We start from the raw sequence: 72089 nt of genomic DNA, 5'->3' as shown, positions 1-72089 counted from the left end.
TAGTATCGCGAATAGCTCTATATTAGCTACTTCGATTAAGGGCCCTAGGTTCTTATAGTACGCTTTAATAGGCCTATTTTCTAGGCTTATTTCGTAGAAGGAGTAAGTATTAGTCTTTATAAGGGACCTCTTAAGGCACCCCTTAAAGCCGTTAGTATAAAAGGCTAAGGGCTATAACCTAAAGTCTTCTAGGCTAGCTAGGTTAGCTAAGAGGTATTAGTATTACTTCTTAGCTAAGGGCTTAAAGGCCTTTATTATTATAATAAAGGCCTTAGGCTCTAGGGCCTATAAGGGCTCCTAGCTAGCTTTCCTTCTTTCTAAGTTATAATTAGGTCCTATAAAGGCTACTAAGCCTTTAAAGAGGCGGAAGAGCTATATATATAGCTTAATATAGCTTAAGGCCCTTAGGTTAAAGCCTAAGTCGGCGAGGTTATCTAATTTAGCTAGGTCGTAAGCCTACTTTATGGGGTAACTAAGTAAGAAGTATAAGGTCTAGAGGGTATAGGAGAGGTATACTCTTTTAAATTATACCTTTAGTAGCGGTAGGGCCGCTTTAGCTTTTAAAGCCTTAATAAGGGATCCTTTAAAGGCCCCTAAGACCTTTAAAAGAGCCTAGTTTTATAGCCTTTAAAAAGGCTTTATAAGGCTCTTAAAGGTCTTAGGCCCCTTATACTAAAGTTAGGCCCTATAGTTTACTATAAAGGTTATATAGGCCTAGTAAAGCTACTTAGAGGCTTTAAATAATAGGCCTTTTTATATAAAAGTTAAGTAAGATAGTCCTTTAAAGGTAGCTTATATAAATACTACCTTCTTCTTAATATATTATTTAAATAAGAGCCTAGAATTAAAGAAGACCCCTAGCTACTATACTAAGGGCTTTGCCTTAAAAAATAAGCCTCCTACTATTATACCCTTTAAAATAAGCTACTATTACCTACTAAAGTAAATAAGTTCTATCTTTAAGGGGTTAAAGTAAACCCCTTAGTCTTTAGCTTATTTAAATAAGTTAGTAGCTATTACCTCTAGCTATTAAACGTTCTTCTTAGCTAAGGTCGACGTTATAAAGATACTATAGTTATCTATATAAGATAGCTAGTATCCTTTAGCTACTAGTATCCCCCTTATATATAAGAGGAATAAAATAAAGCTAATAAGGGACCCTTAAGGTACCCTTATTACTAAGTCTATAAGAGGCTAAACTTACCCCTCGAAGGCTAGCTAGATCTTCCTTTTGGTAAGGAAGTAGTCTACTTAGCTTATAAGGGCCTTAAGGAGGTTTAATTCCCTTAGAACCTTTATAAGCTATTCCTTTAATATAAGATTAAAGGCGCCCTTTATATCTAATAAGATAGTACTAATAATAGCCTTCTTATTAGACTCTTACTTCTTTTAGATATAGTATAGAAGGAGGAAGGCTATATCTATAGCTAACTACTATTTTCGTCCCCTTAGCTACGTAAGGTTTCAAAGCCTAGCTATATTAGCTAAATAGCTTAGCTAGATAGTATATAGCTTTTTAAGGACCTTTCCTAAGTAGTTAAGTAGACTTATAACCTTATAGGCCTTAGGGATAGTATAGTCTAGCTTATTTTACTTAGGAAGTATAATTCTTATAGCTTCCTTCTATGCCTTAAGGTAGTATCCTTAGTTAAATAAAGCTTTATAAGCCTTATTAAAGACTATAGGGATAGCTTTATACGTATATTAAATAGGGAGGAAGCTAAGGGAGTCCGGGCTAGGGGCTTTCTTATTAAAAGAGCTAAAAATAGCCCTCTTAATCTTAGGGTCCTTTAGCTCTAGCTAGTCCTACTTAACTATGCCCTTACTACCTATATTGCCTAGGGGCTCTTCTTTTTCTAAGCTTTAGGGGTCTTACTACCTCTATAAGAAGCTATCGCTACTTTTACTTTATAAGGGAATATATATCACGGTATAATTAGTTAGGTAGTAGAGATAGCTAGAGGTACTACGCTATATATATTATATTCTCCTCGTCGTAAGACTAAAGCTTACGAGAAGAGGGATTTCTCCTCTTCGGTCGGAGTAGTAAGTAGTCTATAATATATAAGCGGGGTAAGCACGATTCCCTACTAATACCCTACTAATATATTAGTACTACGTACCCGAGTACTTTATTAGCCTATACCTCCTAGTAGCGCTCTTATAATTATCTCCCTTCCTATATAGACGTCTTAGCTATATCTTTAATATATATTGCTTTTACTACGCTATATATATTCGGTTAGGAAGAGAGGTAGTTTCGGTTATATATCGCGCGTATACGCCCGTATAAGTATACGTTAGTCTACGCTCTATAACGTTAATAGTTATTATACTAGCGGTTGCCGCCGAGTAACCGTTATAGTATCGCCTATATATCGGCCGCGTAACTATAATATAAAGAGCGTGCGTATATATCTCTTACTTCTTTTATTTTCTTTTCTTTTTTAACTCTTCCGCTTACGATTACTATAGAGTTTTACGCCTTTTTTTATTAATCCCTTATACCTTTTTATATTACTTTTTATTAACGATTTATTAACGATAATGCCTTTTACGCTAAAGAAGATAAAGAACTATAACGCCGATTTCCTACGCCGTATATAGGAGTAGGTAGCGGCGGGTTCGCCCTTAAAGCGTAAGCGATCGGCTTAAAAGTCTCGTAGTAACGCTAGTTCCCCTTTAGCGAAGAAAGCTAAGAAAGGCATAGGGGAATCCTAGTCCTAGGAGACTTCTAGTCCGGGACCTAACGTTAGCGAGGGTCGTGCCCCCGTTACCTTACTAAGTGCCCCGACTCCGACCGCCGATAAGCCTACCTTTATAGGCCTAGAAACTTATAAGTCTATTACCCCTATTAGCGATATTAATACTAGCGAGGAGATCGTGCCTAGGCGCTCCTAGGTAAGTGCCGATAACCTAGCTACTCCGTCTCGATAGGGCGGCTCTAGCTAATAGGAGATTATCGCCTAGGCCGCTTCTTAGAATAAGTAGGCCGATATTAACGACGAGGCCTAGCCGAACGAGGGCTAAGACTATCCCGATACCTAGCTAAACGAGGGCTAAGATAACGATAACGGTAATAACGGAGACGGCCGCGATCCGACTCCTCTTACCGACGAACCCGAGAACGGCGGCGCCGGAGACAAGGGCACCTAGGCGGCGGCACGAGGCGGTCGCGCTCCTATAAAGAAGCGCACCCGATCTAAGGCTAAAGCCCGCCCGGTTAGGGCTTATAGGGTTATCCCTCGTAAGCTCTAGTATATATATTATTTTAGGACGGTCGTTAAAGAGTATAGTACGACTAAGCCTAAGCCTATCGAGGTGCTCTCGATTAGCTATATTTTCTTAGGGGTTTCCCCGACGCGTTATAAGTAGTACTATAGACGTGCCGCAACCTATAACTAAGTAAGTTTCCCCTTAACTTTAAATATTATAATTAATAAGCTAATCCTTCTCGAGGCCGCTACTCTTATATTTAGTAACTAGGCCGATATAGTCGCTATCGTTAAGCACCTACGCGAGCTTAATAAGCTAAAGACTAGTAACGAGGATACTAAGGACGATAGCTTAGACGCGGGCGTGCTTATTTTCGAGGAGGCTAATCGGCGCCGTCTCGCTATTACGGCATAGTATTTAGCTAAGGCTTTCGACGCCGCCGAGACGGCCTATCGTAAGTCCTTTAGGACTATAAGTATATAGAAGTCTACTATTATAAGTTTTATCTAACCCTTTTATTAGCGACCGCCTAATAATATACTAAGTTAAGCGTGCCGACTACTATATACTAATTAATAAGCGCCGCGAGCTTATTATTTACCTTAACCCTATACCCTTATTTAATATCGCCCGTATAAGCCTAGAGTACCGGGCCTAGGAATCCTAGTTAAAACTCCGCCTTATCGACGGCGATATAGGCTATACTTCGTAGTAATACGCCTTACTATTTACTAAGGCCGAGGTAAGTGCTATGCTAATAGAGATAGGTCTTAACGCGGAGGATAAGGAAGGAGCGGAGGATAGGGTAGTTCCGGTGTTTCCGGAGGTGTTCGGTATAGCGGAGGGGGCGCCTTAGTTAGTTCCCGCTACGCCGGCGAAGAAGAGGGTAGTCGGAAGTAATAGATAGGTCTTATCTTTCTTTTATTTAGCTATAACTATCCTTCTCTCCTTTATTATTAAGGCCTTAGTAAAGTTATAGTTTAGTTTTATTTTCCTTAATAATATTTAATAGGTAGTATAGATAGTTTTCCTTATTCTCTTATTTTACTATTTTATATATAGTTATAGGACGTTTAGGCGTACCGATATATTAACGAGTTAGTAGCGATTTAATAGGGATTCGTTACTAATTTAGTAGCGTCTCCCTACGCTAGTAAGTTTCCCTACCTTACTTAGTCTTATGCTTCTTTTTCCCGGTTAAGCGAGTAGTATATTCTTTAATAAGGTCTTAGCTATTCGCTATATCTTCGGCCTCGACCTATTAGTTATACTTAGCTAGCTATCCTTTTTATTTAATAAGGAAAAAGGTATCGCCCTTAGATCTCTTTCGGTCTTTAATCTCTTAGACTTCCTATTCGCCTTCGTCGTCCTTTAAGTCTAGTATTAGTAGGGTTTCGCTATCTTTATAGGTGCCTTTACGCTCTTTCTATAGCTCTAAGAGACTAATATAGAAAACGTTATAGAGGCGTAAGTACTTCTCGGGGAGTATAAGACGATATACTTACTTTTTAATAGCTTATAGGACCCGAAACGGTCTAATATACTTAGGTAAGAGTTTTCTTTTTTCGTCTTTAAGGCGTAAGTTCTTTATCGATAATACTATAAGGTCTCCTACTTTTAGTATAAGCGGTTAGTGCCTTAAATCGTAGTATTTTGCTTACGATTTAATAGCCTTTCCCTAGTATTCCTTAAGCCTCTTTTATAGCTCCTATAGCCTAGTAACTCTTACTCTTACTGGCAATTTCTTTAAATAATATCGTCCTCGGTATTAATATAGAAGTTTAGTTAATAACCTATTAACGCTTCGTTAGGTAATAACCCGGTTATCGCGTTCTTTATATTATTATATATAAATTAAGCAATATATAGGAGTAACGCCTAGTTAGTTTATTCTAAGTTAGTAAAGTATCTTAAGTAGTACTATATAGCTTAGTTTATTTATTCCGTTTACCTATTAGTTTACGTGTAAAATACCGTCGATAGCCTATATTTTACTTATAAGATAAAATAAAGATCTAACTAGAACTTACTTATAAATAGGGACCCTCTATCTAAGATAATGCCTTTTAGAGGTCTATATACTAATTTAATTTAGTAATAGAATAATTCTACTAGCTCTAGGGCTATTATTATCTTAGAGATAGGAAAGAAGAGGCAATACTTAGTATATCGGTCTACGATTACTAAGATTATATTAACGTCTCGTCTATTATACTATACTTTAGGCAGACCTATAGTAAAGTCTATTAATAATTCTTCCTATAGTCGTATAGGATATAGTAACGATTATATAGTGCTATAGGGGCGATGCCTCCTAGATACTATACCTTAATATATTAGGTATAACTAAACGTATTTATTTACGTTTTTCGTTATTCTATCCTAGTAGAAGTTCCTCGCTAGTAGTTCGCTAGTACGTCGGGAGCTAAAGTATCCTACTAACGGATCGTTATAAAAGAGCTATATTAGCTCTTACTATAAAGCTGCCTTTAAAGGCACTATAATACGACCCTTCTATAGTAGTAGTCTATCTAGGCGTACTAACTAGAAACCCTTCCCTTTTAAGAAGTCTTCGGTCTCTTTTAGCCTACTAATCGCTACGTTAACCGACTAAGTGCGTTTTAGTAACTCTAGTAACGGTTCTAGAACTTTTGCTATATAAACCTTTATATAGTAGGCCGCTTTTTTAGCGGTCTTCCTTAAGAGTAACTATTTATAACTAGCTCTCTCTTTAGCTTAATCGGCTAATCGTTTAGGTCTCGCGCCCGAATTATTATAGTTTCGCTATAGATAAGCTTATATATTTTCCTTATATAAAGGCACTTTACTACGCTTATATTAACTCGAGGTTAAGTATCTCTTTACCTATAAAAACGCCTTATTATTTCTCCGTACAGATATAGTATTAATAGTAGCTAGCTTCGCTTATAGCTCTAGTAATAGTTCCGTAGATAAGGGCTTCTCGCCCTTATATCTAGGCATTCTCGATAGCGCGTCCGCTAGGTTAGATTTACCTATATAATACTTAATTATAAAGTTAAATAGTACTAAATATATATACTATCTTACTTACCTCCTATTTAAGAAGGTCTAGTATATAAACGTCTAGAGGTTATAGTAGTCCGATAATACCTCTACTTTATACGCTGCCCTTTTAATATAATATCGCTAGTATTTAAATAACTTAACGATAGCGAAGAGTTCTTAGTCTAGAATACTATAATTAAGTTCGGCTCTAGTAAACTTCCTTAACTAGAATACGATCGGATAGTAACGCCCTTTATTATTAGGTTAAGAGATAATCCCTACTATCGCGAATTACGATATATCTATTTCGATATAAATACGTCTTTCTAAATCATAATATCGGAGGAGTAGGGCTCCTTAAAAAGTATCCTTAAGAGCCTAAAACGCTGCCCTTTTAATAAGGTTTAGCTCTATACTCCCTAGCTTCTTCCTATTCTTACTCCCTTTTAGCAATACTATTAAGGGCGCTATAACTCTTAAGTACCTATATATAAATCGTCGGTAAAAATTATAGAACCTAAGGAAAACCTAAATATTATAGTAGGTTATAGGTTTAGGCTATTAGGCTATTACCTCTACCTATCGAGGGTCTATCGATACCCCATCGATAGATAATATAAACCTAAGGAACTCGACTAACTATTAATAGAAGATATACTTTAATGGTTTTATATAGAGCTCTATAGCCCTTAGCCTTTCTATTACTTATCCTAAGTATTTAGTATATTCTTCTCTCGTTTTAGAGTATATAAGGATATCGTTAAGGTAGACTATATAGATTATATCTACGAGCCCCTTAAGCGCCTAATAGATATAGCTCTAAAACGTAGCTAGTGCGTTAGTAAGTCTAAAGGGCATTACTAGGTATTTAAAATATCTATAACGCGTTCGGAAAGCGGTCTTCTATTTATCTCCTTCCTAAATTCGAATATATTAATACGTATTCCGTATATTAATCTTAGAAAAATACTTAGCTCCTTAATAGCGGTTAATAATCTCTAAAATAAGGGGTAAAGGGTACCGATTCTTTTACGTAACCCGGTTAAGTCCTCGGTAGTCTATATATAGCCGTAAGGTGCTATCCTTTTTTAAAATAAAAAGGATAGGCGCCCTAGCTAGGCTCTTTAACTCCTAGATTATTTTCCTTTTTATCGCGTCTTAGATCTAGTCGCGTAATACTTAGAGTTCCCTTTATAATAGAGGGTAAATCGGTCTATAAGGAGGTTCCGTATTAAGGATTAAATTAATTAAGTAATCCGTTCCCTTTCTAGCTAGTAATAAATTAGATTTATTAGCCGAGAAGGTATCTTTAAACCGGTAGAGAGTCGGTAGGATTTCGGCCTATTCTTCCTATAGAATCCCTTTATCTTCGTCTTTATCTAGTAGCGGGATTAGCTTAGGATTAAGCGCTATTATATATACCCTTACTTCGTTCCTATATTCCTAAAGGAATCTACGGGGATTTTATAGGGTTTCGCTGCCTAGTTAATACTTAAACTATTACTATCGTTTCTATAGGATAATATAGATATATTTATCCTTTAAGGTAGTAACTAATAAAAGGATTAGTACCCGATCGTTTAGCGTTAACTTATCGGTACCGATATAGAAACGAGTGATTGTCTTTTTAGTGCCCCTTATATCTATTATTCGGAGCGGCACTAACTATACTCTATACTCGTTTGCCCTACTATTATTAAGCCCTAATAACTTAAGGTATAATAGCGCTACTTATAGCAATCCCTACTATTAGGTAAAGTATATATCTATAAGGTTAACGGTACTATAAGTATCTAAGTATATAGGGACTTTAGTAGGGTTTCGCCCTAATATCGTTATAGGAGTTTTAAGTAACTATCCTATAGGTATTAAGTTTACTAAGAGAGAGGCGTTTACCCTAATATCTTACCTTTTCCCTATTTTACGGTATCGAGTCTAAGAGTCTTTACTAGGGTTTTTACTTTTAGAGAATTAGTATATTCTATAGATAGGTATCCCGGCTTATTATATTAGAAATATATAATTCCCAATCGAGTAAAAGATCCTCTTTCTTAATAACGTCCCTTAGTTCGGCCCTTAGTAGGTATATCGCTAGCTTGCTAGTTATCGGTTAAATCGGTAGTATTTCCTTAACGATTTAGCCTAGCTTATCGGCCTTTTTAATTCCTTCCCCTATACGTACCGCCTCGGGGTATAGCACTACTTTTATTCCCGGTTCCTCTAGGGGTAGAAGTAGTATTAGTGCGTCGCCTCTTATTAGTAGTAGTATCCTAATATCGTTAGGCGACTTATATAAGCTCTTCCTATTAGTAGGTATAGATAGGTATCGAATAGAGGTTAATTTAGTCCTAAAGTTATAGCTCTAGCTTAGCGAAAAACGTAAGAGTATACGCCTTTTCCGATAGGCGTTCGAAATGCCTCTCTAAGGAGTTAAGGTATAAGCTAAACTCTAAGGGGGACTAGCCTTCTCGTTAGCGAGCCTCCTCTAATTATATCGCTAATAGTATCTCCTTATTTATAATATCCTTAATTAAGATAAGTATCTATTTCTTAAAGTATACCTAATCCGTGCTATATTTAGTTCGGTTAATCGGCGTCTATTCTTTAAGGTATCGGCGCTATCTCGCTTTATAGTCGCTATATATATAATCTACCGCGTAGAGGATCTTTATTTTATCGCGACGAAAGCGTCTAGGCGCTGCCCTAAAGGCGTCCTCTAGATTATAAGTCTAGTCTAGACGTTTCTATGTATTAGTAGGTTAGGATAATTAAGTAATGTTTTTAATCTTAACCTCGCTACCGCGACTACCGTCCGATTCGGGGGAGTAGGACCGTCGACGCTTCCCTAAACGGATAGCGATAGCACCGGCGCGTTTAGTAATTTCCTCCTCTAATTATATAACGCGATCTTATAGGCGTTTCGTCTCCTCTAGCTCCTTAACGCGCGCTTATAGGGCCGTGAGCTTTTCCTTATAAGACGGTTATCTTACGCCTACGGGTAGCGATATCTTCGATATAGTTATAACGCCGTCCGTAGTAGGGGTCTATTCCGAGGATATATCTTCCTATTCTTTATCTCCCGAGTAGATACTCGATATACGTAACGAAGAGGCCTTAATTAGTTAACTACTACGTCGCGCTATAGGAGCGTTACGTAGTCTTCTCTAAGTAGCTATCTCTACTAGGTAACTAAAAAGGGAAGCTTTAGAAATTATAAGGGAATACGTATTATAGTACGATTAGTTAGGTAGTAGAGATAGCTAGAGGTACTACGCTATATATATTATATTCTCCTCGTCGTAAGACTAAAGCTTACGAGAAGAGGGATTTCTCCTCTTCGGTCGGAGTAGCGAGTAGTCTATAATATACGAGCGGGGTAGGCACGATTCCCTACCGATACCCTACCGACATATTAGTACTACGTACCTAAGTGCTTTATTAGTCCGTACCTCCTAGTAGCGCTCTTATATACTTCCCCTCTTACCCCTACCCTCCTTTCTATACCTCTTTTTAGCTTCTTCTTCCTTCTTTTATACTTAGTATTTTTAGCTTCCTTAGTCCCTTTTATTAAGGGATATCTCTAAGAACTATAAAATTAAGCTATACTTTATAATACTTATATCTTTATAATACCCTTATCTATTTATATAATTAAGAATAAAGAGATAATATATACTTAGACGGCTACTTAATAAGAAATATAATAAAGGTATTAGTTCTTTAAGTAAGCTTAGCTTAAGGATCTAAGTATTAAAATTACTTATAAAGTAGTTAACTTACTTATTATATAATATAGGCTTACCCTTACTATAATACCTTTATTAATATAGGAACTATAGCTATTATAACCTTATAGTAAGCGATTTAAATACTAATTTAAGCTCCCTTATATATATATAATCCTTTAACGCCTTTAAGCTAGTTTAACGCTTAAGAAGTATAATATTCTCTTATACTAATAGCTTAAGAAGCTATTAATAGAAAACCCCTTTTTTAAGTAATTTTATACTAATTATAATTATTAAGACCTTAAGGAGCTATTATTATAAGTTTATAATCCTAATATTATTTTTATTATTTATAGCTAGCTTTATAGTAAAAGGCTACTTATACTAAGTTCCCTTTTAATAAAGGGATTATAAATAGTATTATAAATAGTATTATAAACGGTATTATAAATAATATTATAGCTAGTACTATAGGTATAGCTACTTATTAAAGCTATATAAGTATTATAGCTTCTTAATCTAAGTTAAGCTACTTTAAAGCAGCTTAATATAAGCGTTTAAAAGCGCTAAAGGTAAGATAAGATTAATAAACTTAGCTATAGCCTACGCTTTTTTATAGCGTTATAATAAGGATTATTATTATTAAGATTATACTAGTAACCTATTTAAAGGTATCTAGAACTTTAGTATTAAATAAGAGGGAAATACTAAAGTACTTAAAGGAAAACCCTCCTTCTTTTTATAGCTAGTCCGCCCTTATACTAAGTCGCGGTTATAATATATAGGAATCTTATACTAGCTATCTTAGGTATTATTATAGTTAGTTAGAATTATATTAGCCCTATTATAAAGTAACCTTAAAAAGTAACTCCTTTATATATATAGGGTATATAGTATTAATTAGTAGTATAAGTATTTTTAGTTAATAGTTAATAGTTTATTATATAATTATCTTTAACCTTATCTTATAATAATATTTTCTTAGGCTCTACCTTATTTTTTTATTATAAGGCTTAGCGGGCTATTTTTTATTTATACTAGTATTTAGCCGGGCTAGTAGTTAGGTTATTATACTAGCTTCGCGCTATACTTATTAAGTTACTAGTATCGACCCTAGGTTTTTATTTTCCTAGTTAGGGGGCCTAGACTAAGGTTAAGGGGAGGTCCTAATAAATTTATTGCTAGGTCTAAGTAAGCGAGGTCCGGGCTAGCTTACTTATAGTAGGGCTAGACTACTAGTATATTTATAAGCGCTTTTAAAAGCGCTAATTAGCTAATTAATAAGTAGGTTAACGTAGTTTACTAGTCTAACTAAAAATTAATTATACCCTTAGCTAGATTTAAACTAACTTTAGTATTATAGCTAGTAGGCTTCCTAGGTATATAACTACTATACTATAAGGGTTATAATAAGGATTATTAGCTTAAGGAAGTATAAAAGGAAGGGGATTAAGAGGAGGATATAGTAAGAGGGGCACGCTATTAGTTTTATTAAGGTAGCTAGCTTTATTAAGTATTAAAGGGATTAATAAGTAAAAAATAATTAAGGTAGTATTACTACTACCTATATAGCTATAAGGGCTAGAGGCTATAAATAATATAATTAATACTTAAGCTATTATATTTAAAGCTAGGTAGCTATAAGCTATTAATTTTAACTATTAAGGGCGCGGCTAACTTTATTAAAAAGTAGTTAGATTATATAGTTAACTTAACTACGATTTTCTAGCCTTATAATAAGGCGGCGAACTTCCTATAATAATTTAAGCGTTTTAAGGGTATTATTATTAGCTAAGGAGCTAATATTTTTTCTTTTTAATAGCGTTAACGGCATTAATAGTATTAATAGCTATAATAAGATAAAGCGGCTTAATAAGAGCTTTACTATATTAATTAGCTATAAACTAAACTTATACTAATATCCCTTAATATTCTTTTTACTTAAGCTAGCTTACTAAGCTTTATAATAGGTATAAAGGAAGGTAGCCTTACTAATTAGCGCTATATTATTAAAAGATATAATTTTCTTTAGTTAACGTTAGTATATAGCCTAAATAAGTAAGAAAACTAAGATATTAAGTAGTTAAAGGATATATAAGGAGTATAATAGTAGGAAAAGGAAATATATATTATTTTAAAAGTATTTATATATAAAATTATTAATCTAATAACTCCTATAGCTATTAATAATAAAAAGAGTATTACCTTACTTATAGTACTTTATTTAAGGGATAAAAACCTACTTTAGCTATTAAATAGTAATAGTATTACTTATCTAGCCTTTTAAGGAGGTAATAAAGTCTTAATCTTATATAAAATTAAGTTTATTAAGGAACTATTAATATTAAAAGTCTTAACCCTTAAAGATTATAAGGGGAGTTAAGGCCTAGCTTATAATAAAGATATATCTAACTATTATAGTTTAATAACGCGATCCTAGCTACTTTTTAAGAGTCTCTTACTTTTTTAAGCTCCTTAGTACTAAACTATTAAAGCTAAGGCCCTTAAGGATACTTATTTTATTTATATTAAAGCGGGACTTTAATAAGATTACTTATATAGTTAGTAGCTTAAGTAATAAAAACTATTCCTCGATATAAGCTATAAAAGCGCTATTAACGCGAGTAGAATTAAGAGATCTATCTTTAATAGTACTAATCTCTAAGTTCTAAGCTAAAATACCTAAAATCTACTACTTCTTAAGTAAATAGGTATCGCTACTAGCCTTAACGATATAGCTAGTAAATTCCTTAACGTAATAATACGTTAGAGGTAGCCTAAGGGTAGCCTAGGTAAGAACCTAGTTAGTAAGGTGTTTTTCCTACTCTTAGCTAAGCCTTTAATATACTTCTTTTACCTCTTTAATAAGTAGAGCCCCTTTAAGATATATATAGAGGGTCCCTCTTAAAATACCTTACTTTCGACTAATATAAAGCTAAGGTATCTTATTTTTAATAGCTTTAAGTACTTCTTAGAGCTAGTTCTTAGTATACTTAGAAAGCTAAGGTATTACTAATATAAATAGTATTTATTTTATAATTATAGGGTAGGAAATATATAAGAAAACGCAGTTATAATATAATATATTTAACGATATAATAGTATTATAAAGAGTACTAGTATTAAGGTATACTAAACTTTAGGTAAGCTAACTTAAAGGAGGATCTAGATTAGTTAATAAAGCGATTATTATAACTTTAAGCTTAAGGCTTAAAGATATTTTATTTAAGTAAGTTAAGAAGTATATATTATATAGATTTTACTACCTTTATATATATATATAGGTAAGTATAAGTATAGGTATAAGTATATAAGTAGTATAAGTACTTACTAAGCACGTAAAGTATAAATAAGTAGGGCGGGCTAGTATTAATATATATCTTAAAAGTATAGCGAATATATAAATAGTAATATATATATATATAATTAGTAATACTCTTTATTTATTTAAGTTAATAATAAGTTAAATAAGTAAATAAATAGACTTACTATTATATATACTTAAATATATTATATAGACTAGCTATTATTCTTATAGAAAAGAGATATAAAAAGTATATAAAAATATATAAAGATTAAAATTAAAATTAAGGGGTTAAATAAGTAGGGCAAAGATATTTAATTCTTATATAAGTAGTAATTATAGTAAGGGAGTAATTATTATATTACCTTAATTATCTTTCTTTCCTTTATTTAATAACCTTAGTTATACTTATTTAATATCTTAATTAATAAAAAAGATCTTATTTAATAAAGCTATTAATATCCTTTTAACTACTAAGCTTTTTATTAGTTTTCCCCTTTTATTTTAGCTATTACTAGTAAAGCTATTTTATTTCTTATTACTTTTATAGGAAGCTATTACTACTTTTACTTCCCTTTTTACTATTACTATCTTTTTTATACCTCTTTTTAGCTCCTTTTTCCTTCTTTTATACTAGTATTTTTTAGCTTCTTAGGTCCCTTTTATTAAAGGGTATCTTTAAGAATATAAATTAAGCTATACTTTATAATATACCCTTTTAGCTATACCTACCCCTTAAGGGTAAAGCTTAATAATTAGGCTAGTAAGCGTATAAAAGAGTTTTTAATTTATACTTATCCCTTACTTAAGAAATCTAGTTTTACTAAGCTCTTTTAAACCTAATTTTAGGAAAAGGGGCCTAAGAAGGAATTAAGTCTTATATAAAAAGGGGTCTTCTTTAAAGATAAGTCCTTAAAAAGAAGGCCTTTAAAAAGAATAAGTCTTAATTAAGCTAAGGGCCCTCTTTTAAGATAAGTCCTAGTTCCTTTCTTTAGCTATAGACGTTTTATTCCTTATATATATTATTAGCTCCTTTTATAGACGCTTAAGGTAAACTTCTAAGGATAGCTTCTCTTAAATGTCTTTTAGCTTAGTTTACTATAAAAGGATAGCTAGCTTTTACTTTAGTAAGAGCTTTAGAAGACTATTAGCTTTTATTATTATTATTAAAACCTAATAAATAGAAATAGGTCTTATTTAAAACTCTTAATATAGCTAATATTAATAGATATCTATATACTATAGCTAAGTTAATAGCTTTATATTTTCTATATAAATTTATATAGTCTATATATTATTATATTTTATAGCTAATAAGGTTAGTTATAAAAATATTAGTAGCTAGCTAAGGAACATAGCTTCTTTTAAAGCCTTTTAAAGAGCTAGTAGCTTTACCTTTTTACTTAAAGTTATAATAGTAGCTTACTTTAAAGCTCTTTAAGTAGTAGATCCTCTTAAAAAAGATATAATATACCCTTATAAGCTCTTTTTATTTAAGGAATTATCTATAAAGAATAAATCGCTTAAATAAGAAAAGATTTTAGTAGCTAGTTTCCTTCCTAACCCTTTAAAGTATAGACTATATAATCTTATTAAATAAAGATAAAGGATAGCTTTATCTATTACTTCTTAGTACCTAAGGCTAGGATTTTAGTTATACCTAGCTAGGTAATAAACTATAAAAGAAATATTCGGTTTAGTAAAAATAGCTAAAAAGGGTAGGGAGCCTATCTTTTATTAATATATATATTTCTCTTACTCCTTAGCTAAAAAGAATAGATTAAGTAAAAGGTCTTTATTTAATATAAGTATAAAAGGAAGCTTCTTATTAAGGGAATTAAGGAGGAATTTATAAGCGACCTTATTAATATAAGCGTCCTAAGTAAGCTAAATAGTTTATTAAGACTTATTTTAAAGGGTTTAAATCCCTAGGAACTACTTAAGCTCCCTTAGCCTAGTTATTTTATACCTTTATTATAAGCCTTTTATAGCTTCCTTAGTAGTTACTTTATTCTCTTTTAAGTAAGCTTAGATAATAGTATTAATATAAAAAGGACTATAATTTTACTCTTTTATATAATATATAGTTCTTAAAAGACTTTCTTAAAGCCTAAAGCTTAAAGGAACTTATTATATACTACTATAAAAGAAAGGGTAATCTTTATAATCTATATAAAGCTTTCCTAAGCTATAAAACCTTTCCTAGTTATTAAAACTTAAGAGGGAGATATATATAAATAACTTCTTTTTCCTTAAAAAGGTAGTTAATAAAGGCATTAATAGTATCTATTTAATTAAGTTTAAGGTTAAATTCTACTACTATAGTAAGTAAATTTATTAGTTCCTAGCTATTTAGTAGCTAAACTATATATATAAGATTAACCGATTTAATATACTTATTTTAAATATATATAGTATTATATATATAAAGAAAACCCTTTTAATACCCTTAGTCTTCCTTTTTAATAAAGGTAAAGCTTAATACTATTAAGCGATCTTAGCCTTACTTATAATAGCTATATTAATAGGAATTCTACCTTTATAGGTTATTATTATAGACCGCGAATTAGCTCTTATTAATACCCTTATAAGCTTTAAAGAGCTAGAGAATATAGTCCTATTACTCTACCGCTAATATATAAATAAGAATATACTTACTAAGATAAAAGTATACTTCCTTAAGGCTATAAGGGATGCCTAAGGCTAGACCTAATAAGTACTAAGCTTTAAGCTTTTCTTTTAAAAGTAAGGTACTTTTATTAGCTTAAAGAATATAAATAGCTTTAAATAACGCCTTTATCTCTTTAAGTAGCCTAAGTAGTACTTACTAATAACTATATACTATATACTTTAAATATAGCTCGACCTTTAAAAGAAATACCTTATTACCTACTTTATTAATTAATATTATTACTTTAAGTATTATTATTATTATTACGATTATACTAGTAACTTATTTAAAAGTATCTAGAGCTTTAGTATCAAATAGGAGGGAAAAACTAAAGTACTTAAAGGAAAACCCTCCCCTTTTTTTATAGCTAGTCCGCCCTTATACTAGGTCGCGGTTATAATATATAGGAATCTTATACTAGCTATCTTAAGTATTATTATAGTTAGTTAGAATCGTATTAGCCCTACTATAAAGTAACCTTAGAAAGTAACTCCTTTATATATATAGTTTAACGGGGGCATTTATACCCTAAGGAATATATATAGCCCGCGTAGCAAAGTCTTTAGCAGGGTCCTTAGTAGGGTCCTTAGTAGGGTCCTTAGTAGGATCCTTAGCAGAGTCTCTAGCTAGCCCTCTTCTTAATTAGATAATCCCTTAGCCCCTATTCGTCTAGGGAAGAAGGAGGGAAAATTCGGTTTATAAAAAAGGTCTCTTTTCCTCCTTAGCTAGCAGACAGCATTAGCATCGACATCTTCTTCTATTATTACCTTTATATTATTATCTTCTTCTATATTCTCTTTCGCTAATATATCTTTTTAGCCCTCTTTACCTTTGCCTTGCCCTACCTAGTACTTTCTCTTTTCCTTCGTCCCCCTTAGACCCCCTCGTCCTTCGGTATCTAGCTGCTGCTATTGCCGTAGGCGTTAGGTGTGTCTTTGGGTGTATGCCGCAGTTACTATTAAAACTAGTCTCTAGGGCGTAAAGCTTCTATTTCCCTTTCCCTCTGTCTCTCTCTCTCTCTCTCTCGAGAAGAGGAAGAAGATACGAGAAGGGCAGAGCTAAACAAACTACGCCGGTGCTGCCGCACCTTTCCCGTCGAGATAAGCGCTAGGCAGGGAAAGATTTCACCGACTTTTTTCTTTTCCCCCAGCCGTTGGCCTAGCCGTTGGCCCAGACCATGGCCCCTGCCCCTGTCCCCTGCCCCTGTCCCGGCCGAAGTCCCCTGCCCTAGCCGGAGTCCCTTGTCCTAGACGGAACTTTCTTTTTTCAACGAACCGAACTTTCCTCCTAGGCAGAGCTTTCTTTTTCGACAGAGCTCCCCGGCAGGCTCTATCTACGGCAGCTGCTTTAGTTGCAGACGGGGACGTCTGGTCTTTGTTGTGGAGGGAAGACACCTGCGCTAGCAGCAGCAGCGGACATTTTCTGGTTTTTCTTTCTCTGCCTATACGACTAGCAGCTTCCACGGGACCAACAGCTCTTCGAGACCAACAGCTCCACGGGACTGGCATGGCAGTCTCTATAGTCCGACAGCTTCCTTGGCTACAGTCTCGACAGCTCCTTCGGCCACAGCCCGACAGCTTCCTTGGCTACAGTCTCGACAGCTCCTTCGGCTACAGTCCCGACAGCTTCCCTAGCTACGGTCTCAACACCCCCTCGGCTACGGTCTTTTGCAAGCTCTTTCTACAGCAGTCTTCTTTGGCAGTCTTCTTCCTTGGCAGTCTTCTTCTTCGGCAGTCTCTTCCTTCGACAATCTTCGATAATTTCCTCGGCAGCGCCTCTAGCACGGCAGTCTTCTTCGTCTAGCACGGCAGCTTCCTTTGACTTTATTCCTTCCCGCACGATCAGATAGTCCTAACGGCTCCTTCGGCACTAATGGCCCGGACCAACAGCTCCCTTTGGCACCCACGAGCTTGGCACCTATTCTGACTATCCGATTACGCACCTAGAGACTGCAGGCACCCCTCTTTTGCCTTGTTTACCCCTTTTAGCAGATTTCCCGGCAGACGTCCCGGCAGACGATTTCTTCCTTGGCAGACAGTGCCGACAGACAACCTTTTCCGTCCCGGCAGACGATTTCTTCCTCGGCAGACGGTGACGGCAGATAACCTTTTCCGTCCCGGCAGGCGATTTCCTCTTTAGCAGACGTCCTAGCAGATAGTCTTCTCTCGGCAGACAAATTCCTTTGCAGTAGACGGACCTTTCCCTAGCAGACAGCTTCTTCGGTAGACGAATTCCTCTATGACAGACGACTTCCGTGATAGACGACCTTTCCGACAGCAATAATAGCATACGCAAGAGATCCTTCCTTCCGCCCTTTCCCGGCACGGTCCGCAGTAGCCGACACGGCAGGCACCTTTAAGCAATCTTAACGAATAAGTACGAAAAGCCCGTTTAAAATACCCGAAGTTAAGTATAAAGAGAAAGACCCGTTTTCCTCCTAAATAAGTAGATTCCGGTAAAGCTAGGTATAAAATAGATACCTAGGGGAAAAGGGGCAAGATTTAATTTAAGATTTGATTTTTCTAGGTATTTCTCTAGGGACTTTTCCCCCCTTCTTCCTTTAAGATTTATTTCCTCTACCTTCCTCGTTAGCTTCTTCTTTCCTTTGCCTATAAGAATCTCTTTTTCTTCTTCTATTGCTATTTCTTACCATTGGTCTCTAGTTGGCCTATTGGCCTATTAATTAGTCTATTCCTTGGTCTCTCGTTAGCCTGTTCCTTGGCCCGTTGCTTGCCTGCTTGCCTGCTTGCCTGCTTATCTATTTCTTTACTCCTTAGCTGTTGCCTGCCTGCTTGCTTACCTAATAGACGAGGGCGTCTGTTCTTTGTTATAGAGGAGTTTAACGGGGGTATCTATACCCCAAGGAACATACACAGCCCGCGCAGCAGAGTCTTTGGCAGGGTCCTTGGCAGGGTCCTTGGCAGGATCCTTGGCAGAGTCTCTAGCTAGCCCTCTTCTTAATTAGATGATCCCTTGGCCCCTATTCGTCTAGGGAAGAAGGAGGGAAAATTCGGTCTATAAAAGAGGTCTCTTTTCCTCCTTAGCTAGCAGATAGTATTAGCATCGATATCTTCTTCTATATCCTCTTTTGCTAATATACCTTTTTTTTAGCCCTCTTTGCCTTTGCCTTGCCCTGCTTAGTGCTTTCTCTTTTCCTTCGTTCCCCTTAGACTCCCTCGTCCCTCGGTATCTAGCTACTGCTATTGCCGTTAGCGTAGGTATATCTTTAGGTATATACCGTAGTTACCGTTAAAGTAGGGTATATAGCGTTAATTAATAGTACGAGCGTTTTTAGTTAATAGTTAATTATATAATTATCTTTAACCTTATTTTATAATATTATCTTCTTAGGCTCTACCTTATTTTTCCGCTATAAGGCTTAGTAGGCTAATTTTATTAATACTAGCCTTTAGCTAGGCTAGTAGTTAGGTTATTATACTAGCTTTACGCTATACTTATTAAGTTACTAGTATCGGCCCTAGATTTTTATTTTCCTAGTTAAGGGGCCTAAACTAAGGTTAAGGGGAGGTCTTAATAAATTTATTACTAGGTTTAAGTAAGTAAGGTCTAGGCTAGCTTACTTATAGTAGGGCTAGACTATTAGTATATTTATAAGCGCTTTTAAAAGCGCTAATTAGCTAATTAATAAGTAGGTTAGTATAGTTTATTAGTCCGACTAAAAATTAATCGTGCCCCTAGCTAGATTTAAACTAACTTTAGTATTATAGCTAGTAGGCCTCCTAAGTATATAACTACTATATTATATAGGTATTACTTTAAGTATATAATAACCTTTACTATTAAAGGACTATATTTCTTAATAAAGAGGTCCTTTTAGTCCTTAAGTAGTAACCTCTTATATATCTTTTAAAAGTTTAATGCCTTCTAGGCTTATTAGGCCTTTAAAATTAAGGCTATTTATTATTATAATATATATAAGACATCTACTTTTACCTTAAAGAGCCTCTACCTCCTTATTTATAAAAAGGTCTCTTTAAGGGCCCTTAAGCTTATAATTAAGTAGTATAATATAATTCGAATAAACCTATAAATAAAGAAGCTAGTAAAGCTATTAAGCTACTACCCTTATAGCTTTACTATAAGTATAAGCTTACTATACTAGTATATTATCTTTTAATAGCTTAAAGAGATAAAGCTAGTATTATAACTTAATAACTTTAACCCCTTTTAATATATATAAGCGCTATAAGCTATTTTAACTAGCCTTATGGGGCTTTATAAGCTACTTATTATATAAAGTAAAGGTAAGCTTAAGGGCGCCCTTAATCTTAAGAAAGTATATAGTATAAGGTAAGACCTATTAGTATATAAGATTATAGAAAGTATTAAATATAGTAAGGCTATAAGGCCGCTACTACTACCGCTTTTAATAGCGCTGCTAGTATTAATAATAACTAAAGAGTTAGCTATAATAATAATAAAGTAAGGGCTATAATACCTTTAAGAATATAGTAGTATATATAAGCTAGGTATATACTTATAGCGGGCCTATTAACGGGCTACTTACTATATACTAGTCTCTAATAATAAGCTTACTAGCGATCCCTAAGTTAGCTTATTATAATACTAGCTAGTAAACTATATATAAGAAGAAATATAGGTCGCGATACTTTTATAAGCGCCCTTATAAGAGCCCTTATAAGAGTTTATATAAGATAAGATCTATATTATAATACCCTTATATAAGCTAGCTATATAATAGGATATAGTTAAGAAAGATATTTAAGATAAAGAAGAAGTATAGTAAGATTTATATAAAGAGGGCCTATATTAAAGATATAACTATAATAATACCGCTAAGCGCTTTATTAACTATTTCCTATATATTATAATAACCTTACTTTCCTTAATATAAATAGCTCTTATTATAATATATAAGGTAAGTATAAGGAGTATATATACTTAAATTTATAGTATTAGCGATATACTTTAACTAGTTATACTACCTACCTTTCTTATATATTAAATAGCTAGAGCTATATACCGGTTAGTTAGGGCCTATAATAATTACTCCCTTACTATAATTACTACCTTTATAAGAATTAAATATCTTTACCTTACTTATTAGACCCCTTACCTTTAATTTTACCTTTATATATTTTATATATACTTTTTATATTTCTCTTTATAAGAGTTATAAGCCTAGGAGGAATAAAATTCTTATACCTTTTAGCTACTATAAATAGTATTGTTTTTATATCCCTTATAGGTTTCTTTTACCCCCCTTATAAAAAAAGCCGATTTTAAACTAACTTTTCTACCCTTTTCTTATAATAATATCGAAAAACAATTCCTTTACCGCCCTTATAGTTTATAAGACGATTCTTATAAATCCTTAAGATTAAGATAAGTAAGTAAAGGAGCTATAGGCTTATATAGATAGAACTATTTATAATTTAGTCTTCTTTAATAAGTAGGACCCTCCTAAGCCCCCTCTTTATCTTAGGGTAATAAAATTTATAAAGGGGGCTTCCCTCTTTTCTAAGCTAACCTCTATATAATAAAGAGCCCCTTTTACTACCTTAGGTAACTATAAGAGTTACTATAAGGAATACCTTTATAAGATAAAGCTATTAACTACTATATATATAGCGATAACGGAATCTATTAGTACTATAAAGCTAATCTCTCTTTAAGAGAAAGAGACTCTTAAGTAGTAGCTTTTAAAGCTCGAAACCTTAATAGCTCCCTTAAGGGGCTATATAACTAACTATATTAAGAAGACCTATATAGTATACCTAGGAGCCTTTTTTATTAGAAACCTACTAGCTTCTTTATAGCTAGCTAAGTAAGAAAAGGTCCTTTAAGAAGTAAACTAATACTTCTTAATAAAAGCTCTTTCTAGCTAATAGCTATAGGATATATCTCTATTAATAAAACCTATTAATAACGGTTACTAAACTATCTTTTAAAAAGCTAGCTAGGAACTAAATAAAGAAGCTATTAATATAATAATAAGTAGTCTTATTCCTTTATAGCTAGTACTTAACTTAGATAGCTTAACCTACTACCTTAATAGCTATTATAGCCCTTTTTACTATAGCTTTAGCTACTACTACTACTACCCTTTAACCTTAACCTCCTTTAAGAGTATTAACGCTATCTTTAACTATAGCTACTACCCTAGCCCTAGCTCCGCCTTTTACTATAAGCCCGGCCTTAGTCCTATTAGTCTATCTAGCTTAACTAGTCCCTTAATAGACCTTTTAATCTATTAGTTTAAAAATTATAGAACTAGTCGAAATTAAACCTCTTTATTAAGATTAGTAATAATAGGTAAAAAGGGGGGTTTTTTAAGTAAGCCTTTTAAATTAAAATAAGGATTCCCTAAAGAAATAAAAAACTAAACGAAATAGCTACCTAGCCTATAAATCCTTAAGCTATTAATTATTATAATACTAATAGGTTTTTAAGGAAAACTAACTTAAAGGATTTAACCCTTTAAAGAGGCTATAAGAAATAATATAATAGTCTCTTAAAGAGGACCCTTTATTATAAAAGAAGATATATAAGATTTAAGTTACTAAGAAATAGTAACTAATACCGCTACCCTTATTAAAGCTATAGATTTAAGTAAAAGTTATTTAGTATAATAAATCTAGCTTTTATCTTTCTTATAAATTAATAAGGCTAAGACTAACTATTAGAGCCCTTTAATCCTCCCTTATAAAAATTAGCTATCTTTAATTCTAGTACTTCCTTTAATATTTATAATACCCTCTTATAATTATAGTCCTTTAAAAAGGTATAAAGGGAATAACTTATTTCTAGGAAATTAACTATATAAATAAAGGGGTATAAAAGGGTAAACTTTATAATAATATTACTTAATAGGTTTATATAACTTTTTTAATAAAAAAGGGTAGCTTTTTACCCTTTATTTTTAATAAGCTAAATTTCCTTTTATATTCTTTAAAAGGAAGGAATCTTTTAAGATATAACTTTTAAACCTATAAAGCTAGTCTAGAAGAATTAAACTATAAAGCTTATTAAGGAGAAATTCGGTTAATTTACTCTTAAATTCTAACCTATCCTTATATAAGTAACTATACTTTTATACTTTAAATAAAGTAGCTATAATATACTCTCTAGATTATATAAGCTAATAAGTAGTATATTAACTATAGATAAAATCGTATTATATAAAGTAAGAATCGCTTATTATTCTATATATTATTAAATATTAAACGTGTAACTAGTTCTTATATAATTAGGAATTAAAGGAATAGAGCTAGCTTAAAATACTAGCTAAGATATTTTAAGAATACTAATATAACTAACCTCCTTTAAATATAAATATTAATATAATTAAGATACTTCTAGCTATACTTAAGGTATTACTATACTCCTTAGTCTTAGGGCTATATAGTAGCTTAGATCTAGTCCTTAAAGGCTCTTTTATCTAGCTATAATTATCTATATAAGGTAGTATATCCGCTAGTAAATAGATCTAGAATTATTATCTTTAATACTTCTTTTATATACTAATATATTACTAATAAATTCTATTAAAATTCCTACCTTATATTCTCTCTTCCTCTTTATTATATAGTCTTATATAATTCTTTAATTTCCTAAAATTCCGCTATTACTTATATACCTTAAGACCTTAAAAAGGAACCTTTTAAGAAGTTAGCTTTCCTTACTAAAAAGGTAGGTTCTAAGGACCCTCTTTTAGTAGCTTAAGGAGATAGTCTTCTTTAATATATAAAATATAGTTACTAAGGCCCTTTAGGTTTATATAAGCTAGGCTACTAATAAGGTATATAAATAAGGGGCCTAAAGACTATTTAATATAAATACTATAGCTAAGGAAAGACTATAAGTAGAATTTCTAAACGAACTCTTTTATAGCTAGATAAGCTATATAAGGAAATTTAAGTTAACTAAACTAATATCTTTAAGGACTAAGAAAGCTTTATTAAGGTAATAATTTTTATAGATACTTTTTTAAGGATAGTTTTCCTTTATTTCTTATAAACCTACTTAAGTAAGTATAACTAGTTTACTTTTTAAGACTTTATTAACTAAATAAAATCTTACTTTAGCTATAAGGTAAAGAGGATATAGTTTAATAAAGAGCTATTTATAAAGGATATCTTAAATTAGCTTTAAAAAAGGGGTATTTTACCCCTTTTATTAATATTAAATACCTAGGCCTAAAATAAAAAAGTAAAAAGATTAAGGGGAGCTATAATAGAAATAGCTTATATAATAAGACTTACTATAAGGCTTCTTTATAACGTTTAAAGGGAAGTTATTAAGACCGATTATTACTTATAAAACCTAACCCTTAAAGGGACTACTTAAGGAATAAACTAGAAATCCCTTCTTAAGCTCTTTATAAAAAAGAGGGCCTTACTAGCCTATCTTTATACTTAGCTATAAGGTATATATTATAACTATTAATATATAGGTAAAAAGGAAGAAAAAAAAAGCTTAATCTTAGAGCCTTTATTAGTTACCTTATTAGTTATAATTCTATAAATATCTTTTAGATCTAGATTCTTATTTATAAAAGGTTATTTTAACTAAGGATATAATTTTTAATAAATCTAGCTTCTTCGATAAAAAGAGGGATTATTAGCCCTTCTTACTTGAATAAGGAAGGAGACTATAAGAAAGTAATAAAGCTAGAATATACTTACCTCCTTATACCTCCTCTTATATAATAAGAAGATCTAAAAGTAGCTTTTTCTATTAGTCTTTTTATCTTAACCCTTAAAGGGGTAAGAAAGGTACCTCTTTCTCTTTTAAAGGAATACCTAGCTACCTTTTTATTACTACTTTAAGAAGTAAAGGAAGTTATAGGGCCTAATATAGTTACTAAAAAGGACTAACTTCTTTCTTATTTTAATTAACTTTCTAACTTTTATTTAACGCTTATAAAAGACGGTTCTTATAAAGTATTTATAGTAGGCTAGCTTTTTAAGCCTTTATTAGTAAGGAAGGTATATAAAGAGACCTCCTAGACCTACTAGTAAACTAAACGTAGCTAGAAAAACACCCCTTTAAAGACTAGTTTTTCTAACCTTAGAAAACCTACCTAGCCTTATATAAAGAGATAGGGTCTTTTAAAGAGGTCGTTAAGAAAAAGGAAATAGGAAAATAGGTCCTTAGCTATAAGTAAGTCTTTATTTATAAGACTAATAAATATAGCTTTCTTAAAAGTATAAAGCCTAGCTAGTTATTTATAGGAATTAATAGGAAAAAGGGAATCTACTTACTAAAGTAACTACCTTAGTAAGGATATCTTTTTAAACCCTTATAGCTATAGTAATAGAATTTAACCTTAAACTTAATTAAATAAATACTATTAACGCTTTTATTAACTACCCTTTTAAGGAAGAAAAAGATATTTATATATACCTTCTACTAAGTTTTTAATAGCTAGGAAAGGTTTTATAGCTTAGGAAAGCTTTATATAAACTATAAAGATTACCCCTTCTTTAATAATAGTATTTAATATATTTCCTTAAAGCCCTAGGCTTTAAGAAAGTCCTTTAAGAACTATATATAATATAAAAAGGTAAAATTATAGTCTTCCTTTATACCGATAATATTATTTAATCTTACTTAATAAAGAAAGAAGTAACTATTAAGGAGGCTATAAAAGGCTTATAATAAAGGTATAAGATAAATAAGCTAAGGAAGCTAAAGTAGTTCTTAAGGATTTAAATACTTTAAAATAAGTCTTAATAAAATATTTAAGTTACTTAAAACGCTTATATTATTAAGGTTACTTATAAATTCCTTCTTAATTCTCTTAAAAAGAAACTTCTCTTTATATATATATTAAATAAAGAGCCTTTACTTAATCTATTATTTTAAGATAAAGAGTAAGAAAAATACCAATATTAATAAAAGGTAAGCTCCTTACCTTTTTTAGCTATTTCTATTAAACTAGATACTTCTTTTATAGTCTCTAAGTTAGCTAAGTATAATTAAAATCCTAGCCCTAAGTACTAAGAAGTAATAAATTAAGCTATCCTTTATCTCTATTTAATAAGATTATATAGTCTATACTTAAAAGGGTAAGAAAAGAAGAAATTAGCTATTAAACTCTTTTTTTATTTAAGTAATTTATCTTTTATAGATAATTCCTTAGATAGAAAGAGCTTATAAAGGTATATTATATCCCTTTTTAAAGGAACTATTACTTAAAGAGCTTTAAAGTAAGTTACTATTATAACTTTAAGTATAAAGGTAGAGCTACTAGCTCTTTTAAAAGCTTTAAAGAAAGCTAGTTTCCTTAGCTAGCTACTAATATTATTATAACTATAAGTTCTAACCTTATTATTAATAAATATAATAATATATAGACTATATAGATTCTTATAAAGGAAAATAGTAAGCTATTAACCTAGCTATAGTATATTAATATTTATTAGTATTAGTTACGCTAAGAGGTTTAAAAGGGATTTATTTTTATTTATTAAGTTTTAATAGTATTAATAAAAGTAAATAGTCTTATAAAGCCCTTATAAAAGTAAAAGCTAGCTATCCTTTTATAGTAAATTAAGCTAAAAGACGTCTATAAAAAGCTGTCCTTAAAAGTCTACCTTAAGAGTTTATAAGAGGAGTTAATAATATATAAAAGGAAGAAAATATCTATAACTAAAGAGAGGAACTAAGACTTATCTTAAAAGAAGGCCCTTAGCTTAATTAAGACTTATTCTTTTTAAAGGCCCCTTTTTTAAAGACTTATTTTTAAAGAAGCCTTCTTTTCTTATAATACTTACTTTCCTTTTTAAGCCCCCTTTTCTTTAAAAGTAAGTCTAAAATATCCTAGGGCTAAAACCTAGATTTCTTAAGTAAAGGATAAGTATAAACTAAGACCTCCTTTATATACTTACTAGCTTAATTATTTAGCTTTACCCTTTTTATAAAGGTAGGCTATAGCTAAGAAGGTATATCGCGAAGTATAGCTTAATTTTATAGTTCTTAGAGATATCCCTTAATATAAGGGACCTCGGAAGCTAAAGAAATAAGTTTAAAAGAAAGAGCTAAAAGAAAGTATAAAAAGAAAAGTAAGAGTAAAGGGGGAAGTAAAAGTAGTAATAGCTTCTTATAAAGGTAGTAAGAGATAAAATAGATATACTAGTAGTAGTTATATTAAAAGGGGAAAACTAATAAAAAGCTTAGTAGTTAAGAAGATATTAATAGCTTCTTTAAGTAAGATCTTCTTTATTAATTAAGATATTAAATAAGTATAAAAAAAGGTATTAAATAAAGAAATAAAAGATAATTAATATAATATAATATCTACTCCCTTATTATAATTACTACCTTTATTAGAATTAATTATCTTTTCCTTACTTATTAAACCCCTTACTTTTAATTTTACCTTTATATATTTTATATATATTTTATATATCTCTTTTCGCGATACTTATAGCTCTTAAGGTCCTTAGGTTCCTTAAGGGTTTAGTTTTATAAGTAATAAGCGGTCTTAATAACTTCCTTTTAAAGGTTATAAGGAAGCTTTATAATAAGTTTTATTATATAAGGCCTTTTTATTATAGTACCCCTTAATCTTTCTACCCTTTTATTTTAAGCTTAGGTATTTAATACCAATAAGAAAGGTAAAATACCCCTTTTTAAAAGCTAATTTAAGATATCTTTTAAAAATAATTCTCTATTAAACTATATCTTCTTTACCTTATAGCTAAAGTAAGATATTTTTTAGTTTATAAAGTCTTAGAAGATAAACTAATTATTCTTACTAAAGTAAGTCTATAAGTCTTATAAAGAGAGATATAAAAAGTATATAAGAATATATTAAGGTAAAATTAAAAGTAAGGGGTTAAATAGGTAAGGTAGATCTATTTAATGCTTATAAAGGTAGTAATTAAAGGGAGGGAGTAATTATTATATTACCTTAATTCTCTTTCTTTCCTTTATCTAAACGCCCTTTTTTATACTTATTTAATATCTTAATTAATAAAGAAGATCTTACTTAAAAGAGCTATTAATATCCTCTTAACTACTAAGCTTTTTACTAGTTTTAACCCTTCCTTTTTAGCCGTTATTAGTATATCCGCCTTTTTTCTTACTACCTTTATAAGAAGCTATTACTACTTTTCCTTCCCTTTTTACCCTTACCCTCCTTTTTATACCTCCTTTTAGATCCTTTCTTAAAACCTATTTTTTAGCTTCTTATATCCCTTATACTAAGGGATATCTCTACGAACTATAAAATTAAGCTATACTTCGCGATATATTAAGGGTCTATTAATACCCTATTAATACCCTTATAGTATAGTAGTTATATATCTAAGAAGCTTACTAGCTATAATACTAAAGTCGGTTTAAATCTAGCTAAGGGTATAATTAACTTTTAGTTAAACTAGTATACTATACTAACTTACTTATTAATTAACTAATTAGTACTTTTAGAAGCGCTTATAAATATACTAGTAGTCTAGCCCTACTATAAGTAGGCCGGCCTAGACCTTACTTACTTAAACCTAGTAACGAATTTATTAAGACCTCCCCTTAACCTTAGTCCGGGCCCCCTAACTAGGAAAATAAAAACCTAGGGCTAATACTAGTAACTTAATAAGTATAGCGTAAAGCTAGTATAATAACCTAACTACTAGCCTAGCTAAAAGCTAGTATTTATAAAACTAGCCCGCTAAGCTTTATAGCGGAAAATTAAGGCAAAGTCTAAGAAGATATTATTATAAGATAAGGTTAAAAATAATTATATAATTAACTATTAACTAAAAACGCTTATACTACTAATTAACGCTATATACCCTACGTATATAAAAGAGTTACTTTCTAAGGTTACTTAATAATAAGGCTAATATAATTCTAACTAACTATAAAGATACCTAAGATAGCTAGCTTAAGATTCTTATATATTATAACCGCGACTTAGTATAAGGGTAAACTAGCTATAAAAAAAGGAACGGTTTTCTTTTAAGTACTTTAGTTTTTCCCTTTTATTTAACGCTAAAGTTCTAGATACTTTTAAATAAGTTACTAGTATAATCTTAATAATAATAATAATAATAATACCTTATTAATAAATAAGATAAACCTAAGAAACTTAACTAATTCTTAGTAAAAGATATACTTTAATAGTTTTATATAAAGCTTTATAGCCCTTAGCTTTTTTATTACTTAGTTTATATATTTAGTATATTCTTCTTATATTTTAAAGTATATAAGGATATTATAAAGTAAACTATATAGATTATATCTATATATTACGAAAAAGATATAGCCGCTTATTAGATATAAGCGATAGCGTTAATTAACGTATATAGTATACGCGATACTATAAGCCCTTTAAGCGCTTAATAAATATTACTTTAAAATATACCTAGTATATTAGTTAGTTTAAAGGGTATTACTAAGTATTAAAAATATTTATAATATATTTAAAAGGTAGGTTTTTATTTATTTCTTTTTTTAAATTTAAATATATTAATATATATTCTATAGATTAGTCTTAGAAAAATATCTAGCTTTTTAATAGTAGTTAATAATCTCTAAAATAAAACGTAAAGGGTATTAACTTTCTTTATATAATATAGTTAAGTTCTTAGTAGTCTATATATAGCTATAAGGTATTCTTCTTCTTTAAAATAAAAAAATATAAGCGCCTTAGCTAAGCTCTTTAACTCTTAGATTATTTTCCTTTTTATTATATCTTAGATCTAGTTATATAGTACTTAGAGTTCCTTTTATAATAAAAGGTAAATTAGTCTATAAATCTTATAAAGAGAGATATAAAAAGTATATATAAAATATATAAAGGTAAAAGTAAAGGTAAGGGGTTAAATAGGTAAGGTAGAGATATTTAATTTTTACTAAGGTAGTAATTATAGTAAGGGAGTAATTACTATATTACCTTTATTTTCCTTCTTTCCTTTATTTAACGCCCTTCTTTATACCTATTTAATATCTTAATTAATAAAGAAGATCCTACTTAAATAAGCTACTAATATCCTTTTAACTACTAAGCTTTTTTACTAGTTTTTCCTTTCTTTTCTAGCCGTTACTAGTATATCTATCTTATCTCTTAATACCTTTATAGGAAGCTATTACTACTTTTACTTCCCTTCTTACCCCTACCCTCCTCTTTATACCTCCTTTTAGCTCTTTCTTTAAAACTTATTTTTTAGCTTCCTAGGTCTCTTATACTAAGGGATATTTTTAAGAACTACGAAATTAAGCTATACTTTATAATATACCTTATTAGCTATAGCCTACCCTTATAAAAAGAGTAAAGCTAAATACTTAGGATAGTAAGTATATAGAGGAGGTCTTAGTTTATACTTATCCCTTACTTAAGAAATCTAAGTTTTAGCCTTAGGCTCTTTTAAACCTACTTTTAGGAAAAAGGGGCCTAAGGAGGAAATTAAGTCTTATAAGAAAGGGGGGCTTCTCTAAGGATAAGTCCTTAAAAAGGGGGCCTTTAAAAAGAATAAGTCCTAATTCCTCTCTTTAGCTATAGACGTTTCCTTCTTTATATATACTATTAGCTCTTTTTATAGACTCTTAAAGTAGGCTTTTAAGGATAGCTTCTCTTAAACGTTTTCTAGCTTAATTTACTATAAAAAGATAGCTAGCTTCTACTTTAGTAAGGGCTTTATAAGACTATTAGTATTTATTAATACTATTAAAACCTAATAAATAGAAATAAGTCCCTTTTAGACCTCTTAATATAACTAATACTAGTAGATATCGATATACTATAGCTAGGTTAATAGCTTTACGTTTTCTATTAAAATTTATAAAGTCTATATATTATTATATTTTATAGCTAACGGGGTTAGAATTTATAGTTATAAAGATATTAGTAGCTAGCTAAGGAAAATCGCTTCTTTTAATGCTTTTAAAAGAGCTAGTAGCTCTACCTTTATATTTAAAGTAGTAACGGTAGCTTACTTTAAAGCTCTCTAAGTACTAGTTCCTTTAAAAAGAGATATAATATACCCTTATAAGCTCTTTCTATCTAAGGAATTATCTATAATAAACAAATCGCTTAAATAAAAAAAGATTTTAATAGCTAATTTCTTTCTTCCTTACTTTCCTAGGTATAGACTATATAATCTTATTAAATAAAGATAAAGAATAGCTTAGTCTAGTACTTCTTAGTACCGAAGGCTAGGATTCTAGTTATACCTAGCTAAGTAAGAGACTATAAAAGAGATACCTAGTCTAGTAGAAATAGCTAAAAAAAAGGTAAGGAGCCTATCTTTTATTAATACTAGTATTTCTCTTACTCCTTAGCTTAAAAGGATAGATTAGGTAAAAGCTCTTTATTTAATATAGGTATAAAGAGAAGCTTTTTATCGAGGGAATTAAGGAGGAATTTATAAGCGACCTTATCGATATAGGCGTCTTAGGTAAGCTAGATAGTCTATTAGGACCTATTTTAAAGGATTCGAATCCTTAAGAACTACTTTAGCTCCCTTAGCTTAGTTATCTTATACCCTTATTATAGGTCTTTTATAGCCTCCTTAGTAATAGCTTCTTCCTCTTTTAAGTAGGCCTAAATAATATTATTAATATAAAAAAAGACTATAATTTTACCTTTTTATATTATATATAGTTCTTAAGGGACTTTCTAAAAGCCTAGGGCTTTAAGGGAACTAGTTAAATTCTATTACTAAAAAAAGGGTAATCTCTATAGTCTATAAAGAGCTTTCCTAAGCTATAAAACCTTTCCTAGCTATTAAAAGCCTAGTAGAAAGTATATATAGATAACTTCTTCTTTCTTAAGTAAGTAGTTAATAAAGGCATTAACTATATCTATTTAATTAAGTTCGAAGTTAAATTCTATTACTATAGCTATAAGGGTCTAAAAAGATATTCCTATTAAAGTAGTTACCTTAGTAAGTAGATCCCCCTTTTCCTATTAATTCCTATAGATAACTAGCTAGGCCTTATACTTTTAAAAGAAGCTATATTTATTAGTCTTATAAATAAACACCTACTTATAGCTAAGGACCTATTTTCCTCTTACTTTTTCTTTAAGGACCTCTTTAAAAGACCCTATCTCTTTATATAGGGCTAAGTAGTCTTTCTAAGCCTAGAAAAACTAGTCTTTAAAGGGGTATTTTTCTAGCTACTTTTAGTTTACTAATAGGTCTAAGAGGTCTCTTTTATATACCTTCCTTACTAATAGCTATAGCTTAAAGAGCTAGCTTACTATAAATACTCTATAAGAACTATCTTTTATAAGCGTTAAATAAAAGTTAGAAAATTGATCGAAATAAAAAAGAGGTTAGTCTTCTTTTATATCGGGCCCTATATCTTTCTTTACTTCTTAGAGTAGGGATAAAAAAGTAGCTAGGAAATTCTTTAAGAGAGGTATCTTTCTTACCTCCTTAAGGGTTAGGATAGAAAAACTAACTAAAAAAGCTACTTTTAAATCTTCTTTTTATTTTATAAGAGGAGTTATAGGAAGGTAAGCGTATTCTAGCTTTATTACTTTCTTATAGCCTCCTTCTTTATCTAGATTATTTAATTTAATAGCTTCCTTTTATTTTTCTTTAAAGTTAATATTATTCTTAACTAGTTTAAAGTCGGTTTCTTCTTTTATTTCCTTATCTAAGATATCCTCTTAAGACTATTAAGAAGGGGGGATTTAAATCTTCTAAATTAGCTAACGTTATAAGAGTAAGAGGGGTTATTAATCCCTCTTTCTATCGAAAAACCTAGATTTATCGAAAATTATATTCCTAGTTAAAATAACCTTTTATAAAAAAGGAATCTAAATCTAAAAGATATTTATAGAATTATAACTAATAAGGTAACTAATAAAGGCTCTAAGATTAAGCTTTCTTTTCTTCTTCCTTTTTAGCTATATATTAATAGTTATTATATATACCTTAATTCTATAGTTCTTAGAGATACCCCTTAATACGAGGGACCTAGGAAGCTAAAAAATAAGTTTTAAGGAAGGAGCTAAAAGGAGGTATAAAAAGGAGGGTAGGGGTAAGAGGGGAAGTAAAAGTAGCAATAGCTTCTTATAGAGGTAGTAAGAAATAAGATAGATATACTAGTAATAGCTAGAAAGGAGGGGAAAAACTAGTAAAAAGCTTAGTAGTTAAAAGGATATTAATAGCTTCTTTAAGTAAGACCTTCTTTATTAATTAAGATACTAAATAAGTATAAAGGGGGGCGTTAGATAAAGGAAGGAAGGATAATTAAGGCAATATAATAATTACTCCCCTACCTTTATTACTACCCTTATAAGAATTAAATCTCTCTACCTTACCTATCCGACCCCTTACTTTTAATTTTACCTTTATATATTTTTATATACTTTTTATATCTCTTTTTATAAGAGTTATAAGCCTAGGAGTAATAGAATTCCTATACCTTCTAGCTACTATAAAAGGTACGTTTCTTATATCCCTCGTAGCTCCCTTTTACCCCTCTTACTAAAAAAGTAGATTTTTAACTAACTTTTCTACCTCCCTCTCTCTTTATAACGATATCGAAAAACGACTCCTCTATTATCCTTATAGTCTATAGGACGATTCTTATAGAGCCCTAAGATTAAGATAAGTAGGTAAAGGAGCTACGGGCTCGTATAGATAGAACTATCTATAATTTAGTCTTCTTTAATAAGTAGGACCTTCTCGAGCCCCCTCTTTATCCTAGGGCAACGGACTTTATAGAGGGAGCTACCCTCTTCTCTAAGCTAACCTCTATATAGTAGAGAGCTTTTTCTACTACCTTAAGCAACTACGAGAGTTACTAAAAGGAGTACCTCTATAAGATAAAGCTACTAACTACTATACGTATAGCGATAATAGAATCCGTTAGTACTATAAAGCTAATCTCTTTTTAAGAGGAAGAGACTCTTAGGTAGTAGCTTTTAAAGTTTAAGACCTTAATAGCTCCCTTAAAGGGCTATATAACTAACTATATTAGGAAGACCTATATAGTATACCTAGGAGCCTTTTCTACTAGGAACCTACTAGCTTTATTATAGCTAGCTAAGTAAGAAGAAATCCTTAAGGAAGCTAACTAATACTTCCTTATAAAAGCTCCTTCTAGCTAGTAGCTATAAGATAAATCTCTACTAATAAAGCCTATTAGTAACGATTACTTAACTATCTTTTAAGAAGCTAGCTAGGAACTAAATAAAGAAGCTACTTAAGTATAATAGTAAGTAGTTTTATTCCTTTATAGCTAGTACTTAACCTAGAAGGCTAGACCTACTACCCCTATAGCTACTATAGCCCCTATTACTATAGCCCCTACTACTATAGCTATTACTCCTTTAGCTCCTCCTCCCTTAAGAGCATTAATACTATCTTTAATAGCTGCCCTAGGCCCGGCCCTAGCTCCGCCTCTTACTCCGGGCCCGGCCTTAGTCCCGTTAGTTAGACCGGCCTAACTAGTCCCCTAATAAACCTTTTAGTCTATTAGTCGAAAAATCAAGGAACTAGTCGAAATCGAACCTCGTTAAAATTAGTAATAAGGGGTAAAAAGGGGGGGTTTTTAAGTAGACCTTCTAAATTAAGACGAGGATTCCTTAAAGAAGTAAAAGACTAAACGACGAAACGGCTGCCTAGCCTATAAATCCCTAGGCTATTAGTTATTATAATACTAATAGTTAAGGAAAACTAACTTAAAGGATTTAACCTTTTAAAGAGGCTATAAGAAACGATATAATAGTCTCTTAAGGAGGACCCCTCGTTATAGAAGAAGATAGACGAGATTTAGGTTACTAAGAAATAGTAACTAATAACGCCGCTGCCCCTATTTAAGCCGTAAATTTAAGGAAAAATCGCTAGTATAGTAAATCCGGTATTTATCTTCCCTATAGATTAGTAAGACTAACTATTAAGACCCTCTAATTATCCCCTATAAAAATCAGCTATCCTTACCTCTAGTACTTCCCTCGATATCTATAATATACTCTTATAATTCTAGTCCTTTAAAAAGGTATAAAGGGAATATCTTATTACTAAGGAATTAACCGTACGGATAAAGGGATATAGAAAGGTAAATTTCATAATAAAATTACCTTATAGGTCTATATAAATTCTTTAAAGAAAAAGGGTAGCTTTTTACCCTTAATTTTTAATAAGCTTAATTTCCTTCTACCTTCTTTAAGAGGAAGGAATCTTCTAAGATACGACGTCTAAGCCTACGAGGCTAGTCTAGAAGAATTAGACTATTAGGCTTATCGAGGAAAAATTCGTTTAATTTATTCTAGAATTCCGACCTATCTTTAGGAAGGAACTACTTAAGAAGTTAGCTTTCCCTACTAAGAGGGTAGGTTTTAAGGACCCTCTTCTAGCAGCCTAAGGAGACGGTCTTCTTTAGCACGCACGACTTAGTTACCTAGGCCCCCTAGCTTTATATAAGCTAGGTTAATAATAAGGCGTATAAATAAGGGGCCTAAAGACCGTTAAATATAAATACTATAGCTAAGGAAAGACTAGGAGACGAATTTCTAAATAAACGCCTTCATAGCTAAACTAGCTATATAAGGAAATTTAGGTTAACTAAACTAACGTCTCTAGGGATTAGGAAAGCTTCGTTAGGGTAATATTTTTTATAGACGCTTTTTTAGGGATAGTTTTCCCCTATTTCTTATAGACCTACCTAAGTAAGTATAACTAGTCTACCTTTTAAGACTTCGTTAACTAAATAAAATCCTACTTTAGCTATAAGGTAAAGAAGATATAGTTTAACGGAGAGCTATTTATAAAGGATATCTTAAATTAGCTAAAAAAAAAGGGGTATTTTACCCCTCCTATTAGCACCGAATACCTAGGCCTAGAACGGAGGGGCAGAAAGATTAAGGGGTGCTATAATAAAAAGGGCCTATATAATAAGACTTACTATAAGGCTTCTATACGACCTTTAAAGGGAAGTCGTTAAGACCGCCTATTACCTTTAGAACCGGACCCTAAGGGACCCTAGGGGACTAAGGGACTATAGGGACCTAGAGACCCTTTTTAAGACCTAAGGAATAGACTAGAAATCCCCCCTTAAGCTCTTTATAAAGAAGAGGGCCTCGCTAGCCTACCCTCGTACCTATAGCTATAAGGTATACGTAATAACTCCCGATATATAGCTAAAGGGAAGAGGAAAAGAAAGCTTAATCCTAGAGCTTTTATTAGTTACCTTATTAGCTATAATTCTATAAATATCTTCCGGATCTAGATTCCTCTTTTATAGAAGGTTATTTTAACTAGGGATATAATTTTTAACGAATCTAGCTTCTTCGATAAAAAGAGGGATTAATAGTGCCTCTTACTCTTATAACGTTAGCTAATTTAAAAGATTTAAATCCCCCCTTCCTAATAGTCTTAAGAAGAGGTCCTAGATAAGGAAACGGAAGTAGAAACCGACGTTAAAGTAGTCGAGGATAACGCCGACTTTAAAGAAGAAGAGGACGCTCTTAGATTAGATAATCTAGACAAAGAAGGAGACTATAGGAAAGCGGTAGAGCTAGAATACGCCTACCTTCCTACGCCTCCTCTTATAGAATAAGAAGAAGATTTAGAAGCAGCTTTTTCGGTTAGTCTTCCCGTCTCGACCCCTAGGGAGGTAGGAAAGATATCTCTCTTAAAGGATTACCCGGCTGCCTTTTTATCCCTACTTCGAGAAGCAAAGGAAGGTATAGGGCCCGATATAAAAGAAGACTAACCTCTCTTTTATTTCGATCGTTTTTCCGACTTCTATCTAACGCTAATAGAAGACAGTTCCTATAGAGCGTTTATAGTAGGCTAGCCTTTTAAGCTACTATTAATAAGGAAGGTATATAAAAGAGACCTCCTAGACTTACTAATAAACTAAAAGTAGCTAGAAAAACACTCCTTTAAAGACTAGTTTTTCTAGGCGTAGAAAGACTACCTAGCCTTATATAAAGAGATAGGGTCTTTTAAAGAGGTCCTTAAGGAAAAGGTAAAAGGAAAATAGGTCCTTAGCTATAAGTAGGTCTTTATTTATAAGGCTAATAAATATAGCTTCCTTAAAAAGTATAAAGCCTAGCTAGTTATCTTTAGGAATTAATAGGAAAAAAGGGATCTACCTACTAAGGCAACTACCTTAGTAAGGATATCTTTTTAGACCCTTATAGCTATAGTAGTAGAATTCGACCTCGAACTTAAATAGATAGATATAGTTAACGCCTTTATTAACTACCTACTTAAGGAAGAAGAAGTTATCTATATATGCCTTTTACTAGGCTTTTAATAGCTAGGAAAGGGTCTATAGCTTAGGAAAGCTTTATACGGACTATAAAAATTACCCCTTCTTTAGTAATAGTATTTATTAGGTTCCCTTAAAGCCCTAGGCTTTATAAAAGTCCCTTAGGAACCGTGTATAATATAGAAGGGTAAAATTATAGTTTTCTTCTACGTTAATAATATTATCTAGGCCTACCTAAAAAAGGAAGAAGCTACTACTAAGGAGGCTTTATAAGGCCTATAATAAAGGTATAAGATAACTAAGCTAAGGGAGCTAAAGTAGTTCCTAGGGATATAAATCTTTTAGAATAGGTCCTAACGGACTATCTAGCTTACCTAAGACGCCTATATCGATAAGGTCGCTTATAAATTCCTCTTTTATTCTCTCGATAAGAAGCTTCCCTTTACGCCTATATTAAATAAAGAGCTTTTACTTAATCCGTCCTTTTAAGCTAGGGAGTTAGAGAAATACTAATATTAATAGAAGGTAGGCTCCTTGCTTTTTTTACCTATTTCTACTAGACCGGATATCTCTTTTATAGTCTCCTAGCTAGCTAAGTATAACTAGAATCCTAGCCCTAGGTATTAAGAAGTAGTAAACTAAGCTATCCTTTATCTTTATTTAACGAGATTATATAGTCTACGCCTAAGAGGGTAGGGAAGGAAACTAGCTACTAAAATCTTCCTCTATTTAAGCGATTCGTCCTTAATAGATAATTCCTTAGATAGAAAGAGCTTATAGGGGTATATTATATCCCTTTTTAAAGGAACTATTACTTAGAGAGCTTAAAAGTAAGCTACCGTTATAACTTTAAGTATAGAGGTAGAGCTACTAGCTCTTTTAAAAGCGTTAAAAGAAGCGATGTTCCTTAGCTAGCTACTAATATCTCTATAACTATAAATCCCGACCCTATTAGCTATAGAATACGATAATATATAGACTATATAAATTCTAACGGAAAATATAAAGCTATCGACCTAGCTATAATATATCGATATCTACTAGTATTAGTTACGCTAAGAGGTCTAATAGGGACTTATTTCCGTCTATTAAGTTCTAACGGTATTAATAAAAGCTAACGGTCTTACGAAGCCCTTACTAAAGTAAAAGCTAGCTATCTTTTTATAGTAAATTAAGCTAGAAGACGTTCGAGAATAGCTATCCTTAGAGGCCTACCTTAAGAGTCTATAAGAGGAGCTAATAGCACGTAGGAGGAAGGAGACGTCTATAGCTAAAGAGAGGAATTAGGACTTATCCTAAAAGAGGGCCCCTAGCTTAATTAAGACTTATTCTTCTTAAAGGCCCCCTTTTTAGGGACTTATCCTTAGAGAAGCCCCCCTTTCTTATAGGACTTAATATTCTCCTTAAGGCCCCTTTTTCCTAAAGTAGGTCTAAAAGAGCCTAGGGCTAAAACCCGGATTTCTTAAGTAAGGGATAAATATAGACTAAGACCTCCTTTATACGCTTACCGGCCTAGGTATTTAGCTTTACCCTTTTTATAAGGGCAGGCTATAGCTAAGGGGGTATATCGCGAAGTATAGCTTAATTTTATAGTTCTTAGAGATATCCCTTAGTATAAGGGACCTAGGAAGCTAAAAAATAGGTTTTAAGGAAGGAGCTAAAAGGAGGTATAGAAAGGAGGGTAAGGGTAAGAGGGGAAGTAAAATTAGTAATAGCTTCCTATAAAGGTAGCGAGAGATAAGATAAATATACTAGCAACGGCTAGAAAGGAGGGGAAAAACCGGTAAAAAGCTTAGTAGTTAAAAGGATATTAGTAGCTTCTTTAAGTAGGATCTTCTTTATTAATTAAGATACTAGATAGGTATAAAGGGGGGCGTTAGATAGAGGAAAGAAGGATAATTAAGGTAAAATAATAATTACTCCCTTACCTTTATTACTGCCCCTATAAGAATTAAATCTCTCTGCCCTACCTATCTAACCCCTTACTTTTAATTTTACCTTTATATATTTTTTATATACTTCTCGTATCTCTCTTCGCGATAGTTATAAGCCTTAGCGGAGGGGTTACCCCTCCGGGAACTTCCTAGTAACTACGCACGTACTTCTTCTAGCTAGCCTAGCGCGTACTACCTAAAAGGCCTATAGTTCGAGTCCCGCTAGTGCAATTAAGCGCGGTTTTAGTATAGGGCCTGCCTATATAAAAATTCCCTCTATAGTCTAGGATATCTAGGTATCCTAGGACGAATTAACCCGGTATTCCTAAGGGGGTATATCGCGTATAATATATACGTTAATTAACGCTATCGCTTATATTTAATAGGCGGCTATATCTTTTTCGTAATACTTAAAGGACTAGAGTTATAAGAGTTTATTATAGATATTAAGGGAAGTACTAAAGTTAAGGATAGCTAATTATTATAAGGGATAGTTAGAGGGTCTTAATAGTTAGTCTTAGCTTTATTAATCTATAGGGAAGATAAAGGCCGGATTTACTATACTAATAATATTTCCTTAAATTTATAGCTCGAATAAAGGTAGTAGCGTTAGTTACTATTTCTTAGTAACCTAAATCTTATCTATCTTTTTTTATAATAAGGGGTCCTCCTTAAAAGACTATTATATCGTTTCTTATAGCCTCTTTAAAAGGTTAAATCCTTTAAGTCGGTTTTCCTTAAAGACCTACTAGTATTATAATAACTATAATAACTAATAGCTTAGGGATTTATAGGCTAGGTAGCTATTTCGTTTAGTCTTTTATTTCTTTAAGGAATCCTTATCTTAATCTAGAAGGTCTACTTAAAAACCCCTTCTTTTTACCCCTTATTACTAATTTTAATAAAGAGGTTTAATTTCGACTAGTTCTTTAATTTTTTAACTAATAGACTAAAAGGTCTATTAAGGGACTAGTTAGGCTAGTTTAACTAACGGGACTAGGGCCGGGCCTAGAGTAAGAGGCGGAGCTAGGGCTAGGGCCGTAGCTATAGTTAATAATAGCGTTAAGGCTATTAAGGGAGGAAGAGCTAAAGGGGTAATAGCGATAGTAGTAGCAGCGGTAGCTATAGCTATAGGGGCTATAGTAGCTATAATAGTAGTAGGTTAAACCGTTTAGGTTAAGTACTAACTATAAAGGAATAAAACTACTTACTATTATACTTAAGTAGCCTCTATATTTAGTTCCTAGCTAGCTTCTTAAAAGATAGTTAAGTAACTATTACTAATAAGCTTTATTAATAGAGATATATCTTATAGCTACTAGCTAGAAAGAGCTTTTATTAAGAAGTATTAGTTAGCTTCCTTAAGGATCTCTTCTTACTTAGCTAGCTATAAAGAAGCTAATAGGTTCCTAGTAAAAAAGGCTCCTAGGTATATTATATAGGTCTTCTTAATACGGTTTATTATATAGCCCCTTAAGGAAGCTATTAAGGTCTCGAGCTTTAATAGCTACTACTTAAGAGTCTCTTCTTCTTAAAAAGAGATTAGCTTTATAGTACTAATAGATTCCGTTATTACTATATAAGTAGTAGTTAGTAGCTTTATCTTATAAAGGTATTTCTTATAGTAGCTCTTATAGTTACTTAAGGTAGTAGGAAAAGCTCTTTATTATACGGAGGTTAGCTTAAAGAAGAGGGAAGCTCCTTTTATAAATTCTATTACTCTAGGTTAAAGAGAGGGCTTAAGAAGGTCCTACTTATTAAAGAAGACTAAATTATAAATAGTTCTATCTATATAAGCCTATAGCTCCTTTACCTACTTATCTTAATCTTAGGGCTTTATATAAATCGTCTTATAGACTATAAGGATAGTAAAAGAGTCGTTTTTTCGATATTATTATAAAAGAAGGGGTAGAAAAGTTAATTAAAAATTAGCTTTTCTAGTAAGAGGGGTAAAAGGAAGCTATAAAGGGTATAAGAAAGGTGCCTTTTATAGTAGCTAAAAGGTATAGGAATTCTATTCCTTATAGGCTTATAACTCTTATAAAGATAGATATTAAAAGTATATATAAAATATATAAAGGTAAAATTAAAAGTAAGGGGTTAAATAGGTAGGGTAGAGATATTTAATTCTTACTAAGGTAGTAATTATAGTAAAGGAGTAATTATTATATTACCTTAATTATCCTTCTTTCTTTTATCTAATACCCCTCTTTATACTTATTTAGTATCTTAATTAATAAAGAAGATCCTACTTAAAGAAGCTACTAATATCCTTTTAACTACTAAGCTTTTTACTTATTTTTCCCTTTCTTTCTAGCTATTACTAGTATATCTATCTTATCTCTTACTACCTCTATAGAAAGCTATCGCTACTTTTACTTCCCCTCTTACCCCTACCCTCCTCTCTATACCTCCTTTTAGCTCCTTCTTTAAAACCTGTTTTTTAGCTTCCTAGGTCCCTTATACTATAGGATATCTCCGAGAAGTAAGAAATTAAGCTACGCTTCGCGATATCTTTATATTCCTTTAATATCTTAATTAATAAAAGAGATCTTACTTAAAGAAGCTACTAATATCTTTTTAACTATTAAGCTTTTTTTTTTAGTTTTTCCCTTCCTTTTTAACTATTACTAGCTCCTTTATCTTATCTTTCGCTACCTTTATAGGAAGCTATCGCTACTTTTACTTTCCCTCTCTCCTACCCTCCTTTCTACACCTCTTTTTAGCTCCTTCTTCCTTCTTCTTTTACTAGTGTTTTTAGCTTCCCAGATCCCTCTTACCTAGGGATATCTCCGAGAACTGCGAAATCAGGCCACGCTTCGCGATATCTCTACCGCGCGCCGTTCTAGTAGATATCTCTAGATTCGATTAGCCCGTCTGGTCGCTGATTCTAGGCTCGCCCCACCCGACTAGATTAGCGGCGCTTAGCAAGCCCTCGGATACCACCCCGATGCTACGTCAAGGCATCACCCACCCCCCGCGATTAGTTTTACACATTGCATTCTCCATTGTGACCTTCCTATTCAGGATCATTCAAAGCCGCAGGTTCTGACATAAAGCGGCGGGAAAGGTAGACTGTTTAATTGCATGCATGCATGCATGCATGCATTTTCGGGGTACCTTAGCCTGGTGTTGGTTCACGCCCCAGGCAAGCTGCGATACTGAGTCGCTTGGGACATAAAGTAAAATTAAAGTAGCACGCTGACACTCCGGACTTGTTGCCCTACACGGCATCGCCAGTGCGTGCCCTATGGTACAGTGCATATGCTGTCATCGTGAAGAGGAACAAACATGCTGCAGCCAATGGTAGTGCGTTGAAGTCCCCGAGGCAACAGATTCCACCGCCGAGAGAGCCAGCTCTTCGCTGCCGGCCTCGACACCACTTCAACGTAGGTCGGGCCGGGGCAGGAGCAGCATGCCTGAGAGACGGCCAGCCTAGCCAACACGATCGCGGTGCACATGGTTTGGTAGCTTTGTGCGCCTGCGAGCGTGAAATGCAAGTGTCCATGCCATGTTCCGGTCCTTATATATGAGTGCCTGGAATACCTCTGGTTCCCTCCTCCCATTCTTTACCCATCTGGTCTTATTCAAGCTGCCATCTGCTCTCTTCATTATAAGATCCAACAAGCCAACTGCACTCGTCGAGTATGTACGCCGATGCCAGCCGTTGGGTGCGATTGCTGACCGGTATAGGGCTGTCTCTGTCTGGACTCACGAGTTCCTTCAAGTCTTACCCAAGCCGGATCAAATGGCAGACAGTGGCCGAGGCACGAGTGGTTATCACTCGTCCGGGGAGTACAGTGGCTTCGTCGAAGAAGCGGCCATCGCGATTCAGGGGAAAGCAGGCGACATGGCGAGTGTGCTGTCATCCGGCAGGAATGTTAAACAGGACAGGGAACGGAGAAAGACAGCAAGAGACCAGGCAGATAGAAAGAAAGAGGCAGAGAAGAGCATAGCAGCCGGAGGCGGCAAAACATAATTGATTGCACCGCACATGTAGTGGGCGTCAACAGTCGTTCTATTAACCGTCTTGTCGAGCGACTTGAGGGCTGCCCGTTTTGAACAAGAGACAACTGAGGAAAATCCGCCTCTTCCACTTCTGCATTTATGCGCATGATGCTTTGCCGAAGAACTGTCTGAGCTCTTTTTCGTACGTCTCTAAGTCCGCCCGCTTCTTCTCAACTATCTGAGCAGAGTCTTGAGACCAAAAACTAGATATGGTCGTCTCGACGTCCGAAGACAGATGCATCGAGAACCTGGGGCAGATGTGCTGTGCCACAACACAGAGCGAAGCATTCACAGACTCGATGCAGAACCAAAACCACACCCCATTCGAGTCCCACATTTCTTGCATGATCTTGGATAACGACAAGCCGTGCTCGGCTGAGGTGCTGCGTTCTTCTTGCTCCAAGATGTGTAGAAACTCTTGCCTGGCCTTGTCGAATTCGTCGAGGCGGTCACCCTCTATCTCATCGATACCACATCCAGTGATCCAATACGGCACAGCAAGCATCTCGGCAGGTAGGGCGCATATCCATTCAAGGTCGACGAGGCATGTGACGTTCCAATCTGCGTCGACGAATATGTTGCTGGCGTGTAGGTCGGTAGGCTGGAGCAAGAACGGCCCGTTCCGTTGGTCCCTCCGGATGAAGTGGTGCGAAAGCGCCCGGAGTATTACTTGGACTGCCATCTGGCCGTGACAGTCTGCATCGTCGAGAACCGCGTTTGGCTTTGCCAGGAAATAATCATCGTGCAGCGTGAGCATGTCTGCCACGAATGCTTCCGTGGAACGATAGGTTTGGGACTGTTGCATCGTTCTTAGGGCACCGTCATTCTCCAGTATTATCATTGAGCAGGTCAGGGGGCGGTTCCCTAAGACAACGGAGCCATCGGGATCAAATCGAAATGACCCTATCTGTAGATGAGGAACACGAGCCAAGGAGAGCATGATTCGAGCCATGCCGCGGAACAGCCTTTGTCTTCGGTCATCATCATTCTGCGCGCTGCCCCACGTGTTTGAGAGCATTTGGCCCACCTCCGGGCCGATGTGTTCGATGAACATGTATGCAGTCGGCAGACGGAGAGATGTTGGATTGGCCGTGTAAAGAGACAGGCGCGAGTATCCAAGGAGCTTGTAGAGATGACGTTGGAACCTGCGAGCGAGACGGACGTGGAAAGGCCGCTGTTCCACGTGCGTATACTAGACATTGAACCGGTTAATCGTGCATTCAGGGCGTCAGAGAGAACGACGGAGGGCTTACATGGCGGTCGTCGGAGAAGCCGAAGCCGTATAGGTGGGGAATCCGGATGTCTGAACAGTTCTCTTGCATCCAGGCATAGGTGGCCACCTCGCAGCTCAGCTTCTCATCGACGGTGCCGGGATACTGGGATTCGGCGAGCTTGTATGACATTGGACACCGCAGCATGACCTGCTTGGTGCAAGCGGCCGTCGTCACCTTGACGGGTATGCAGACATTGAACCTGCCCCGGATCCATTCGCACGGGGGTAGAGCAACGCATTCGTCCCGATGGCCAAGACGAAGATGGTGTTTGGCAAGCGCAGCAATCACGTCTCTCTGGTCCCAAAGACTCCGATATAGTGCCTTTGTGGCTGCGACGTGTGGCAGCTGATTGAGGATGTTGGCCTCTTTGTTGGCGGCTGACTCGTATGTGATGGGACCACGGTCAAGGAGCTCCAGCGTGGAGCACATGCTAGGCAGTCCAAGGTCTAGGCTTGCCTGGCTTGACTCTGCGAATGCACTTGCGGCTACTCTTCCGGTACAATGCGAAACACCAAGGTCAAGTCAGTTAATTGATGAGGAAACGGGATAACATCGGAACTTGTCTGCGCACTCAAAAGTTAGTGGTTGCGCTTCAATAGATGCATACCCGCTTAATACTTACAACGGGGTGCACTACGCTTTAGGCTTAACGTTTAACGTGAACCGTGTGCGAAGACACTTAAACTCTAGCCCCTATTTAATTATAAATAGGTAACTTGCCCTTTTCTAAAGCCGGCTTACTCGCTCTTTATATAGTAAATAGTTAGCTAATACTAAGGATTAAGAGAGATTAAAGACATAGTAAGATATAAAATAAGTATTAATTTAAGCTATAAAAATAAGAAAAAGATAATAGCTTAATATTACTTAAACCGTTATATATTCTCTCTTTACTTTAATAATAGGTATGAATTTCTTTAGTATTAATTATAGCTAACCTACCCTCTACTATATTAACTTCCTACCTTAGTTTAATAAAGTAAAAGCGCTAAACCCTTATAAGGGCCTCTTTAAGTATATTAATATAGTAATTACCTAGAAATATATAAGAAAGATTAAGCTTAATAACTTTCTTTTTTAGTAATATATCCTTAGTATAGTCTTACTAATATATCTCGTAAAGAGAGATATAAGAAGTATATATAAAATATATAAATATAAAAGTAAAAGTAAGAGGTCGAATAAGTAGGGCAGAGATATTTAATTCTTATAAGGGCAGTAATTATAGTAAGGGAGTAATTATTATATTACCTTTATTTTTCTTCTTTCTTTTATTTAACGCCCCTCTTTATACCTATCTAGTATCTTAATTAATAAAGTAGATCCTACTTAAAGAAGCTACTAATATCCTTTTAACTACTAAGCGTTTTACTAGTTTTTTCCCCTCTTTTCTAGCCGTTGCCGGTATATCTATCTTATCTCTTACTACCTTTATAGGAAGCTATCGCTACTCCTACTTCCCTTTATACCCCTACCCTTCTTTCTATACTTCTTTTTAGCTCCTTCTTTAAAACTTATTTTTTAGCTTCCTTAGTCTCTCTTACTAAGGGATATCTTTAAGAACTATAAAATTAAGCTATACTTTACTATATACCCCCTTAGCTATAGCCTGCCCTTATAATAAGGGTATAGCTAATATAGCTTTAGGCTAGTAAGCGTATAGAGGAGGTTTTAGTCTATACTTATCCCTTACTTAAGAAATCTAGGTTTTAGCCCTAGGCTCTTTTAAACCTACTTTAGGAAAAACGGGCCTAAGGAGGAAATTAAGTCTTATAAGAAAGGGGGGCTTCTCTAAGGATAAGTCCTTAAAAAGGGGGCCTTTAAGAAGAATAAGTATTAATTAAGCTAGGGGCCCTCCTTTAAGATAAGTCCTAATTCCTCCCTTTAGCTATAAACGTCTCTTTCCTCCTACGTACTATTAGCTCCTCTTATAAACTCTTAAGGCGGGTATAAGAGTCTTTAACTATTATAAGTTATAGGCTTAGGCTATAGCCTAAGCTATATAGTTATATATAAAGGGCCGGATCCTATATATATATATATAGGCTAGCCGCGTATAAGAGAGCTCTATATAGCTTATTAATATTATCCTATAAACGGCACCTATACGTATACTTCTACCTACTTCGTAATAGTATAAGCTATTAACTAATAGATCTAATAAATATCTCTCCGAAGAGGGCGCCTCCCCCTTAAGGAAGCACTCCGCCCCTCCCTAGATAGATAGGAAGTATTATAGCTATTATAGAAGCGATTAAAAGCGTAACGGCTAGCGAGAAAGATAAGGTTCTTACTATACTAAGGGAGCTATCTACGAGACTAGCTTTAACCCCTACGACCTCTATAACGCCGGTTATAGCGACGATACTATTAACGCGGAAGCTACTCCTTTAGCTAACTTAGGATAGTAAGCTAAAGTCCTTTTACTTCTTCCTTAGCTAGCTATAAATAAAGTTTATAACTAATAAGAAATAAGGCCTAAATAGCTATCGCGATATAGTATAGTATTCGCTCCTCTATATATTACTAGAGCTATAGATATAGCGGATCTTTAGATTCTAAGATAAGGGTGGCCCTAGGGGCAGACGCGACCTATAAGACTTCTTTTAATACCTTATATATATATTCGGTAACGTATAGGAGCGGGAGAAGGCGTAAGATAGGCTATAGACCTTTAAGTAAAGAGATAAATAAACCTTTAGCGAATTCCTTCCCGATTTTAAAGAGACGCTCTTATAGTATAAGAAGGTATAAGCAATAAGCGTAGAATCGGGTAATCGGTAACGTAAGCGGAAAGTTCGGTCGAAGGAGTATAGGGTAGGATTTCGTCCGAAATTTATAACGAGCATATAAGGGGCTAAATAATATATTAAAAGAATAGCGTTGTAAAAGATGCTTGTAAACTTACTTATTTAATCTACTACTCCTAGGGAAATCCTTTATCTTTTATAAACTATTGCTCGCCTACTAGTAGACTAATTAGTTAGCTTTCTAGCATATTCTATAGTGCTTAAAAAGCTCTATCTATAGTATATCTTCCTAACTTAGTAGGTGGTCTAATTATAGCGTGATAGTTAACGTAAGACTATAGGTTCTAGCATAAGTAGTAGATTTAACTAGAATGTTCTATGCCCTACCTATTCTCGTATCGCGGATATCTTCGGAACCGCTAGGCCAAAATAGGCAATAGGGTATCCGTTCTACTCGTTATTAACTTATGCATTTTATATATATTTTTGTTTATAAGGATAGGCTTATCCTAACCCGCGTTTCCTAGAGGAAGGTATAGATATTTAGTAGAGGTCTTTGTCTTTTAAGGGTTATTCCCTTAGACTATATTATAGAGCCTCTTTTTACTAGCTTATTCTATAAAGCCTCCCTATACCTATTATTTCTTTATAACAGTAAAATAGGAATATAAGGGTATATTCTTATATATAGGTAGTAGGGACTATAGTATAGGAAGATAGCGTAAAGCTTATATAGCTATATAATTCGATTACGCTAGCCTTATAAGAGCTACTTATCCTTATAATTATACCTACTAACTATAGCGAGTATATAAGCCGGTTAATAAAGGTAGCTTAGGGCTATAAGTAAACGCTATATTTTTAGAAGCTCCGTAAGCGCACGCTATATAGTAGCGATAGGATTACCGCCCTTCTATAAGATAAATAACTGGCTATTAATATAGATAGGGATACCTTAATATCGGCTACCTATATAGACTAGGCTAAACGCGGTAAGAAGACGCCGTCGACTACCCCCTATACCGCCCTATACTTTAAGTAGTAGGCGAAGTAAGTAATAAGTAAGGAAATTAAAAAGAGGAAGGCTAATAGCCGCTACCTACGTTATAGAGTATCTATATACTTTATATTAAAATACCCCTTCCTTTTAGCTAAGCGGCCTATAGCGGTTTAAGTAGTAAAGATAGAACCGCTCCTTACCTTAGACGATAAGGAGGACTCTGCCCCCTTAAGCCTAGAGGAAAAAGAGTAGCTCTAGAGTAAAGACGGGCTCTAGAGCTTTAATTACTAGTACTAGTAAAAGAGAAGGAGGAATTATCCGCTTATATAAAAGAGAAGCCTACTTTAATATAAGTTATAATTAATAACTCCTTACTTACTACCGCCCTTATAAATAAGGGCTATTAGTACTACGCTATAGTTAATAAGGCGCTTATATAAGAAATATAAGTACTAGTAGAAAAGATCGCCCTAAGGTAAGTAAAGAGCGCCTTAAGTATAATAAAAGGTATAGTAATTAAGGGTATTATATAGCTAGCTATAGAGGTCGATAGTTACTATAAGCTTATTATAACCTATATAATCTCTTAACTAGAGTTTCCCTTAATCCTTAGGAAACCTTAGTTATTATATATAGAGTTATACTTAGTTTTATACTAAAGGAAGCTATAGTTTAGGCTTATATAATAGTAGGTCCGCTATAATAATAGTTCTATAAGTATAAGACTAAGTATACGAGCTTTATACTTAATATAAGACGTCCTTACCTCTATCTTTATAGGAACTATATAATAAGTAAAATAGGGGTAAGGCTAGGCAGCGGCTAATATAGCGGTCTATATAGTTAGCTTAGTAGATATTAATAAGGCCCTTTATATAAAGAAGCTAAAGTTACCTTTTAAGCTATAGTAGTAGATATTAAAGCGCTTTTATAACCTCCTACCGCTATTTAAGTCCTAGGAAGTAGATAAGCTTAACCTATATAAGCTAAGGGTAGACTATAAGATTATACTCCGTACTAATAAAAAAGGATAGGAACTACCTATACTGTTTAGACCGCTATATAGTATATTATACGTAGAGCTATTAGTACTAAAGAAGATACTAAGGGACCTCTTAAATAAGGGTTTTATTTAAGTAAGTAGCTTTAAAGTAAGAGCGCTAGTCTAATTTATATATAAACTAAGGGGTAGGATATAGTTTTATTATAATTATAGGGCTTTAAACGTAATTATAAGGCTAGACCGCTACCCTTTACCCTTAATCTTAGATACGCTCTATAATATTTTAAAGGTAAAGTAGTTTATAAAGCTAGATATAAAATAAGCGTTCTATAAGGTATAGATCTTAGAAGGTAACGAGTAAAAGATAGCGATTTATATCCGCTATAGCTTATTTAAGTAGCTTATAATGCCCCCTAGCCTCTTAGGAGCGCTTACTACCTTCTAGTATTATATTAATAATATACTTTAAGACGTCCTTAATTAGTTCGCCTTTATATATATAGATAATATCCTTATTTATATAAGCGGCTCTTATAATAATTATATATAGAAAGTATAAAAGGTCCTAGAGCGCCTTTAACTTTATAGGCTCTACCTTAACCTAGATAAGTATAAATTTAAAGTTAAGAGGGTTAAGTACCTAGGCTTTATTATCTATATAGGCGTAGGTATATAGGCGGACCCTATAAAGATCTAAGCGATCTAAGACTAAGCGGCCCTAACTATATAAATAAGTATATAGAGCTTCCTTAAGTTCGCGAACTATTATAGGATATTTATTAAGGGCTTCTCTTATATTATAAGTCCCTTAAATAAAATTACTAGGAAACGGACCGCCTTTTATTAAGGGCCTATATAAGAAGGAGCATTCTATACGCTTAAGGACTTATTCTTATAAGCCTTAGTACTACTTTAGTAGGACTTTAATTAGTTTATATTAGTTAAAGCGGACTATAGCGGCTAGGCACTTAAAGGAACGCTCTCTTAAAAGTTAAATAAGTAAAAGTAACTAATAGCGTTCTACTCTTATAAGCTAACCCTAGTAAAGCGGAATTATACTATTTATAATAAAGAGATACTAGCGATTATTAGCTACCTTAAGTAATAGTAAGCGGAGCTCTAGAGCTATAAGAGCTTTAAGGTTCTTATAAACTATAGGAACCTTAAGTACTTTATAACCCGCTAGTACCTCTTAGAGTAGTAAGCCTACTAAGTAGAGTATTTCTTATACTTTAACTTCTCGATTAAGTACTAGCTAGGGCGGGACTTTATAGTCTTAGATATACTTTCTTAAAGGGATTAAGACCGGCCGATAGGAGCGGATATTAAGGCCTAGGATCTATAGCTTATCCTATAAGAAGCGCTATAGACTTATATAGGAGCTTCCTTAGTAAAGGAAGGCGCGGCGCTAATAAATAAGCCTTCCCCTATACCTTTACCTCGGCCTAGTAAGGAGGGATAGACTAGCCTAAGGGCGCGTATAGCGCGGGTATTTTAAGATAAGGTCCTTTAGCGCTTATTATAAGAATATACCCTTAAATTCCTATTTTACTATTATAAAGAAATAATAGGTATAGGGAGGCTTTATAGAATAAGCTAGTAAAAAGAGGCTCTATAATATAGTCTAAGGGAATAACCCTTAAAAGACAAAGACCTCTACTAAATATCTATACCTTCCTCTAGGAAAAGCGGGTTAGGATAAGCCTATCCTTATAAATAAGAATATATATAAAATACATAAGTTAATTATAAGTAGAACGGATACCCTATTGCCTATTTTAGCCTAGCGGTTCTAAAGATATCCGCGATACGAGAATAGGTAGGGCATAGAACATTCTAGTTAAATCTACTACTTATACTAGAACCTATAGTCTTACGTTACCTATCACGCTATAATTAGACCACCTACTAAGTTAGGAAGATATACTATAGATAGAGCTTTTTAAGCACTATAGAATATACTAGAAAGCTAACTAATTAGTCTACTAGTAGGCGAGCAATAGTCTATAAAAGACGAAGGATTTCCCTAGGAGTAGTAGATAAAAGAAGTAAGTTTATATATATCTTTTATAACGCTATTCTTTTAATATATTATTTAGCCCCTTATATGCTCGTTATAAATTCCGGATAAAATCGTACCCTATACGCCTTCGACCGAACTTTCTGCTTACGTTATCGATTATCCGATTCGGCGCTTATTGCTTATACCTTCCTATACTTATAGGATAGGATATTATCTTTAGACTATACTTATAAGAGCGTATACTACGCCGTTAAGTCTAGCGCTAAATGCCTTAATTTAAAGCTAAAGCTAAAGGTATAAGTAGCTAACTATTATATTAACCTATAGAAGCACCTATATTAGCGGGGGAGACTATAAGTACTAAGCGCGCTATATACTATAAAAGCTAAGGAGAAAGATAGACCGCTAAAGCTAAATAAATAAAACGAGCTTTAAGGGAAGCTAGTCTAGCTCGTTTATAGCTCTAGTATTATAAGCTACCTAGGTAGGTAGGGTATAGTAGTAGGCCTTATAAGGGATTTCTACTAGCCTTTCTTATAGTACTATATTCGCTGCTTTCTTTATAACTACGATATCTATAGCTATACTAAGATTTAAAGGGTATAGCTTAAGGGGCTACTTAAGTAGCTTTTAGTACCTAACTAGTTCTATATATATATATAGATAGACTTTATAACGGACCTCTTACTTATAAAGGGCGGTAACCGCTATATATAGGTAATTAAGGACCGACTTAGTAAGTCTATAATATTAAAGCTAATACTATCTATAGATATAGAGTCTTATATAAAGCGCTTCTTATAGTACTAGGCCCGCTTATATAGCTAGCTAGCTTTTATTATAAGCGATAAGGGATTAAATTAAACTAGCTACTTTTAATAGTACTTATACTAGCTACTTTAGATTATATAGCTACTTAGTATAGTATATTACTTATAAACTAATAAAGGGCTTAAGAGGGTTAACTAAGAGGCGTAGGCTTACTTATAAGCTATTATAGCTTATAACTAAGTAAACTAAGACCGGTAGCTCCCTATAGCCTAACTTATATCTAAAGGTATATAAGCAAAAGCGGAATTTTAGGAAATTAAGGAATTACGTAAGACTACGTAATAGAGGGGAAGAAGGAGTATAAGGTAGGATTTTCAACGGAATTTATTAGTAGTGTATTAGTATATAAAAGAGGTGTTAAAGTTAATAATACTCTATCTATCTACTAGCGGACATGCTGTCTTATATAGACAATTGTAGCTAAACGGAAGAACCTTTCGGGACCAGATTTAGGCTGCTATATAGCCCTAAGACTAGGGAATTCCGTGATATCTCGAGTGAATCTAGAAGTGTCTTAGTTCTACTAATATTCGTGTTTAGAGGAGGTTAGTCGTGCTAGTGTTCTTAAGAGGTCTTAGCTAGCATTCTAAGCTAGCTCTGTTCCTTCGATTCCCGATTATACGATAACCGGCAACCCGTTTAATGCATAATAACATGCAAAATAACGAGCGATTCTTGCTCTATAGTATAAGATTTTATCTATAATTAATATACTACTTATTAGCTTATATAATCGGGAGAGTATATTATAGCTACTTTATTTATAGTAGGAACACCGTTCCTTATATTATATTAAAAAGTAAACTATATACCTTTATTAAGATAGCCCCTTTCTTTATAATATATAGCTTTAAACTACCTTTACTAGTTCCCTTTACTATAAGTATAGTAGCGGAGTAGTATAGTAATTTATTACTAAAGGGCTATGCCTTTATATTTATATAAAAGCTATAAGAGACTATAGATTATTACTAATCCGCGATAGCCGCTATAGTATAAGATTAAGAGCGGTACGCTAATAAGACTAAGGCCTTAGTAGATAGGTTTATAGTAAGAGATAAAGTATAGCTAGACCTCTATAACTATAGGTCGGTATAGCTAAAGAAGAAGCTTAACTAGCTATACGTAAAGTTTATAGTATAAAGGGTAATTAGCCTATAGGTTATAAAGCTCGATAGTCTCTTAATAGGGGTTTATAATAAGATTAACGTAGACCTTCTTTATAGAGCCTCCTTTAACCTACTACTTAAATAAGAAATAGTAAACGCTTAACCGCCTATAATTAAGATAGAGAGAGAAGATAAGTTTAAGGTTAAAAAGATATAGGCCGCGCGCTAGAAAAAGGTTAGTAAGGGGAAACGCTAAGAGGTCCTCGTTAAGTAGCGCGGGTATCTTAACCTTATATAGGAACCTATATATAAGTTTATAGGAACTATAGCCCTTAATAAGTTTAAAGCCTTATTTAAAATAATAGATAAGAATAATAAACTAATAAACTATTAATAATAGCTTAGGCTAAGACTATAAAGTAAGTAAAGTAAAGTAAGTAGTTATAATAATATAAGTATAATAATATAAGTAGAGATAAAAATAGCGTTTATTTTAAGGCGGAGCCCTTAAACTACCTAAACTTACTCTTTATCTTTATTATCGTTCTTATCCTTATCCTTATCGTTCTCCTTTACCTTATTAGTAGCGGCGGCGCTCTTTAAGGCGCTTAAGCGGCCTTTTAAGCCTATAAGCTAGTCGGCGGTAGCGGCGGCTCTAAGGACTCTAAGGGCGGGGGGGGCCTAGCTAGTAATAGTAGTAGAGGCGGCAGCGGTTACGGCTAAGGGGACCGCTAATAAGGTAATAAAGGTAGTATCTTTAGTACTAAGAGAGTTAATAGCGGAAGTAAAAGAGTTAAAGGAGAGGAACTTACTTAAGGATAAGGCCCTAGCGCTTAAGGGCGCGGAGATTATAGTAAGCGGCGGCGGCGGCGGTAAAGCGCTTCTTAGTAGCCCCCTATACCTACCTATACGCGCTAGCCTTTTAAGCTAACGCCGTAGTAAGTAAGACAGGAAGCGCCGCCTTATAAGCGCGGCTAGCACGCGTATACTAGTAATAACTACCGCTATAGCGGCGCTTAACTTAGTTAGCGTAGGGGAGCTCCTATAACGCGTACTATATATAAGGGGCCGCGTAGGCGGCTCTGGCTTATACTTAGCGTTTATACTTTAAGAAGTTAGCGGAAAATAGCTACTATGCTCGCTAGGTAGCGGACTTATATAGGTAGTAGAGGCGGAGGCGGGGGTAGAGGGGCCGGGCGTTATAGCTAGCGGCGGGGATAGCGTTATTACCTTGAAGGGTAACGTAAGGGCGGCTAGTATAGTAGAGGTAGAGGCGGCGGCGGTAAGCGCGGTCGCGGGGGCGCGGGTAGGAGTAGCGGTAGCGGTAGAGCCGTCGTTAACTATACTTAGTACGGCGTCGATAAAAAACTTTATATACTCTAAGAAGGAGGAAGTAAGGGAGGGGGAGGTAAATATATCTATCGCGGAAGTTAGTATTATAGATTATAGCCTCCTACTTTATAAAGTAAAGAACTTACTAATTAAAGTTATTATTATTAGGGCTATTATTACTACTATAGCTATTATAATAAGTATATATTAATAAAGTAGCTTATATAGCTAAGAATAAACTAATACCTTAAGTAAAGTAAAACTTATTTATTACTATTACTACTATAGTTAAAGAAAAAGGAGAAGGAAAAAAAGAAGGAAGGGGGGGGTACCGCTTTATATACCCTTAAGTAAAAGAGGCTACCTAAGGCTAAGGGAATAGGTAACCTAAGGCTTATATAGGTCTAGGCCGGCCGCTAGCTACCTAGGAGCGTATATAATAAGTTATACTATTATTTAAACGGCTAGCTAGCTAATAAGTATAGAGCTTAGTTCTAGCTACCTAAGCTAATAAGCGTAGGGATAATAGGGCTAGTAGGGCTAGTATAATTAATAGGAAGGTAAAGGGTAGAGCTAGTTATATAGGCCTAATAGTATAAAAGCTATTAATTAAGTAATACCGCGCTACGCTTAAGGGAGGGTATTATATAAAAGTCTTTAACTATTATAAGTTATAGGCTTAAGTTATAGCCTAAGCTATATAGTTATATATAAAGGGCCGGATCCTATATATATATATATAGGCTAGCCGCGTATAAGAGAGCTCTATATAACTTATTAATATTATCCTATTAATAGTACTTATATATATACCTTTACTTACTTTATAATAGTAGGCTTTTAAAGATACCTTCTCTTAAATATCTTCTAGCTTAATTTACTATAAAAAGATAGCTAGCTTTTACTTTAGTAAGGGCTTTATAAGACCGTTAGCTTTTATTAATACTACTAAAACCTAATAGATAGAAATAAGTCCTTTTTAAACCTCTTAGCGTAAATAATACTAATAGATATTAATATACTATAGCTAAGTTAATAGCTTTATATTTTCGATTAGAATTTATATAGTTTATATATTATTATATTTTATAGCTAATAAGGTTAGAATTTATAGTTATAAGGATATAAGTAGCTAGCTAAGGAAAATCGATTCTTTTAATACTTTTAAAATAGCTAGTAGCTCTACCTTAATACTAAAGGTTATAATAGTAGCTTACTTTAAAGCTCTTTAAGTAATATTTCCTTTAAAAAGGGATAAAATATACCTTTATAAGCTCTTTTTATTTAAGGAATTATCTATAAAAGATAAATCGTATAAATAAAAGAAGATTTTAGTAGCTAATTTCCTTCCTTACCCTTTTAAGCGTAGACTATATAATCTTATTAAATAAAGATAAGGGATTACTTAGTCTACTACTTCTTAGTACCTAGGGTTAGGATTTTAGTTATACTTAGCTAGCTAAGAGACTATAAAAGAGATATCCGGTTTAATAGAAATAGCTAAAAAAAGTAAGGAGCTTACCTTTTATTAATATTAATGTTTTTCTTACTCCTTAGCTTAAAAGGACGGATTAAGTAAAAGCTCTTTATTTAATATAAGTATATAAGGAAGCTTCTTATTAAGGGAATTAAGGAGGATTTTATAAGTAACCTTATCGATATAAGCGTCTTAGGTAAGCTAGATAGTTTATTAGGACTTATTTTAAAGGATTTATATTCCTAGGAACTACTTTAGCTCCCTTAGCTTAATTATCTTATACTTTTATTATAGGCCTTATATAGCCTCCTTAGCTATTACTTCTTCCTATTTTAGGTAGGCCTAGATAATATTATTAATATAAAAAAAGACTATAATTTTACCTTTTTATATTATATATAGTTTTTAAGGGACTTTCTTAATACCTAAGGCTTTAATAGAACCTATTAAATACTATTACCAAAGAAGGGGTGATTTTTATAGTCTTTATATAGCTTTCCTAAGCTATAGAACCTTTCTTAGTTATTAAAAACTAAGAGGAAGTTATATATAAATAACTTCTTTTTCCTTAAGTAAGTAGTTAATAAAGGTATTAACTATATCTATTTAATTAAGTTCGAGGTCGAATTCTACTACTATAGCTATAAGGGTCTAAAAAGATATCCCTACTATAGTAGTTACCTTAATAGGTAGATTCCCTTTTTCCTATTAATTCCTATAGATAACTAGCTAAGCTTTAAACTTTTAAAGGAAGCTATATTTATTAGTCTTATAGATAAAGACCTACTTAAAGCTAAGGACTTATTTTCCTCTTACCTTTTTTTTAAGGACTTTTTTAAAAGGCCCTATTTCTTTATATAAAGCTAGGTAGTCTTTCTAAGCCTAGAAAAACTAGTCTTTAAAGGGGTGTTTTTCTAGCTACTTTTAGTTTACTAGTAGGTCTAGGAGGTTTCTTTTATATACCTTCCTTACTAATAGCTATAACTTAAAGAGCCGGCCTACTATAAATACTTTATAGGAACTATCTTTTATAAGTATTAAATAAAAGTCGGAAAAACAATTAAAATAAAAGAGAGGTTAGTCTTCTTTAGTAACTATATCGGGCCCTATACCTTCCTTTACTTCTTATAGTAAGGATAAAAAGGTAGCTAGGTAATCCTTTAAAAAATATACCTTTCTTACCCCTTTAAAGGTTAAGATAAAAAGACTAACTAAAAAAGCTACTTTTAGATCTTCTTTTTATATAAAGGGAGGCGTAGGGAGGTAGGCGCATTCTAGCTCTATTACTTTCTTATAGTCTCCTTCTTTATCTAGATTATTTAATCTAATAGCTTCCTCTTTTTTTTTTCTTTAAAGTTAGCGTTATCCTTAACTACTTTAACGTTAGTTTCTACTTCTATTTCCTTATTTAGGACCTCTTCTTAAGACTATTAAGAAGGGGGGATTTAGATCTTTTAAATTAGCTAACGTTATAAGAGTAAGAGGGGCTATTAATTCCTCTTTCTATTAAAAAAGCTAGATTCGTTAAAAATTATATCCTTAGTTAAAATAACCTTCTATAAAAAAGGAATCTAGATTTAAAAGATATTTATAGAATTATAGCTAATAAGGTAACTAATAAAAGCTCTAGGATTAAGCTTTCTTTTCTTCTTTATTTTTAGCTATATATCGGTAGTTATAGCGTATACTTTATAGCTATAGGTATAATAGTAAGCTAGTAAGGCCCTCTTTTTTATAAAGAGCTTAAGGGGTAAATTTTAGTCTATTTCTTAGTTTAGTTTCCTAAGGTCCTTAAGGTCCTTAAGGGTCTAGTTCTAAAAGTAATAGGCGGTCTTAATAACTTCCTTTTAAAGGTTATAGGAAAGCCTTATAGTAAGTTTTATTATATAGGCCTATAATATTATAGTACCCCTTAATCTTTCTACCCCTTTATTTTAAGCCTAGGTATTTAGTACTAATAGGAGGGGTAAAATACCCCTTTTTTAAAGCTAATTTAAGATATCCTTTATAAATAGCTCTTTATTAGACTATAATATCTTTACTATATAGCTAAAGTAGGATTTTATTTAGTTAATAAAGTCTTAAAGGGTAAACTAGTTATACTTACTTAAGTAGGTCTATAAGAAATAAAGGAAAACTATCCCTAAAAAAGTATCTATAGAAAATATTACCTTAATAAAGCTTTCTTAATCCCTAAAAACGTTAGTTTAGTTAACCTAAATTTCCTTATATAGCTAGTCTAGCTATAAAGGGGTTCGTTTAGAAATTCGTCTCTTAGTCTTTCCTTAGCTATAGTATTTATATTTAATAGTCTTTAAGCCTTTTATTTATATGCTTTATTATTAGCCTAGCTTATATAAAGCTAGGGGGCCTAGGTAACTAAGTTATATATACTAAAAATAACCGTCTCCTTAAGCTATTAAAAGAGGGTCCTTAGAACCTACCCTTTTAATAGGGAAAGCTAACTTCTTAAGAGATTCCCTCTTAAGGATAGGTTATAATTTAAGAATAAATTAACCGAATTTCTTCTTAATAAGTCTAATAGTTTAATTCCTTTAAACTAGCCTTATAGGCTTAAACGTTATATCTTAGAAGATTCCTTCTTGTTAAAAATAGTAAAAGGAAATTAAGCTTATTAAAATTAAGGGTAAAAAGCTACCCTTTTTAGTTAAAGAATTTATATAGACCTATTAAGTAATTTTATTATAAAATTTACTCTTTTATATCCCTCTATCTATATAGTTAATTCCCTAGTAATAAGGTATTCCCTTTATACCTTCTTAAAAGACTAGAATTATAAGAGTATATTATAGATATTAAGGGAAGTACTAAAGTTAAGGATAGCTAATATTTATAAAGGATAATAAGAGGGTCTTAATAGGTAGTCTTACTAGTCTATAAGGAAGATAAATACTAGATTTACTATACTAATAATTTTTCCTTAAATATATAGCTTAAATAAGGGTAGCGGCGTTAGTTATTATTTCTTAGTAACCTAAATCTCGTCTATCTTCTTTTATAATAAGGGGTCCTCTTTAAGAGACTATTATATTATTTCTTATAGCCTCTTTAAAAGGTTAAATCCTTTAGGTCGGTTTTCCTTAAAAACCTATTAATATTATAATAATCGATAGCTAAGGGATTTATAGGCTAGGTAGCTATTTTATTTAGTCTTTTATCTCTTTAAGGAATCCTTATCTTAGTCTAAAAGGTTTACTTAAAAACCCCCTTTTTTACCTCTTATTACTAATTTTAATAAAGAGGTTTAATTTTAATTAGTTCCTTAAATTTTTAACTAATAGACTAAAAGGTCTATTAAAGGACTAGTTAGGCCGGTCTAATTAATAGGACCGGGGCTAGGCCTAGAGTAAGAAGCGGAGCTAGGGCTAGGACTAAGGCAGCCGTTAAAGATAGTATTAAGGCTTTTAAGGGAGAAGGAGCTAAAAGGGCGGCAGCTATAATAGTAGTAGCGGGGGCTATAGTAACTTAAGCTATAGATCGAACCGTCTAAGTTAAGCGCTAGCTATAAAGGAATAAAACTACTTACTACTATACTTTAATAGCTTCTTTATTTAGTTCCTAGCTAGCTTCTTAAAAGATAGTTAAGTAACTATTACTAATAGGCTTTATTAATAAAGATATATCCTATAGCTATTAGCTAGAAAGAGCTTTTATTAAGAAGTATTAGTTAGCTTCTTTAAGGATTTCTTTATATATAGCTAGCTACTAAGAAGCTAGTAGGTTCTTAGTAGAAAAGGCTTTTTAATAGGCTATATAGGTCTTCTTAATATAGTTAGTTATATAGCCCTTTAAGGGAGCTATTAAAGCCTCGAGCTTTAAAGGCTACTACCTAAGGGTCTCTTCCTCTTAAAGAGAGATTAGCTTTTCTTAAGTAGAGGCTTAAGAGTATAGTAAAAGAAATAGGGGCATAGAAAGGTAAATTTAGTAATATATATCTTAGTCTATCTATTAAGATAAGGGAGGGGCTTAAATAGGTATAGTAACTATATATAGCTAGCTAAAAAAGGGCATTAGGATATTCCTATACCTAAGTTAGGCCTATATAATATCCTTAGGCTAGGGGAGTTATATTAATTAAGTAGGCTTCCTTATATATAACTATTAAGTCTACTAAGTATAACTATAGCTTCTTATACCTACTCTCCTTAATATACCCCCTTACTACCCTAGCTTCTAGATAGTAGGGCAATAGGTAGAGGAGGGTTCGGTCTAATAAATATAAGGCTATTCTAATATTAAATTCGGCTACTTTACTATTTATTTAAGGAGGTTATCTAAAAATAAGGGAGGCTCCTAATTATATCCTATAAAAAGGGAAGGTAAATATAGTAAAAGGCAAAAGCCGGGACCTAAGAGGATAGGATATAAGGAGAACCCTCCTCTATATATCCTATCTCCTTAGGCCCCTAAGTTCGTTAACCGCGCCTCCCTTAAGGCGTAGTTATATAACCTACTCTTCCGCCTTAAGGGGAGTCGAACTTACGATTAATAGGGTTATATAACCTACTCTTACCGTTTAACTAATAGTTATAAGTTATATTTATAACCTTCTTTATAAGGAAGGGCATAGCGGGGCATCCCTTTAAGTAGCCTAGGTACTATAGTACCTTTGCCGGCGACGTTATTATTTAGGATAAAAGTAATCCTAATAGTAGGCTTTCTAATAATATATTCCTTATATTAATTAGTCTTAATTTAGTAAAGCTATCGCGATTATCGTAAGTTTAAGCGCTATAGTATTATACTAATTAAGGGGTAGTTTAGTAATAGCTTTACTTCTTAGTAGTAAATAGGGCTAACTTCTACCCCCTAGATCTTTATAGTTTCTTAACTAAATTAAGATCTAACTACGCTATTAGAATCCCTTAATCTTAGTATATATAGTAGTACTCTTATTATCGGGATCTAGCGATTATCGAGTTCGCTATAGTAGGGAAACATCACGCCTTAATATAGTAGTTAGGTATATTATCTCTTAATATATTTTCCGGCTATATTACTAGTCTTAGTTACTTAATAAAGCTTTAATACTTCTAGTATATAAGCGCCTTCGTTATACTATTAACTAGGATATCTACTAATGCGATCTAGCTAACTTATATCCGATCTTACTATACCTCTTAACGAAGCTAGTATCTATAAACGTTAACGTACTTAAGGTTCGTCTTAAGCTTTGCGCTTAATTTAGTTAAAAGCCTAATAGTTTAAAGGTTATTATACTAGAGCTCTATAGTCCCTTTAATACTAATACTTAGCTCCTTAATTAGTCGGCTAAATACTACCTATTCCTTAGCTATCTATAAGAGTACTAATAATTTAGCTTCTATAAAGGACGTTATTATAGTAGCTTACTTAGTAGCTTTCTAGTTAATTAGTCTACTAAGGAGTAGGAATATATATCCTTATAAGGACTTCCTAGTCTCTAGGTTATTAGCGTATAAGGAGTCGGATATATATATTAGCCGCCTTATTAGGTTTATCGCCGTAAAGTAAATATAGCGGTTTCTTATATAATAGAGGTAAGCTAGGCACTTATATACTTTATACTTATAGTACGGCCCGGGGTTATAATTATATTAAGCTAGCTTTCCGGCTATAAATACAATATCTAGCCTTATATAAATTACTAGATAAATAAGCGACCTAATTAAAGAGATATATTTATATATCTCTTCCTTTAAGGCCTACCTTTCGTAGGGGACGAGCTCTTTTATTATTAGCGGGATCTTAGGCTTACGAAGGATATTATTATTAAGGATATAATATTTCTTCGCGGTCTTAAAGATATAGTAAGCTTACGAGAGCTATATCTTTTTAAGATCCCTATCCTTAATAATCTTAATACTAAGGAACTAGCGTAGCTCTCCTATATACGTAACGGTATATTTCTTTATAATAGTCTTATATAGCTCTTCTTAATCTTATTTTTGCCTTTTCGGATATATTATAATAATATTATCTACGAAGATAAAGATAATAACGCCCTTATAAACTAGTATATAGGCGTCTTTTACTAGCTACTAGGCTCCTAGTTTAGTAAAGAAACTAGATATCTCTTTAAACTATAGCTTTAAAGAGATATAGAGCCCGTATAGTACTTTTAATAGCTTTAGGTATAGCCTAGGCATTAAGAATCCCGGTAGAGGCTAGCAATAGACTTCTTAGCGTAGTATTATATATAGAAATACTATTTTTACGTCGTATTATTCCTTCTTAAAGTTATCGAGGTAGTAGAAGGCTATTAGTAGTTAAAATATTTATACTTATAGCGTAGCTATATATATATCCTTATTACCTTTAGGTTATAGGTCTCTACGAACTATAATACGTACTTTAAAGCGTATAATATACCCCTATTTATCGGTCTTATATATAAAGACCTAACGTAAGGGGATTAGGAAGTAACCTTTCTATTTAATAATAGCTTTTAAGATAGTCTTCTATATGCCCCTTACTAGGTTTTCCTTTATTTCGCGGTCTATAGCTTCCTTTTACTTATATATAAATTCTAAAGCTATTACCGCGTTAAAAGAGGTAGGGGGAGGCGGTATATCTTTAACGTAAAGCTTATACTTACTTGCCTTTATAATAATATTATTAATAAGGGATTTCTTAGGCCTATAAGCCCGTTTTCCTTTAATAACGTTACTTAGGTTAATGCCTTATAACGTATCCTTTCGTCTACGTTATTCTTATATTTATAATATCCTTAAGCCGGCCCTACTAATCGCTAGGTTAAGGGTATAGGGTTCGGACTAAGGGTTATCTTCTTAAACCTATACTATAATCGTTCCTTTACCCCCTAGGTTAAGAGGTATATTATTACGTTCGTCTTAAGGAGACGAGTTAATTAATATAGGTATTATATCTTTAAGCTATCTCCCTAACGAGATATAAGAGGGGTTACTAGCTATAGTGTCTATTATAGGCGTAGGAGGTATAGAGCTTAGTAACTTCGTATTAAATATAGTATTAGGTAGAAGGGGTAATATTAAAATCTCTATCCCTAGGCTTACTATTTCTAGAGGGGAAAGATATATATATCTATATAATCCCTATAAGGGCGTCTTTAATCCCTAATCTTCCGGAGTATATAAGGGTAATAGGTCCTATAGGAGGGTAATTACTTCTTCCGGTATCTAACCGTTATCCGTATTATTATTAGATAAACTTAGTACCTTAAAGGTTTTAGGTTCCCCGCTATCTATAATATCGGTTACGGCTATATCTCTAAAGATATCGTAGCTATATATTTAGACTAGCTAAGCTTACTCTTCTCTTTTTATATTATAGCTTATAGACTCGTTAAACTATATATTAGCTAATACTATTAGTTTATTCTATCTAATTAACGGTATCTATATAACGTATTATTAAGTAGACCTATAGCCTACTAGGTAGCTAATATAAGCTCTCTACTTAAGAGGTAATTACGTTTTATATAACTTAATATATTCTAATACTATAATTATTATTAGGAACGCTATATAGCTAAAGACCCTTAAATATATAATATCTAGTTTAATATCTTTAATATAGTAATATAGTAGATTATTTTCTTTTATCTAGGTCTACTAACGCTCGTATAGGCTCTGCTAGCTATAATTATATAATTTAAAGGGTGTTATATTAAGTAGGTATACCGCTATACGGTATATCTCTAGCTATAGCTCTTTTAGAAGCTTTAAGTTAAGCTTTATAACCGTTACTTTTTCCTTTACTATTACCCTTAATCTCTCTACGTAACCGTTTTACGTAAGTATTAAAGGGGCTAACTATATAACTTATATCCCTTTATTAGTTATATAATCTATTTATTCTATTATTAAAAGAGCCCTTTCCCTATTAGTAACTAATATAGTTATTTTAATTCTATACTAAGTCTTAAGTAACGCTATAAAGTTATTAAAGATATCCTTAATACCCGTTTTTCTTTCTATTAGGTAATAGAACCTTATAGATATATCTATATAGGTAAATAGGGCGAAGTTCTTTTCCCTATTATAAGCTATTATAGGGCTAGGGTAAAGGTCGAAGCTAACTTATACCCTTAGACCTTTAGGCCTTAGGGATAGTATTTTTCTTAAGACTTCCTTCTTAGCTTTCCCTATTACGTATATCTAATAGCTATATATTATAGGGCCTTAAAGCTTAGTGCCTAGGTAGGCTTCTAATAGCTTCTTTAGTAATCTTAAACTAAGATACTTAAGGCGGCGATGCTATAGGTTACCTACCCCCTTAGTTAGCGGCTTAGGCGCTTATATAACTACGAATACCCGCTTATACTATAGGAGTGTTCCTATTATAAATTAACCTTCGAAGTCGGTTAGTTTAATACGAACCTCCTTCGTAGGTTTTAAATAGAGGTATCTTAGGAGCTGGTTTTAGAATATCCCTGCCGTTATCCCTAGCCTAGCTAAGAAGATACTTATTAGTATTTCTAGGATAAAGTAGGCATCTAGTAGGGTTATCTTTCTACCGTTAATTATAGGGATAACTACTATTCCTATTCCTTATACCCTAAAGGCTTAGTCTTTAACCTAGACTTCGTTATTAGAACCCTACTTAAAGGTTCCTTCCTAGAACTAACCTAGGTTATTAAAGAGGTTAATATAGGCCCCTAAGTCGTATATTAATTTATCGGTAAGTAACGGCGTTCCCTTAATAGCCGTGTTTACCCTAGATAGAGTAACCGTATTAATATTCTTTCCTAGCCTATTATTGCTAATAATAGTATCTGCTAGTTATCTTCCTTTAAGGTAGGAATTAGGGGTCTAGGCTATATATTTTGCTTTCTCGTTTAGATAGTCCTTTAGCCGTTTTTCGATATTCTATTTAGCTAGATTACTATATTTCTAGCCTAATAGGGGCTTCTTATTATATATTACCTATAGTAAGTAGTAATTTTCCTACTAGCTTATTAAGCTATTAACGTACTGCTTATAGCTAGCGTATTTAGCTTAGGTATCTAATTTCCTAGAGATTTAATTAGCGCTTCCCCTTTTTATAGGTAGTTATAACTTCTTCTTATAGGTATATTCTTATTTAAAGTTAGCGATTAGGTTCCTTAAGGGAAGTTAATCTTTACCATATCTTTTATTATAGAGGTCGAGAGCCCTTATTATTATAAACTAATATAGGTCCTACTCGTCTACCGCTATAAGAAAATTCTATCTAATTCTTATATCGTTAAGTATATCGACCTTAAGGTCTCGTAAATCTATAATAATTTAGTCGAGCTATTCTACCTATGCTTTCTAGTCTCGCGTGCCTCTTTTATTAATAGAGGTCGTATATCTCTCGTAAATTAGCTTTTTCTCCTCTACCCTTAAAGGCAGGGCTTGCTTCTTTAATTCCCTGATTTTCTCTCTAAGGCTATTATATATTAAGGTTGTCCCCTAAAGCCCTTTATTAATCGTTTTCTTAATTAATTCTTCGAGTACGATTAGGGCTTTCTACTAGACCTTATAGCGATCGAATTATAGCTAGAACCTTTTCTCGAGGTTATAAAAGGAGTCCTTTATATCTTAGTATCGTTCGTTATAGCTTGTTCGCCTCGCTAAGAACGTAGCCTCGGTTTCTTCTTCTCGTTAGGAAGGTCTCTCTCTAAGGTTAATAATAAATTGCTCCTAGTCCGGCTATTAGGGTTATTTAAGCTCCTTTATATAGTCTAGGTTAGTATATTCCTAAATCTCGTAAGTCTAGGCCCACGATTTAATCCCCCTAATCTATAGGGTCTAATCGAGGCTTTCCTTTAGTCTTACGATATAATTATCCCCTCTTACTTCCTTTAACGTTATCTTAGGAAAATAAGGGGTTCTAGCTTAATAAGTAATATCCTTCTTTAAGGGATACGTAATTATAATTTATATAATTCGTATATTTCTAGTAGTGCCCCTTAGTATAGCTAGGTTCCTTGCCTTAATACTATAATTTAAGCGTTATAATAGCGCTAATAGCTTGTAAATAGCTTTAAAGGTAATATTAGCGGGCAAAAGATAATCTAGCCGTATAGGCCGGGCTTATAACTCTTAAATAGAGGCTTAAGAGTATAGTAAAAGAAATAGGGGTATAGAAAGGTAAATTTAATAATATATATCTTAGTCTATTTATTAAGATAAGGGAGGGGCTTATATAGGTATAGTAACTATATATAGCTAGCTAAAAGAGGGTATTAGGATATTCCTATACCTAAGTTAGGCCTATATAATATCCTTAGGCTAGGGGAGTTATATTAATTAAGTAGGCTTCCTTATATATAACTATTAGGTCTACTAAGTATAACTATAGCTTCTTATACTTACTTTCTTTAATAGCTTTATAGTACTAACGGATTCTATTATCGTTATATATATAGTAGTTAGTAGCTTTATCTTATAAAGGTATTCCTTATAATAACTCTTATAGTTACCTAAGGTAATAAAAAAAGCTCTTTACTATATAGAGGTTAGCTTAGAAATAAGGGAAGCTCCCTTTATAAATTCTATTACTCTAGGTTAAAGAAGGAGCTTAAGAAGGTCCTACTTATTAAAGAAGACTAAATTATAAATAGTTCTATTTATATAAGCCTATAGCTCCTTTACCTACTTATCTTAATCTTAGGGCTCTATAAGAATCGTCTTATAGACTATAAAGGTAGTAAAGAAGTCGTTTTTCGATATTATTATAAAAAGGGGGTAGAAAGGTTAGTTAAAAATCAGCTTTTTTAGTAAGAAGGGTAAAAGGGAGCTATAAAGGATATAAGAAAGGTGCCTTTTATAGTAGCTAAAAGGTATAGAAATACTATTCCTCTTAAGCTTATAATACTTATAAAAAGAGATATAAAAAGTATATATAAAATATATAAAGGTAAAAGTAAAAGTAAGGGGTTAGATTATAACGACCGGTATTATTCCTAAGGGATAAACCTATTAAGGGGTTTATATTAGCAGATATAATAGGGCGTGGTCTAAGTAATAATAAGTATATTATATTAGTAATAAGTTAGAGGTCGTAGACCGTAGACTATAACTAGGTAATTAAGTAATCGGAATTAGAGATAAGATTATAATAGAGATCGTAATAATTATAATATTAAACGCTATCGAGCTATCTATCTAAAGGAGTGTTCCGTTCCTTCCTTATATATTTCGAGAGCTTCCCTAGATCGCCGTGAGCGCTAGGTGATCCCGTCGTCTAGGAGCGCTAGAGCGCTAGAGCGATCCTGCGATCCTAGCCGTAGAGCGTTGGAGCGCTAGAGTGACCCGTCGCTCTAAACTTAATTGGCCCGTTAGTCCGTCTAATATTCCTTGCTCCCTACGTTACGTGACCTCGTGATATATATTGGTCCCCGCGGTTCGCTAGACCGTGGTCGTAATATAGATAGGTAAGGTAGAGATATTTAATTCTTATAAGGGTAGTAATTATAGTAAGGGAGTAATTATTATATTGCTTTTATTTTTCTTCTTTCTTTTATTTAACGCCCCTCTTTATACCTATTTAGTATTTTAATTAATAAAAAAGATCCTACTTAAAGAAGCTATTAATATCCTTTTAACTACTAAGCGTTTTACTAGTTTTTTCCCTTCTTTTCTAGCCGTTACTAGTATATCCGTTTTATCTCTCGCTACTTTTATAAGAAGCTATTACTACTTTTACTTCCCCTTATACCCCTACCTTCCTTTCTATACTTCTTTTTAGCTCCTTTTTTTTATATTAAGTATTTTTAGCTTCTTTAGTCCCTCCTACTAAAGGATATTTCTAAGAACTATAAAATTAAGCTATACTTCGCGATAGTAATAGTATTACTACCTTTTTATAAAAGGAATAGCTAACTATTAATATTAATAAAGATACCTTAATATTAACTACTTATATAAACTAAGCTAAATATAGTAAGAAGATATTATTAAATACCCTTTATATTATCTTATACCTTAAGTAATAAGTAAGAAGATTAAAAAAAGGAAGCTTATAGCTATTATTTATATTATAGTTTATTTATATACTTTAATATAAAGTACCTCTTCCTTTTAGCTAAGTAGCTTATAATAGTTTAAGTAATAAAGATAAAACCGCTTCTTACCTTAAATAATAAAAAGGACTTTACTCTTTTAAGCTTAAAAGAAAAAGAGTAATATATAAGAAATATAAATACTAGTAAAAAGGATTACCTTAAAGTAAGTAAAGTATACTTTAAGTATAATAGAAAGTATAAAGATTAAGGTTATTATATAGTTAGCTATAAAGTTTAATAGTTATTATAAGCTTATTATAGCTTATATAATCCCTTAACTAAAGTTTCCCTTAATCGTAAAGAAACCTTAGTTATTATATATAAAGTTATATTTAGTTTTATATAAATAAAGGCTATAATTTAAGCTTATATAATAATAGGTTTACTATAATAATAGTTTTATAAATATAAAACTAAGTATATAAGGTCAATATTTAGCTTAAAAAGTCTTTATCTTTATCTTTATAAGAACTATATAAGAAATAAAGTTAAAAGAAAGTTAAGTAATAGCTAATATACTTATAAAGAGATATATAGGAAGTATATATAAAATATATAAAGGTTAAATTAAAAGTAAGAGGTTAAATAAGTAAGGTAAAGTTATTTAAATTTTATAAGAGTAATAATTATATTAAGGGAATTATTATTATATTTTCTTAATTATCTTTCTTTCTTTTATTTAATACTTATTTTTATATCCTTCTTATATTAAAGTTAATAAAGAAGATCTTACTTAAAGAAGCTATTAATATCCTTATAACTATTAAGCTTTTAATTAGTTTTTCCCTTCCTTTTTAAATATTACTATTTCTTTTATCTTATCTCTTACTATATTTATAAGAAGCTATTACTACTTTTACTTCCCTTTCGTTTCTTACCTTTTTTTATACCTCTTTTTAGCTTCTTCTTTCTTTTTTATATTAATTATTTTAGCTTCTTAGATCCCTTATACTTAAGGATATCTTTAAGAACTATAAAACTAAGCTATACTTTATAATATACCCTCTTAACTATAGCTTACCCTTTAAAGGTATACCTAATTTTATTATAAAGTATAGCTTAATTTTATAGTTCTTAGAGATAGCCTATAGTATAAGGGACCTAGGAAGTTAAAAAATAAGGTTTAAAGAAAGAGCTAAAAGGAGGTATAAAGAGAAGGGTAGGGGTAAGAGGGGAAGTAAAAGTAGTAATAGCTTTCTATAAAGGTAGTAAGAGATAAAACGGATATACTAGTAACGGCTAGAAAGGAGGGGAAAAACTAGTAAAAAGCTCGGTAGTTAAAAGGATATTAATAGCTTCTTTAAGTAGGATCTTCTTTATTAATTAAGATACTATATAGGTATAAAGAGGGGCGTTAAATAAAAGAAAGAAAGAGAATTAAAGTAATATAATAATTACTCCCTTACTATAATTACTACCCTTATAAGAATTAAAGATCTTTACCTTACTTATATAACCCCTTACTTTTAATTTTACTTTTATATATTTTATATATACTTCTTATATCTCTCTTTATAAGAGTTATAGGCTTAAGAGGAATAAAATCCTATACCTTCTAGCTACTATAAAAAGGCACCTTTCTTATATCCTTTATAGCTGCCTTTTACCCCTCTTACTAGAAAAGCTAATTTTTAATTAACTTTTCTACCCCCTCTTTTATAATAATATTAAAAAACAACTCCTTTACTATCCTTATAGTTTATAAGATAATACTTATAAAGCCCTAAGATTAAGATAAGTATATAAAGGAGCTATAAGCTTATATAAATAGAACTATTTATAATTTAGTCTTCTTTAATAAGTAGGACCCTCTTAAGCCCCCTCTTTATCTTAAGGTAATAGAATTTATAAAGAGAGCTTCCCTTTTCTTTAAGTTAACCTTTATAAAGTAAAGAGCTTTTTCTACTACCTTAAGTAACTATAAGAGTTATTATAAGGAATACCTTTATAAAATAATACTATTAACTACTATATATATAGTAATAATAGAATCCGTTAGTACTATAAAGCTAATCTCTCTTTAAGAGGAAGAGACCCTTAAGTAGTAGCTTTTAAAGCTTAAGATCTTAATAGCTTCTTTAAAGGGCTATATAACTAACTATATTAAGAAAACCTATATAGCTTACTTAGGAGCCTTTTTTACTAGGAACCTACTAGCTTCCTTATAGTTAGCTAAGTAAGAAGAAATCCTAAAGGAAGCTAACTAATACTTCCTTATAAAAGCTCTTTCTTATTAATAGCTATAGGATATATCTCTATTAATAAAGCTTATTAATAATAGGTACTTAACTATCTTTTAAGAACCTAGCTTAAAACTAAATAAAGAGGCTATTAAAGTATAATAATAAGTAGTTTTATTCCTTTATAGCTAGTACTTAACCTAGTATAACGACCGGTATTATTCTTAAGGGATAAACCTATTAAGGGGGTTTATATTTATAGATATAATAAGGCGTAGTCTTAGTAATAATATATATATTACGTTAGTAATTAGTTAGAGGTTATAAACTATAGACTATAGCTAGGTAATTAAAATTAAAGATAGAATTATAATAAAGATCTATATTAAAAGCTAGAGAGCTATCTATCTAAAAGAGTAAAAGTAGGTAGCTATATATACCTATAGAGACTATCCTTAGATTATAGGCCTAGCTATAATCCCTAATATTAGATTATATAAAGTATAGTAATCCTATTAATCCTAGATTACTTAGATCTTTACGATCCCCTTAATCCTATATCTATTAAATAGTTATACTAACTATTTATCTATTAAACTATATTATATACTTAACGCGGTCGACCGTTAGCGGCCTAGTAGCTATAGTTATAATACGATATCTCCCCTCCTTTTAGTCTTATTTATAAGACCTACTATTATCGCGAAGCGTGGCCTAATTTCGTAGTTCTCGGAGATATCCCTTAGTACGAGGGACCTAAGAAGCTAAAAAACAGGTTTTAAGGAAGGAGCTAAAAGGAGGTATAGAGAGGAGGGTAGGGGTAAGAGGGGAAGTAGAAGTAGCGATAGCTTCCTATAGAGGTAGCGAGAGATAAGACGGATATACCGGCAACGGCTAGAAAGAAGGGGAAAAAAACGGTAAAAAGCTTAGTAGTCGAAAGGATATTATTAGCTTCTTTAAGTAGGATCTTCTTTATTAATTAAGATGCTAAATAGATATAAAGAGGGGCGTTAGATAGAGGAAAGAAAGATAATTAAGGCAATATAATAATTACTCCCCTACTATAATTACTACTCCCGTAAGAATTAAATCTCTCTGCCCTACCTATCTAACCCCTTACTTCTAATTTTACCTTTATATATTTTTATATACTTCTCGTATCTCTTTTCGCGAGAACTATAGCTACCTTAGCCGCTATATATAAATATACCCTTATCGCGTTATATATAAGTATATCGTTCTTTATTTCTTTATCCTTTTAAGATATACTACTAATAGTATATCTAGTTATATACTAAAAAATCGTTCTTAGAAAGCCTCTAAGCGCGCTCCTCTTATTAAGTATATCGACTTAAGTAGAGATCCTATTAATATACTATATACTTAATACTTTAAGGTAAAGAAGACGAATTATTAAATAGCTAAAAATTCTTTACGCTATAATAATTATATTACTAGTAGTCGTCCCTATTATAATAGTATTTTAGTAGCTTCTTCTTATAAGTATCTTTTAATTCTTTCTATATATAGTAGCTAACGTATTTCTTTTAGTAACTAAATTATTAGCGGAGTAGTATAGGTTATACTTTAAAGAGGAGGAAGCTAGGGAAGCCTTATTAAAGCTTTAAGTATAGCTTACGAACCTTTAGTTATAAATATCTATCGCCGTTAATTATTTAGCTTATATTTAAAAGATTTAGAATTATATAAAGGAAAAGAGTTCTAAGTTATTTTATCGTAGTATCTAAGAAGTAAATACTAAAGATAGTGTTTTACTTATACTTAATATATATAAGTATTAAGTAGTAAATAATATATAATTGTTAAGCGTTCTTAATAAGGTAAATTAGTCTTTTTTTAGTATTAGTAAGGAGTTTATAAATCTTAGTCCTTTAATCCCTCTTAAACCTTCTAGTAAAATTATTAAAGTAGAGAGCTATAATAGGTTAAGTACTTAAGTAGTTCCTAAGTATTTTCCTTTAGTTTATATCCCTTCTACTTAGTAAGGTACTCTTATTAGTAACCTTATTTTCTTATATCT

General features: G+C 32.6%; 1 protein-coding gene across 1 annotated transcript; it reads right to left on the bottom strand.

Annotated features, from left to right (window-relative positions):
• Window positions 1–43150: 43150 nt before the first annotated feature.
• Window positions 43151–44756, bottom strand: HRG_04755 (Aminoglycoside phosphotransferase; the record flags this gene model as incomplete). Its single annotated transcript, XM_044863226.1, has 2 exons — window positions 43151–44245; window positions 44307–44756. 2 exons carry the CDS (start codon window positions 44754–44756, stop codon window positions 43151–43153), a joined length of 1545 nt encoding a protein of 514 aa, XP_044721840.1.
• Window positions 44757–72089: the final 27333 nt, after the last annotated feature.

This window comes from Hirsutella rhossiliensis (assembly GCF_020360975.1).
Source record: "Hirsutella rhossiliensis strain HR02 chromosome Unknown scaffold00004, whole genome shotgun sequence".
Taxonomy (NCBI): domain Eukaryota; kingdom Fungi; phylum Ascomycota; class Sordariomycetes; order Hypocreales; family Ophiocordycipitaceae; genus Hirsutella; species Hirsutella rhossiliensis.
This window is presented reverse-complemented; position numbering and strand designations above follow the sequence as displayed.